The following is a 60,718-nucleotide window of genomic DNA, read 5'->3' on the forward strand; positions in this document are numbered from 1 at the left end:
AAAGCAATGTTAGAGATGAGATATATACACGCACACTGATGTATGTTGTTAATTCATTCTTTAAAAAAAAAAAATTACAATCTATACTTTAAGATTTGGTTCCGATTGACCATAATGCTCAGATAAATTTCTCATTAAACGAACAAGTTACGTATCGATATGCTCACAATCTAGCTTTTTTTTTTTGAATCCCAAATCTGGTCATCTGTATCGTAACACCAATCTCCATTTACAATATCTAAGGTCTTCTTGTTGAATGAACGTTTGGAATAAGTAAATCTTTTTAAAAAGTTGCTGGCTTCTTGAATGAATGACTTCTTCCTTTTCGCATCTCAATATCTTCTATTGATGTACTCTCTCTTTTTTTCAACTAGGTTTTTTGTCCCACTGGGTTTTTTTTAGTTGAAATTTTTTAATGAGGTACACTCATATATACTGGACATCTAAGATGAAGCGTTATGAATATAATAATATCTTTGTGGATGTCCACATATCTCTTATTATCTCCTATATTTCCTACCATCTCTAATATCTTCTATTATCTCTATATCCCACAATTATCTTATATTATTATGTAATTTATATATTATGTGAAAAATGTAAAGCTATGTTTATAAATAGAGGTCATGCATCATGTATTGAGTATCTTGAATGGAATGAAAAATACTCCTGTATCTTTTATTCTCTCTAATTCTATTCTCTTTCTTCACTACTCTTTCTTTAGTCTTATAACAAGAAATATATTTTACATATACTTTTCTACCTTAATATTTTTTTTATTCCTATGACTTGTAAGTTGTAATGCTTATTTTACATCTAATTACTTTCAATTTATTTTTTTATAATATAATTTTTTGGGGATATTTTTTAGGGAGAATTACAATCAAGTCTTTAAAATAATTACTAAAAAGTCCCAAGAACAACCTAAACATCCTGTAATGACAAGTTTTAAGGTAGAGAATGATAACCTTTGGGACTCGTTTTGTAATTATTTTTGTTTCTTGTAACCTCATTGTAATTCTATCTATTTTTTATTTTAGAAACTATACACTATCTCCAACTCTAAATATACAAGTTAGACAAAGAGTTCACCTTGGTCCTAAATATATCTCAATTAACTTTTCTCTCTCAAATTTATGATTTCTTCTTCAAATTATTCATATTAATTACACATAATAAGAGAGTTTTCATGGGATACAATGTATATGATTAGAAAGGGCATCTATCCTTATACTAAGTTATTTGTTAAAAATAACTAGCTTAACTAGCTTATTTAATACCAATAAATTAATTATCTATCCTTATACTAAGGACATGAGACAATATATAATTAAAAATATATTATTTTACTTAAAATCAATTTAATCGCTTATAATAGGGTAGTGATCTGAGTCATGAGAAAGTCTGTTAATACAAGGGAAAATGACAAATAAGGAATCTTGAAATTATATAGTTTCAAATAAAATACTTGAAATTAACAAATTCCCATCAAGGAACAAATGTTAAAATAGAATTTTGAAATTCAAGCAAAAAGACAAATAAACCTACATTTTAAAAAAAGAAAGAACATAACAAAAAGAAAAAAGACAACAACCCCCTCACTACTGACCTCGCTGGCCGATCACTAGCGTCGCGGCCTCCATCAATAGGAGGAATATCTCAGGGGGAGGACATTGCTTAATGAAAAATTTTAAGAGCATAAAAGTTGGGAATGACATTGCTAAACAAAAGTTGTTAGTATATGATAAAGAATAGTCAAAACTAGCATAAAAAGTATGAATGATCTGAAGGAGTGACATTGTCTCAATTCCTAAACTTTAGACAAAAATAATAACTTGTGAATGCATTTTAACCATTTAAAATGGAAATTAATAAATCGTAATTTTAACATCAAAACATGCAAAAATGAGAAAAAATATTTTTAGAAAATGCTCGATTCTTAAACCTTAAATAATAAGTTTTCAATTCATTTTACTAATTTTGGAGTAGAAAAAATAGGATGAAGTGTAGTTAAGACCAATACAAAAGTTGAGAATGATATTGCTAAATAAAAGTTGTTAATATCTAATGAGCTATAGCCAAAACCAGTACAAAAGTCGTGAATGACATGAAAGAGTGACATTGTCTCAATTTCTAAACTTCAACCAAAAATAAGAAGTTTTGAATGCTTTAAACCCATTTTAGAATAGAAATTAACAGGTCACAATTTTAGTATCAAAACATGCAAAAATGAGAAGAAGAAAAAATATGTTCCAAGAAAATGCTCAGTTCCTAGACTTCAGCTGGCAATAACAAGTTCTCAATTCATTTTACCAATTTTAGAATAAAAAATACAAATAGGGGTGTGAGTGCCTTTTTATTTGAATTTCAAAATTTCATTTTCAGGTTCTTTATTTATCATTTTCTTGAATCCCATTGTTGTGCAAACTAATGATTTACTAGTTTAACCTAATCTCATTTTACTAATATGATTTTGATTTCGATGGAAAAAATCACTCTAGTCTCTACCATTTTTTTAGCCAGAAAAATATTCGATTAAACTAACATGAGTATATACCACAATCCCAACTGTAGAAGCCCAATACAAACAAGTCTAGAGCAAAGAGATACAGACCAGACCCGAACATGAATAACAACATAAACCCTAACTCTAACCCTAATTCTGCATTAAGCCCAGATCCACCCCTTGTGAAGCCGCATCTGTCACCATGAGAGTAGATCAGTCGGACTCACAACAGCGATCGCGAAGGTAGCAAGATCAAGATGGCACAATTGCTAGACCATAGAAAAGCTTAAACCCACAGAAGAAGCTCGAGAGCCATGATCACCATTGCAAATGTCTGGCTAGAGCATAGCAGTCATCAAAGTCATCGTCCCCAAGTTCCCCATCTATTGCCACCCGAATCGGAATTGAAACCCCGACCCCTCATGTCATGCCCACCCTTTTCAGAAGAGGTGATAATATGAGTTACACCAACGGCCCAACCCCTCAAAAAGTGGCGGATTGGTAAAATGTAAGTTCATTTTGATACGATTTTTTCAGTTTGTAATTTGTCACGGGCTAGCCCGCTCTTTTTTTTAATTGTTCTTATTTTTATTTTAATAAGAAAAATATTATCATTTTCATCAATTTAAATATGATTTTACATTTTATCAGAGACTTTGATTCTAAATTTGATTTCTCATTTTTTTTATTGGTTCATCATTTTTATAGTAATAAAATAATTATTAAAATAGATTATATGTTTATATTTAGAATTTTAAAATTAATTTAATTATATAATTGCATGAAAAATATAAAAATACAGAGGATTTGTCCTTTGAAGTTTGTAATTTAATTTAAAACACTAAAAATGTATATGTAAAAATGTTTAAAATAAAATTTTAAAAAGGAGTTTGGCGGTTGCTTTGCTGAATGTCAGCTCATTATGAAGCAATCCTTTTGGGACTGACCAAGTCACATTACTAGCTCTCCATGTTGGGCAGGACCTCCCAAATTAGGAAGAGGAATGCCGGAAGCCAAGCTGACAGCGGCGCTGAGAGATCTTCACCCATGAACACCCAGTCTCTTCCCATTTATAACATAATCTGGGGATTCTAATTTTGATCATAAACACTTAGAAAGAGTTCCCTCATGCCCTTTGTTAATACTCCTCCGGTCCTTAATATAAGACCCATTTAACTAATTTAATTAGATTAAGGAAGTTAGGTAAGTTAGTTAATTGTAAGAAATATAACACGTTTGTCCTAAAATACCATAATCATATTTCTTAATACCCACTCTTCCTCTCCTACTTGATTATGGTTGAGGGAGTATCTATAGGGGTAATTTAGAGAAAAATGATAAATATGAGAAATGGGTCTTATATTTAGAACCAAAACCAACTTAACAATTATGTCCTATATTAAGGACCGGAGGAGTAGTAAATTGGTTTCACAGGTCAACCATTTGATAAAAGTATCATCAAGTATTTGATAAAAATTCACAAATTAATTAAGAGCAGTTTTCAATTGCACACGCATAGAGGCACATATATACATAGTATAATTGATTTTAACCTTTTTTAATAAATTAATTATTTGCTTCTTACTCATGAGGGTGGAAGATATACTACCTCTAGTCAAAGGGAGAATATTAAATTCATTAATTTGGATTGAAGGATGCATGGCATCTTATTTGGTCCGAGTGGAGAGAATCCTTGGCAAATCATGATCCCTTCAATGCAATATTAAGAGAAATGATTAATTGGAGATGTCTTGTCCTTTTCCCTCTCATATGGATCAAATATCTGATATGGAGGGATTAACGGTTCAAAATTTCAAACAGTTTGAAACTTTAGGGAATTATTAATAAAAAGTTAAATACAAGGGCCAATTCCAAAATTTGATAGTATATAAAATTATAGGTATCAATAATTAAATTTCCCCAAAATATTTTTTGTGTATATATTCTCCAAGATTTCATTGACTGTATTAAATTTTCTATATAGCACACTTTTATATTAAATAGATAGATTCTTTGACCTAGACTTTTTCTGCTTGTAACACTACATAACTCATAGCCCCGGCTGACTTTTATTGTTGATTTATAGATTTTCAACTAATTATTAGGAGCATCTCAATAAAAAAATCTAATAATTTAATATTTTATGTATCCTACGCAAAGGAAATCATCTCAGAGCCCACTTGAATTAGCGATAGAAAAAGTAGTTTATTTTTAATTTGAATTTTAAAAAAATTAGATTAGATAATAGTTAGATTGGGTAATACTCCTTCGATCCTTAATATAAGAACTAATTGTTAAGTTAATTTTAGTTATAAATATAAGACTTATTTCTTATATTTATTAATTTTTTCTAAATTACTTCTATAGATATTCCCTTAACCATAATGAAGTAAGTGAGGGAGGAAGGATATTAAGAAAAATGATTATGGTCTTTTTAGGAAAATCATATTATATTTTTTATAATTAACTAACTTACCTAACTTCTTTAATCTAATCAAATTAGTTAAATAGGTCTTATATTAAGGATCGGAGGAGTATGATTTATGTTTAGATTGATTTTTATAAATAAATTAGTTTGTAAAAGTAGAAGTTGTTTGAATTATGCTTGAATAAGCAAGTTTAGTTTATAAAATTATCTAAATATTTACCTTTCATTAAATAATAAGCAAGTTTGTGTGTATAAAATTTTCAAGATACCAATACTTAGTGTGCATAAAAAATATTAGGTTATTCTCACCTGTTAATTTTCTAATGGGAACTTTTCCCTAATTTTTCATCAATTTTATTATTTAATTTTTTTCTTTAAATATTTTTATAAACATGAAATTATTGGATTTCTGTCCCGCAAAAGCTGCTTAAAAGCCCTCCAATCATAAATCCAAACTGACTCTAAGTTTTGCTAGAAATTGCAACCAACCTAAAATAAGGGAGGGATAGGGTGTTTACAAATTTCTGGATATTTAAAAACCATTTGCAATAAATAGAGTATAATTATAAGTTTGAACAAATATAAGTTCATAAATTTGTTTGAAACTTTATTCCTAATCTCATGTATACTCTTACTTTTTTTTTTGAGTGAAAAGAATACTATTAATGAAAGATATTTACAAGGGAGGGCGGTAAAACACCCGAGGAAAGTACGTCAGCTAGCAACCAGCTTTAACAGTAGCATGCGTGTGCATTGTGTGCCTAGTCAAAGAGAGAGCTTCATTAAATAGTCTGTGAGCCTTTACAATTTCATGCGAAAACAAAAAATCATTCCTAGCTTTCCAGAGCTTCCAGCAGATAATACCGAAGAGTGAGACCTAAAGGTGTTCGTTACTAACCACAGTAAGATTGTCGATTAACTAATTCTCAAAGGGCTGGTTAAGAAAGGAGGTGAGATCACAACAAGGCAAGGCCTTCTTCCAGACTTCAACAGCCAGAGGACAAAAGCGCAGGATATGATCCAGATCCTCAACTCCATTATCATAGATTTCGCACGTGTCCTTATCTGTCAAATGCCGCTGCACCCTTTCGCTATTAGTTAGCAATTTATTGCTTAGCGCTAGCCAAAGAAAAGTTCGGACTCTTTGTGGGCCATGCCACTTCCATGCTAATTTCCATACCCTATTCTCATCATTCCAAACAGGGCTTTGGATCAGATTGTAAGCAGACTTAACCGAGAACCCTCTGCTACCATTGAGGTGCCACTTACAAGCAGCCGGGGGATCAAATGGTTTGGGGGGATTGATTTTCCTGATTTCAGATACAGTATTAGGAGGCAAGAGATGCTTAAAGGCACTTTCTCGCCAGTGTCCTTCTCCATCCACGAATAGAGAGATTGGCTTTCTAAGGTCCTCGTCCGGGATTAGGGAGTACGATAAGTTGGCTAACGGCCCAAGGTCTCCAACCCAGTGGTCAGCCCAGAAGCGCGTAAGTTGTCCATTACCCACATTCCACTTGATTCCCAGGTCTAACTCGTCCCACACGCAATACAGACTTCGCCAGAGGTGGGAGACGTGCTTCGCATTGGTAGGACGTTCAACTATTTTATCCCATCTGTACTTGGCTCGTAGGACCTGCACCCATAATCGGTCACCTTGGGTTTTCAGAGTATAAGCAAGCTTCATAATAAAAGCCTTGTTTTGGCCTTCAAGATTTTTTAAACCACATCCTCCACGGTTTTTGGGTTGGCATAGCGTGTTCCAGTTTACCAGGTGGATGCTTTTGTGGCTTTCACTATCCCCCCAGATAAAATTCCGTATAAGTGTTTCTATCCTGTGGCATGTAGCAGCTGGCAGTTTGGTTGTTTGCATGGCGAAAAACGGAATGGTTGAGAGCACTGACTGTGCTAGGGTGATTCGTCCCGCTAGCGATAGGGATTTAGCCTTCCAACCCGATAATTTCTTGTTGATGCTATCTTCAATGTATCTGTAGGTATCCTTTGTGATCCTTTTATGGAGCAGAGGTACACCCAGGTACCTCCCAAGATTTTCAGTTTTCTGGTAACCCAGTTGATCACATATCCTCCGTGCTTCATGATGGCTTGTGTTTCTGGAAAAATGAACTCTAGTTTTGGCAGCACTGACTATGTGTCCTGACGCAGCACAAAAGTCAGTGAGTAGCTTATGGATCAAAGCGGCTTGTGATGTCTCTGTGGAGTTGAATAGCATTAAATCATTTGCAAGAAAGAGGTGGGAGATAGGTGGTCCTTTTTTTTTTCCCATTTTGATAGGTTGCCATTTGAGTTTCTCCACTTCTGAGTTAATTGCTTGGGATAGTCTCTCCATGCAAAGAATAAAGATACACGGGGACAAAGGATCGCCTTGGCGGATTCCCCTCTGCGGATGAAAGGGGCTCGCAGCCTTACCGTTCCAGAGAACCTGCATCGTCGAGCTCTGAAGACAGTGCATGATTAGTCAGATTAATTTACCAGGTATCCGGGCATCTATCAGAGTGTCTTGGATGAAGTCCCATCTCAGTCTATCAAAGGCTTTTTCCAAATCCACTTTGATAGCCATCCACCCTTTCGTCCTGGTTTTCTTTCTCATCGAGTGAATCACCTCTTGTGCAATGATGATGTTATCTGTAATATTCCTACCCTGGATGAAGCTTGCTTGTTGAGGGAGTGAGAGGAGTGCCATGGCCGGCCTTAGCCTGTTCGCTATGATCTTGGTTATCAACTTATACATCGTTGTACAAAGGCTAAATTGGCCGGAAATCCTTCATTGTTTGGGGTCGGTCTACTTTGGGAATCAAGGAGATGAGCGTCTGATTAAGTTTAGGATCAATAGGCTCTCCTTCAAAGATTCTCTTGAGCTCAGTAAAGACCGTATTCCCAACAATCCTCCATTGTGATTGGAAGAAGAGAGCATGGAGGCCATCGTTGCCCGGGGATTTCAGGGGGCGTGTATACTCTTACTTTACAGTGGATATAAAAGACGATTTTTCATTTGAGAATTCTTTCTCAAAAGAGAAAGGAAAATGCATTAAAAAAATGAATTAGACAATAACATTTGACAGCTCAAGATGAATATTTTTCATATAAGAGATATGTGACCATTGAAAAAACTTATTTGACCATTTTCTAAAATTTTAAAGGTGACAGAAAAATAAATAGCACCACAGAAGAGAGAATAGAGAGAGAATAAGAGATAATCATTCAATGGTTCAGATAAAGAGAAAGGGAGAGACACCTCTTATTTATAGGGTTCGGGTGACCACAATTTAGGAAGAGGCAATCTCACCCATTAATTGCATGATAATATTCAGATTGTTTTTAATTTACAATTGGTAATTAATGTCTGATTGATTTTTTGGTCAATCATTCCTTGTCTCTTAAGAGTTAATGGAAATTCATTTCCTTGATTAACTAGGATTTGTTTGATCAAGAAGATTCTCCATTCCTGATCAAATAATCAGGCTCATCAAAGGTGAATGTAGACTCAAAATCCAACACAAAAAATTGTATTTATATCATATTGGTCAATATAACTGGTACAGATAAAAACTAGTTGTTTATAACCATTAGCAATTTTGAACGTGTGCTCAAAATTATACCAAAAAAATTAAGATCAAAGTCAAATTTACACTATTAAAAAGATCATAGACAAAATAGTACTTGAAAAATAAAATCAAGATCAAGATTACACATTAAATCTTTTTCTTTTAAAAAAATGTTCAACCTCTCACTAGAGACTAGAGACCATGTAGACGGCCGACCACTGCTAGTGATTAGCTACTAGCATGGTGGTTGCCTGCAGGAGGATTTTTTTTGTTTTGAGAAACTTTTTTGGCTAAAGGGGGAAAATCTTCCTAAGAAAGTGATGGATGTGAAATTTGATCGCATCACCTAATAGTCATTTGGGCCAACAAAATTGGTCACTTTTATTTTCGTTGGCCCAAATGACTACTGGGCAGTAAGATCAAATCACACCTCCATCACTTTCTTAAAAAAAATTTCTCCTCTTTTAGCTCAAGAAAAAATTCTCCTTCACCAACAGCCACCATTAGCTACCGGCAGAGGGTTGAACTTTTTTTTCTCAAAAAAAAAAAAAAGGAAAGGAGTATTTTTTTCATTTTTTTTTTAAATTTCAAAATATCGATTTGGATTTACTTTAGTTCTTGTCATTTTGAAATATTGGGTATCTAAATTGAAATATCACAATTTCAAGATTCTTTATCTATCTTTCTTCCCATATTTAATGTCATTTTTTAAAAAAATTTCTTCTTTTGTTATTGTCTTTTTCCTTCCCTCTCGTTCCTTCTCTTTTCCTTTTTTTTTCCCTTCTCTTTTCCTTTTTTTCTTCTCTCTACTTGCTTCTTTATTGTCTTTTTCTCTCTTTTTCTCATACAGTAGAAGAGTAATTTTTTTCCCTAAAGAACTTTAAAATAACTATCACGTTGAAACAGCTTTTAGCTTGAATTCCATCATATGGCTCATCCAGACAAGGCCCAATCTTCACATTTCCCTCCACCTCACATTTTACACTTTCAGTCGCACATTCTTTCCTCCAAACGTTGATACAAACAAGATAACTTTAGGAGGATATATGTGCCTAGAAATTTTTTTTTTTTGAAGTTAATACGTTAAATACTGAGGTGGACATGTTAAGAATATAAAATTTGAAATTTTAACCAATGACGCGTTAGACACAGTTAATGTGTTAAAATTTCAAACAATTTGACATTTTAGGGAATTATTAAAAAAGAAAAAGTAAAATACAAGGACCAATTCCAAACCTTGAAATACAAAATTATAGGTACCTATAATTCCAAACCTTGATATATATATATATATATATATATAAGTACCTAAAAAATAATTATTCTATATAGTACATCTTTTTAGATTGAGTAGACAAATTCAATTCGTTGACCTAGACTTCTTCTACACGAGACAATACACAACTCATAAGGAAGGACAACTAATAACGTTGATTTATAGATTTTCAATTAATGCTTAGGGCGCAACCCAATCAAAATTATAATTTAATATTATGCGTATTGTGGAACGTAACACAAAGGAAATCATCTGAATTTTGTTTCTAAATACAAGTGGCAAGAAAATATTATTATTAATATATGCACTATTTTTTATATTTAAAAAACAAATGGTAATTAAATAACCACAGAGGTAGGAGGTAGCTAGCATATAATATTGTAGAAAACGCATATAGCATAAATGATGACTATGAGATTAATGTAAACAGTATAAGCACAATTGTTAGTACTCTTCCGGTCCTTAATATAAGACCCATTTAATTAATTTGATTAGATTAAGGAAGTTAGGTAAGTTAGTTAATTATAAGAAATGTGACATATTTTTCCTAAAATACCATAGTCATCTTTCTTAATACCTCCTCTCCTTTTTTACTTGATTATGGTTGAGGAGTATTCATATGGGTAATTTAGAGAAAATTAATAAATATGATAAATGAGTCTTATATTTAGGACCAAAACCAACTCATCAATTGAGTCCTATATTAAGGACCGGAGGAGTACTATTTAACCTAAAATGATTAAAATTTAAGCCAAACAAATATAATTTTCCACTCAAAATATTGCACAACATAGACAATTGTATGACTAATGGCTTATATGCTTTGGTCAATGGCTTTATACCACACGTTACATTTTCATAACGAAAGATTTTGAGTTATTCGTATAGGGAGGGATTATCCACAGCTGACTACTTAGCTAATTAGCTGCACAACATGGTTAGTAATTTTACTATCTTTGATCAATCCCCACCTCTAATCCAGGAGGCAGATAGTGACGAGAGAGGCTAGAAATTTTTTAACTAGTATTTGTATTTTGTCTTATTGCAGTTGATTTCAAAGATTACAGTTTTCATTTTAAAAAAAATAAAGATTTTTGGTAAAATCAAACAGAAAACTAACAATGACAAGAAAAACCGCAAGGTACACGCATTGACTATGAAAATTAGATATACATAATATATATCTTTGGCTAATTGGTTCTATACCATACGCCACAATAATGCATTTTTGGTATGGCTGCTTACGTTAGTTTATTGTTGTCGTAAAGTAAGGTTTTGTGAAAAATAATCAAAGCAAATTTTTGGTCAAAGGCTTTACAAACTAATAAAGCACTGAAACCATTTTCTTCCTTGTGAGCAGACCAGTTTGATAGACCACGTCAATCAGAATAGAATCTTCATTAGTCTATAATACTAATATAAGAACTCCTCCAATAAATTTATATATGTTAAAGATGACTACGTCATAGCTCAATTAGTGTATATAAGAGGACATAATATGCGGTCTTATACGCAGAAAAAAACAAAGAGTGTGAGATACTAAATAAAATCATGGGGTCTTCAAGGTTGCTGGTATTGTTGATTTCTATGTTTGTGTTACTTTCGGTTTCATCTTGTTCCTCATCATTCCACATTCCAGAACATTTCACCCAATGTCTTAAGGCAAATTCTCCGAATCCAATCCAATTTTCCACCACATTTTTCACCCCTGAGGATGCTTCTTTCACTTCAGTTCTTGAATCCACAGCTCAAAATCTAAGGTACTTGCTGCCTTCAGTGCAAAAACCTGAATTCATATTCACTCCATTAGAGGATTCTCATGTTCAAGCTGCTGTTATATGCGCAAAAGAGCTCAAAATTCATGTGAGGATACGTAGTGGAGGTCATGACTATGAAGGACTTTCTTATGTTTCTCTCATTGAGAAGCCTTTCATGATCATAGATCTCGCCAAGCTTCGTGCCATCCACGTCGATATAGCACGAAACACGGCTTGGGTTCAAGCCGGCGCAACGCTCGGAGAACTTTACTACAGAATTTCTGAGAAAAGTCCAGTCCATGGCTTCCCTGCAGGCGTTTGCCCAAGCATAGGAGTTGGTGGTCACATTACAGGAGGTGGATACGGCAATATGGTCAGAAAGTATGGACTCGGCGCCGATAATGTCGTCGACGCACGAATCGTGGATGCTAACGGCAAGATTCTTGACAGAGCAGCCATGGGAGAGGATTTATTTTGGGCTATTAGAGGTGGAGGAGGTGGAAGCTTTGGGGTTATTTTATGGTGGCGAATCAAGCTAGTTCAGGTCCCATCAATAGTGACAGTTTTTACTGTCACAAAAACCTTAGAACAAAATGCAACTAGGATTCTCTATAAATGGCAGCAAGTAGCACCGAACATTGATGAGAATCTGTTGATTATGGTTCAAACGCGGGCAGCAAATTCTAGTACTCAAGGGAAAAGGACTGTTTCAACTTCTTATATTGCTCTTTTCCTTGGTAGGGCAGATAGGCTTCTCCAGTTGATGAAGAATAAGTTTCCAGAGTTAGGTCTAACAAGACAGGATTGTTTTGAAACAAGTTGGATCAACTCTGTGCTTTACTTTGCTGGCTATCCAAACACCACATCCCCGGAAATTCTCCTCCGAGGGACGTCCGATTCGAAGGGTTACTTGAAGGCCAAGGCAGAGTTTATGAGGCAAGAATTTCCCGAAACTGCTTTTAATTCCATATGGAAAAGGTTTATGGAGGAAGATGAGCCCTTGATGGTTTGGGTCCCATATGGAGGAATTATGAATACAATATCAGAATCCACAACTCCATTTCCTCATAGAAATGGAACACTCTTCTTGTCCCAGTATGTAGCTCGGTGGTTTGAAGATGGAGAAGAGATCATGGAAAAGCATATGAATTGGGTAAGGAGATTCTATGATTCCATGGCTCCTTATGCTTCAAGCCTTCTAAGAGAAGCATACGTGAATTATAGAGACCTTGATTTGGGGATGAACCAGTTCAATAGTACAAGCTTCTGGAGGGCAAGCACTTGGGGATTCAAGTACTTTAAGGATAATTTTATAAGGTTGGTGAAGGTGAAGTCTAAGGTTGATCCCAGTAATTTCTTTAGGCATGAGCAGAGCATACCTCCTTTTCCAATTGGAAACTAACTAACAAGGATTGGACAAGAGGAAAAAAGTTTTATCGTAATTTGTGCCGTGTGTTTGCAAAAATTATGGTAATTTAGATGGTTTGCGCATGCCTATGTATCAGATCCAAATAAGCATGCAAAATAAATTATTGGTGTTCTAAATTTACTATGTTATATCAAGTAATACTTGTCAACTCATGTTTAGTTAATTATTTTGATGATGACATAGTAAAAGGACTTCTATATATTATTGATAAAGTCTCACAAGCACATTACTAATGCTTTCATTCTTCCCTCATCATTGGTTGCATTAGTTTTCTTCTTCTTTCCATTGTTTTTTCCTATTACATTTCCTTGCTTCTTTATGGTCGTAGCTACACTGCTTGTTTTTTTTTTTTTAACTGAGCAAGCTCGGGAGTGGGTAAATGGGATTCATTGTTTTTAATTCACCCCCTCTTTCCTTTCTCCCTTTCAGCTTCAAGATAAATAGAAAATTCAACTCTCGTAGTTATACTTGTAACCCCAATTAAACCAGTTATATGGAGCAATAATATTCCTGCAATAAGTTCTGATTTCATGCTAAAAATAACCCCAAAAAAATTATTTGAGAATTTCTAAATTAAATCTAATCAATGATATTACCTGTGCTATTTATATAGAAGCTAGATAACTAATTTAGGCATATTAAGAAAATTAATTTAGTTAGTTATCTGTAACATATATTTGTTGGCTTCCTTAAAGTACCTTGTTTAATTGTGTACATAGGAACTATCTCTTGGTAAGACTAGGGACCACATACAATTAATAGAGATATTTTAGAAAAAATTATAACATCAGGAGTCAAAGTAAACTGAGATATTATGTTTGGAACTAAATTCAATTTTAACCTAGCTCTTATATTAAAGACAAGATAATATATAATAACACTTTTACATATTCTTCAACTGATGCATGTATAATGGAGACATCATAAAATTAACGCAACATGGGCCAAAAATTCGAAATTTTTTTGTCAAAATTTTGTTACCCACAAATTCAATCTTGTATTTTTCCTAATATAATAAACATGACTAGTATTAAACTTTTTCAGTAGTTCTTAAATAAATAACTTTTGTATTCGTCATATAATTATCATTCATTTTTAGAAGCCTCATTGGAATCTACTATCCTAGCGTCTTTATGTGTGTCTTAACCACAGCCATCCCAGCTAAAATCCCATTCTTATAACATGAAACAATTTTCAGGCTTAAATAAAAGAATAAATAAAGCAATTTGTTTAGTAATATCATCATATATATAGAGCTTTAATTAATGTGTAAATCAATACTCTATTTACTTAAAGCCTTGTTTGGTTGGCCGGAATTTGGTCAAACAAAAATTATCTTTTGATTCCATGGATTGTTTCAGACAGATCAAATCAGTTTTTAAAACCAATTCACATTCTCTTTCCGATTCCTATATATTCAATTCTCTCCTTTATTCCCACATAATCTCAGCGAACCAAACGACGTGTTAATGAAAGACGTGTTATTTAAGATTACATAACTTAGAAGACATAATGAAACCTAATATTCGCTCAAAAATTAATTTTTAATTTGAGTTGTGTGACGTCAACTCCATAAATTTTAATTGGTTTTTCATTTAGAGCTCATCATACTCTCCAAATTTAGTTTGAATAGTCTAAATTTAAAGTTTTTAATATATTTTTTTTACTAAACGATATTTTTGGGGAAAAAAGTGACTGTACTAAAATTATATCTTTAGATTCATTAAAAAATTATTAAAACTACAAAAATTAAATTTAAAGCATTGAGATTGATAAGCGTCTCATGTTCATGGAGACCTGAGAAGTCTTTTGTACCCCTCTGCTGTCCTCCTTATTACCACTTAAATTTCTCTAACTTCTGAAATGTTTTTTCTTGTTTGTTTTGATAATTAAGTTCTGTATAGAATGAGCGACATTTTGATATATTATGAAGTAGTTTTGAAATTTTTGAGATTTTCCAAAGAGAAATACTCTAAATTAAAAAGAAACCCACGCATTTTGAGAGTTTTTTTTTTTTTTTGGGTTCAGAAAGTGTAGTGCTTTAAACATCCTTTCAATCCTATTTGTTGCTTTTTGTATGTATGTGATATGGATACTTTGATATTTACACACACTAAAAAGATTTTTAGAACAAATCTGAAACAATAAGAAAAATTGGCAAGTTTTGGCATTAAACTTTTTTCTTGTATTAGTTCAACTGCTAAATTAAAATAGTGTAATTATTTACTCTTCGATCCATAAATGAATACACCAGATCGTACTTTTTTTGTCCAAACCTTATCCCTTAATATTGTTCTTTCCAGGTTCATGGAATTCACTATGAATGTGGCCATAGTATCTTAAGAGCAAAATCCAATTGACAACAATATATCATACTATCCTGGTTCTTAATATAAGAGTTAGATATAGATAACTAATTTGTAAATATTAAAAAATCTGTTAAATTAATTATTTGTAATAAATGATTATTGTTTTTTCTAAAATATATTTATTAATAATATGCATTAGAATAAAAATATTTTAATAGGTGTAATCATCATGGGATTTGCTTTGAAAATAAATAAACAAATATGAAAAATAAAGTGGATTAGGATTTTATATTTAAAACCGAATTGAATCTTTGGTAAACTCTTGTATTTAAGACCGGAGGTTATATATCGTGTGTGATAATGACCTTAAAAAGAAGTCAAATAAGCAAGGAAGAGAGAGAAGAGAGAATGGAGAGAAAACAACAAAGGAGGGAGAGGAAAAATTGGGGGAGAGATTTAGAAGTGAGAACTATATCGGACAATGCTGCGTTCAATTCATCCATGCTATCTGACAAATGAAAAATCCTAATTGTATCTATAGAATTCTTTCCTTAATCTTAATTAAACTATGTAGGATAGTGTTTTCTTCGAATTAAAATAAACTATATCGTAGATAAATGAAATAATCCAACCTAATCTAGATCCTAATCCACATCAAATCTAAGAGAATTCTAAACAAACAAGAAATCCTAAATCTTAAAATAAAATAAAATAATCTAATTAATCTTATATTCTATTAGTATCGTAGACATGAATTAATAAACCACATACAAGCACTGGAATACTTAATTTTTCGTGGACTTTTCAGGTGATTAGAAAAGCAAGATGAGAGAGAGAATATTTTTGAAATCCTTGATAAAGGAAAGATTTTGTTACATCTATTTATAATATTATTAAGGAGGCTTATCCAATGGTAGAGTTGATGTTGGACTTCTATGATGTACATCTACCTAGATAAACTGAACACTTATATTATACAACAAGAATCTTCTATGCTTTCGTTTGAAAACATAATTTTATAATCAGTTGAAGTTGGCTGAGGTTACTTAATTAAATACTTCATCCAATTCTTAATATAAAATTCAGTTGACTAATTTAAGAAAATTTAAAAAAATAAAATAGTACTTAATTAAAACATATGTTACATTATTTCTTTAAAATACTAATTTGTATCATTAAGTTATGTATCAGTTTATAGGCCGGGCAAATTAATTTTGGAAAAAAAAAACAATAAATATAATATTTTAAAGTAATTTATTTAACTTTCTTAAGTTTTCCAAATAAGTTAATTATGTCTTATATTAAAGATAGAAGGTTTGCCAAAGTTAACTGAATAACTTAATGACTTGATCAGCTTCATGGTCAATCTTTACTATGCATTTCATTTTGACCTTTTCACCTAAATCCAGTTTCTTCAGCTTAAAATTTGATCAATGATACAAAGCAATGAAAATTATGTAGTAATGATGCATTCTTAACAGGGTTAATATAATTTTTGGTTCCTCAAGTTTGTTCTTATTTTGATTCTAGTCCCTCAGGTGTCAAACCATAAGTTTTGATCCCTTAAAAGGTAAGATATTTGAAGTTTTTATTGAATTATAGGAACTAATATTTTAAATAAAAAGGACTTCAAGAGACTAAAACCTATAGTTTGAAATATAAGAGATTAAAATCAAAATAAGGATAAATTTAAGGAACAAAAAATTATATTAACTTTCTTAATGGCTACCTTGGTGCGGCGTATTTGAAACAAGAACTTTCATGAATCAAAAGAAACATTCCTTTCCGGACGAAATTGTAGTCCTTGAACATGGTAGGATGTTCCTGCTACAGGGACGTTAGGTTTTATTTTAATTTTTTAAAGCTAAGCTGTTATTTACTAAGCTGCAACGTGCAGCTCGTGAAAGGAAAGAATCAAGGTCATGGACTTCTGGTTGATGTATGGAGTCTGGGGTGCATTGCGCTGGAGATATAAATCGGCCAAATTCCATACTCTCAGTTGGAATGTGTACCCAAAAAGAAAAATATTGGCGGAAGATATAACATTAGTGTTGCAGCATGTGTTGGGTGAGTTACATGTGTCCAAATTCCATACTAGTTTTATAGCATATGCTAGGCAATTTTCTGTACAACACTTAGGAGAAATATGTGAGATACTATCTCTGGTCCTTAATATAAGATCTTATTTGACTTTTATTTTGGTCCTAATTATAGGACTCCAATCTACTTTGTCTCTCATATTTATGTATTTTTTCTTAAGGTATTCCTTCTACTAATGGTAGTTCTAACCAATATACTTGATTAGCAAAGATATTTTGAGAAAGACAACATCTATTTATTATAAATAATTAACTTACAATAGTTCCTATATGCTCTATGGTCCCCCCATTGTGGAATTCACCATTCTTTTGGCCACTTATAATTTCTAAAACCAATACTCCGAAACTAAAAACATCTGATTTTGTTGAAAAGATTCCATGTTTTACATATTCTGGTGCCATGTATCCACTACATGTGCATGTCAAAAGGTAACTAGTATTTAAACTTAGTTAATCTAATTATAGCTCTAGCAATAGTATATAATCTAGAATATATATAAACTTACTAAGTCCCAACAATTTTACTTGTGTTGCTTTGAGTTTGATCGACTGCAAATAACCTGCCATACCAAAATCTGAGATCTTAGCATCCATGTCTTCATCTAAAAGATATTGTTTGGCTTCAAATCACGGTGAATGATCCGTACTCGAGAATCTTGATGGAGATAAAGAAGACCTCGAGAAATGCCTTCTATGATTTTGACACGTTTTTGCCAATTTAAATATGATCTCTTGATTGGGTCTGCATTAAGTCATGGACAACAAATTCCATGATTTAAAGTAATAATCTATTGAAGTAAACTTACTTACATGAGAACGGTGATACGAATATTTTAGAAATTTAACCTCTCCGAATATAGATCGATTATTATGATCTAGAAATTAAAAGAAAGGAAGACATGGAAGATTAGCATTAGTTAACATACCAAAAATGAAGTAATCAAGGCTTTTGTTAGGAAGGAACTCATAAACAAGAAGCCTTTCTTCTTTCTTAGGACAAAAACCAAGGAGCTTGACTAAATTCCGATGCTGTAGCTTGGCCATTAGCAACACTTCATTCTTAAACTCCACATCACCTTGCCCAGAATTCCTGCTCAACCTTTTTACAGTAATCTTTTGTCCATTACACAACCTACCCTGGAATTATATATTAAAACAAAAAAGCGCGCACACGAAACTAGACCATTGAGTTTGAATAATGCAATGAATGGGAGGAATCTGACTTTATTGTTATTTCTTATAAAACATTTTAATCATATACTCCACCGCTCCTAAATAAGACCAATTTTGTAATGTAATTTATATTATAAAATGGGTTTTGTATTTAAGACCGGAGTAGTCTCATTTAATACACACACAATTTAGTATCTTACCAAGTAAACAGCTCCAAATCCACCTTGTCCAAGCTTATTTGCATCAGCAAAATCATTTGTTGCCATTCCGATGGTTTCAAAGTCCATTTGCAATGAGTCGGCAGCATCCTTAGCTTCAGCTATATAAACATGGATGGTAGTATAGTACAGGGAGTTATGATTAATTATTAATAACTATATATCAACTACATATGAAAATACGTTCCTCTAATAACTAATTTTGAAAAATGAATAATAATTTTTCGACCTTGAACTTGGACAATAATTATCATTCAATCTTAAAATTCAATGTAAAAAAATAAATTATGTATTTTGAATTATTTCTGCAGAATACACATACATTTTTATTTACTTTCAAAGTATATATTTTTAATCTAAATTTAAATTTTTGACAAAAATAGCATTAATAAAAAAATTGGTGATTTGACTTTTCAATAAAATATAAATAATTAATATATATAATTTAATCAAATTGTTGGCAACCGTGTATTTAGTTAAGGCGATATATACTTGCATAGGAACATTTTCATATGTTTCGTGTAACTCCTACGGTTCTAAATATAAGACCCATTTTGTAGTGTAATATAAGACCCCTTTTGTAGTGTAAATCACACTACAAAAAGGGTCTTATATTTAGAACAAGAGAAGTATAATATTATAAACATGAGACGTTGACTTACTTCCAATTTTATTGGGTCTCCTCATTGGTTTTAAATATATTACAACGATGAAGATGAGTAAGGTGAGTCCTGCGGTGAAGGCAACAACCGCGGCAGTAACAATCCTTGATGACTTGTTTCTCTTTCCTGCACAAAGCAAAATTTGCACTTATATTTGTGACAAGTTGATCCTGATAAGTTAAATTCAATAAATTTTCCAAAAGGAAAAAAAAAAGGAAAAAAAAGCTCTGATATATGCCTTTTAAAAGGGTTAAGATATCTTGAAATGTAAGACCCCGTGAATTATAAGGGGTAACAACCGTGAATTATGACGGGTAACAAATGCCACTGCACAGGCATATTCTCATTCTCGTTGGAAACCTGTTTGAGATACTATTTAGTATTAGTTCTGAACTTTTTTTAAAATGGGAATTCTAATATTGATTCACTATATTATAAAAGATTAACCTCTTCTGCTAAACTCAACCCTATTTAATTGAGACAAAATTCTTCTCACACACTTTTTCTCATTCATAATATAAGAAGTTTTCTAGAAGAAAATTTTAATCCAAAATATAAGATGTTGACAAAGAAATTAATAATAGTTTTTCATTTTTACCTCTTATTACATAGAGGGGAGAGTTTTAAATGCAAGAGAAAGAGGGAAGAATTTTCCAATCACATTCTTTAATAAAGATAAAATAAATAACTTTTATCAATTTAAAACATATTTAATGACTTTCCTAACTTTTTTGTTTTGTGAGAAAACTTAACCAACATTTTATATTATAGACCGGAGGGAGTACATACGGCCCAAAATTATTTCTCCACAACTAATCCAAACACAAACTATATATAGGCAGTAATTTTCAATTTTAGAATTATATTTTCTTGATCTAGTTTAATTTTTTAAAAAAAGCCTTGATCGTATAAGTTTACCTTGTTTGGAGGCGGGATGAGGCAACGGTAACTGCACGAATAGTTGTGTGTTATTGTATGCAGAAGCGTCAAAGAAGCTATCGGGTCCAAATCTAATGTAGCAACTGGGTCAGACCACCCGACCACCTCTCTTTCCGTCACAACATTTAGAAATATCAGAGATTGCCCCTCTCAGGCAAATGTCACAATCCTTGTTCGACAAGTCCGGCGTGCACTGTGCAAGGCTGTATATGGTTTGATTGCCTGGACCACTAGCATTCGCCACTGCAAACTTCCGCAGATAGTCTCGGGAAGCAGCCCTTTCTCTCAGATAACTCATTCTTGAACTCGTCTTTCTCCAAAGCGTCGGAGCTGTCTGACGAATTGTAACCCGGTGATGTTTCCATCACACCAAATATCGATCGGTTTGAGTATAGCAGAAAGCAGATATCGTACCACCCGATTGCTTCCCTTGCATTAGGTGCACATACTTGGAGAATAATCACCCTCGAATCTTGGATGCAATTGCGGCAATCTTGTACAGTAATGTCTCCTCAGCATAGTTCGATGACGTAAACTTTGTCAGAGTTGTTGTCAGAGGAGAAGTTGTAGAAACCATAGTCAATTTGTGTGTTGAAAGACATGTTTAGTAAAAGGTTACTGAGGTTGGATCGGAAGGAACTATTGCTGTCCACGGGGCCTTCACCACAAAAATGGTTTAAGAAGTCTTGCTGGGCGATAGTGCCATGATGAGAAATTAGGGTTAGGTAAAGGAGAGAAGAGAAAGGAAACCCTAGGCATGATTATTGTAAGTGTTTTCTCTGTGCATAGCAAATGAAGGTTTGAGAATTGTCCATCTGAGGTCTGTAATCTTTTCTTTTCTTTGTATTTAGGGTAGAAGACGGTGCGAAGTCTAATTAGGGATTGAGAGTGACGATGCCCAAACTTTACTTAGAACGACTTGTAGTCATCTCTTGTGTTTATGTTTTCCAGGTAAATAATTTATCATATGAAGTGTTACAAGAAAGAGATAGGAAAATGTAGACGCACTACAAAAAAACAGCTGATTAGCGACAGAACTTGTGACAGAAAAAAATTCCGTCGCTAATTTCTGACGGAATTGCAACAGAAATTTTGTCGCTAATTTAGTCACAGGCTTATTTAACATTTCCCATGAACCATAATACTTCTATACGCATACTAAAAGGGGTTTAATGAATGATATTTCATACGTAGAGTTAATAATAGTTAATATATATTTATTTAACAGTTAAACTCACAATGATCATATAAGTCAGATATTTCTACTAGTCTCATGTAGTCGATAATATCATAACAGATAACATACATTTCATTTATTCAAAAGATATAAATATCAACAAAGATTCTATATCTTATGCAATCTATGAACCCAAATCCACCCTTGTATGCTCCTCATTTCCGCTGACGAGACTCATAGGCTAAGTTCTTTTCATTTAACTGGCTACTCTCATAAGATCATCACATGAGTAATGTAGATCAGCCAAAGACCATAGAGCACTCAGTAGACCATGCATCCCCCCTCAAAAAACTAGTGGGAAGTTGCAACCCTCGAAGAACTAGTAGGACAATAATACTGGCTAACCATAGAGCTCTGTATAGCAGACGATACAACATGACAAGTATATAGATCTCAATAACTTCAATTGTCTCTTCCTAATTTTATAAATTACTCCCTCCTATTTAAAATATAAGATAAATTTTATCTATTTACATTTATCAAAAAATTAGTTAAAATCAGTTTAAAACAATAAATATATAAGACATGTATTTTTTTTTATTTTTAAATATGCCTTTATTAATGAAGAGAATAAGTAAAAAAAATATAATAAATGAATTAAAGAGGAAAGAGAATATATGGGGGTAAAATTGAAAAAAAATCATTAAATGTTTAGACAAAAGTAAATATTATCTTATTAAAAAAACTCCCTCCTGTTATAAACAAGAAATAAGGAGAATGAAGAGTAGAAAAGAAAGCAAGAGATAGAGAAGACAATGGCCTTTTCTCATTCACTTTGGTTCAAGGTACAAATGCCTCATGCATGCCCTCTATTTATAGGCCTCCAAGCATTGAAGTCCTATACTAAGGTTACAAAGGAATAAAGAACATTATAATGGCATTAACAATGAGAAACTCCTCCCAAGTCATTCATTAGGAAGGTTATGTAGTTTATGACACTTGAAGGTGAGGAATCCTATGAGAATTCTAAGGGTTAGGGGTTATGGACATCCACTCATGCAATATTCATAACACTCCCCCTTGGATGTCCATAATGAGTATTGTGCCTCATTAAAACCTTACTAGGAAAAACCCATTGGGACAAAAACCCAGTGAAGGAAAAAGAGTACACAATATTTACTCCCCCTAATGATAACATCATTTTAAGTCTTTAAGTCTGCGCATTCCAATACCATACACTAACTTCTCAAATGTTCTAGTCGGCAGTGTCTTGGTAAACAAATCAGCAAGGTTGTCACATGAGCGAATTTGTTGAACATCTATATCACCACTTTTCAAAAGATCATGAGTGAAAAAGAACTTTGGAGAAATATGTTTTGTTCTGTCTCCTTTGATATATCCTCCATTTAATTGAGCTATGCATGCTGTATTGTCTTCATATAATACTGTTGGAATCTTCTGTTCAAGGGAAAAACCACACATTTTTTGAATATGTTGAGTCACTGACCTCAGCCAAACGCATTCTCGACTTGCCTCATGAATTGCAATTATTTCCGCATGATTTGATGAGGTAGCTGATAAAGTTTGTTTTGTTGAACGCCATGAGATCGCTGTACCTCCACAAATAAATAAATATCCTGTTTGAGACTTGCCTTTATGTGGATCTGATAGAAATCCTGCATCTGCATAGCCAATTAATTGTGATTCTGATTCATTAGAGTAAAATAATCCCATATCAATTGTCCCTCGAAGATATCGAAATATATGCTTAATTCCATTCCAATGCCTTCTTGTTGGGAAAGAACTAAATCTTGCCAATAAACTAACAGCAAATGCAATATCAGGTCGTGTTGAATTAGCAAGATACATTAATGCACCTATGGCACTGAGATATGGTACTTCAGGACCAAGAAGTTCTTCCTCATCTTCTTGAGGACGAAAAGGATCTTTATCCTTATCCAGTGATCTTACAACCATAGGAGTAGATAACGGATGTGCCTTATCCATGTAAAATCGCTTTAATACTTTTTCAATATAAGTTGATTGATGAAGGAAAATTCCATTTGTCAAGTGCTCAATTTGCAAGCCAAGGCAAAACTTTGTTCTTCCAAGATCTTTCATTTCAAATTCTTTCTTTAAACAATCAACTGCTTTTTGAAGCTCTTCAGGAGTTCCAATTATATTTAAATCATCCACATAGACAGCAATTATAACAAACTCTGATCCATTTCTTTTTATAAAAACACATGGGCAAATTGGATCATTTTTATAACATTCTCTCAACAAATATTCACTAAGTCGGTTATACCACATTCTTCCAGATTGTTTTAATCCATATAAGGATTTATGCAAACGAATTGCATAATTTTCTCGAGAATTCTTACATGCCTCTGGCAATTTAAATCCTTCAGGGATTTTCATATAAATCTCAGTATCTAAAGAACCATATAAATATGCCGTAACAACATCCATTAAACGCATTTCAAGTTTTCTATGGACTGCCAAACTAATTATATATCTTAAAGTGATTGCATCCACCACAGGAGAATATGTCTCTTCATAATCAATACCAGGTCTTTGTGAAAATCCTTGTGCTACAAGCCGTGCTTTATATCTAACAATCTCATTTTTCTCATTTCGTTTGCGCACGAAGACCCATCTGTATCCAACTGGTTTCACACCATTTGGTATATGGACTACAGGTCCAAAAACTTCACGCTTTGAAAGTGAATTTAACTCTGCTTGAATTGCATCTTTCCATTTTGGCCAATCATCTCTATGTCTACATTCTTCAACTGATGTAGGTTCAAGATCCTCATGTTGATTAATTATTTCAACAGCAACATTATATGAAAAAATATTGTCAACAACTGTGTTCTCTCGGTTCCATCTTTTTCCTGTAGTAACATAACTTATTGAGATCTCTTCATTATTTTCAGGTACCTGAGCCTCCTCTGAGGTCTTTTGATTAGTTATGTTTCGGTCCTCTCCTATAGGACTTGCCTCCTCAATTTGACTATCATGACCATCATGATTATTTGCTCCTTTTTTCTTTCTAGGAGTTTTATCTTTGGAACCGATTGGTCTACCCCGCTTCAGGCGTGGTTTGGTTTCACTTGCGCTTTCTAGTTGTCCTGCTGGGACATCAATTCTAATTGGAGCATTTTCAGCTGGAATGTGAGATTTAGTAATTCTCTTAGGATCAGTGAATGCATTTGGCAGTTGATTTGCAATATTTTGCAAATGAATTATTCTTTGAACTTCAAGTTCACATTGTTGTGTACGAGGATCTAGATGAGATAATGATAATGCTTTCCATATGATTTCTTTATCCAGCTGCTTATTATCTCCCCCTAATATTGGAAAAATTGTCTCATCAAAATGACAATCGTCAAAACGTGCTGTAAACAAATCTCCTGTTAATGGTTCTAAATACTTAATTATAGAAGGAGATTCATAGCCAACATATATCCCTAACCTTCTTTGAGGTCCCATCTTTGTGCGTTGTGGTGGAGCAATAGGGACAAATACCGCACATCCAAAAATTCTAAGATGGGAAATATTTGGCTCTCGACCAAAAGTCAATTGTAACGGGGAGAATTCATGATAACTTGTTGGCCTGATGCGTATAATTGCTGCTGCATGCAGAATTGCATGTCCCCAAGCTGAAATAGGAAGTTTTGTTCTCAAGAGCATTGGTCTAGCAATCAATTGGAGGCGTTTAATAAATGACTCTGCTAGGCCATTTTGAGTGTGGACATAAGCAACAGATTTTTCTACTGTTATTCCAGTTGCCATGCAATAATCATTAAAAACTTGAGATGAAAACTCACTAGCGTTATCAAGACGAATTGTCTTAATTGCATGGTCTGGAAACTGTGCTCTTAATCGAATTATTTGAGCAAGTAATCTAGCAAATGCTAAATTACGTGTTGATAACAAACACACATGGGACCATCTTGTAGATGCATCTATTAAAACCATAAAATATTTGAATGGTCCACATGGTGGATGGATAGGTCCACATATATCTCCTTGGATACGCTCTAGAAATGCAGGAGATTCAACTCCTATTTTTGTCAATGAAGGCCTTATAATTAATTTGCCTTGAGAACAAGCAGCACATGAAAATTCTTTAAATTGAAGAATCTTCTGGCTCTTCAATGGGTGTCCATGTGAATTTTCAATAATTCTTCGCATCATAGTTGATCCGGGATGGCCTAACCGATCATGCCAAACAATAAACGTATCTTTATCAGTAAACTTCTGGTTTACCGTAGCATTTGTTTCAATTGTACTAATATTTGTATAGTACAAACCAGAAGATAATGTCGGTAATTCTTCCATGACATATTTTTCTCCATTTCTTACCATTGTAACATGCAAATATTCAATGTTCTTCTCATTTATAGTCTCAACATGATATCCATTTTGGCGAATATCTTTAAAACTTAATAAATTTCTTTGAGACTTCGAGGAATATAAAGCATCATTAATAACAAATTTTGTTCCTCTGGGTAATATTATAATTGCTCTTCCGGAGCCTTCAATTAGTTTTGTATTACCCGCTATAGTATTGACGCTTGCACTATTTATCGTAAGATGAGAAAAATATTTTCTATCTTTGAGTATGGTGTGTGTTGTAGCACTATCTATCAAGCATATATCTTCATTCTTGTGCCCAACAAAAGGAAGAGAAACATCCATATTCTTCACCAAAAAAAAACATTCATTAATATAAATTCGAAGTACATCATGATTAATAATACTCTTAAAAAAAGAGAAATAAATAAACATAAACTAAATTAAAAAGCATAAATAAAGCAAACTAAAATTATCCAAATTCTTCTAATCATGATTCTCAAAGAAATCAGCCACATCCAAATGTGCCATAGCATCAAGGCCATTAACATCATCTAGCTCATTGATATCATCATTTTTGTATGCAAAATTTGCCTCCACATCATCAGTTTGAAAAGTCAAATTTGCTTCCACATTATTTGAACTTCTTTTTATAGAGGCCTGATAAAGTTTTGCTAGATGCTCAGGCGTACGACAGGTACGTGACCAATGTCCTTTCATGCCACACCGGTAACATTGATTTTCAATAACTCTTGAAGGGCCATTCTTATCTTTTTTCTGCCCATCACCAAGTTTCTTCTTTTGGTGGGTATTTGGGTTATAATTGTTACTTCCACCACCATAAGAACGGTAATTTACGCGTCCCCTACCACGACCACGGCCTCGGCCACGACCACGACCGCGTCCACGCATATGATAATTATTGCGTACAGTCACATTCGCTTCAGGGAATGGAGCTGATCCAGTGGGACGGAATCTCATGATTTTTCATTAATAGCTCGTTATTTTGTTCAGCTACAAGAAGACATGAGATCAATTCAAAATATTTCTTAAAACCCTTTTCACGATATTGCTGCTGCAGGAGCACATTTGAAGCATGAAAAGTTGAAAATGTTTTTTCTAATAAGTCCTCATCTGTTATTTTCTCACCACATAATTTCAATTGAGAACTTATTTTGAAAACTGTTGAATTATATTCAGTCACAGATTTAAAATCTTGGAGCCTCAAATGCATCCATTCATAACGAGCTTTAGGCAAAATTACCGTTTTTTGATGATCATACCTTTCTTTTAAATTATTCCACAATTCTAACGGGTCTTTCACCGTCAGGTATTCAGCTTTCAACCCTTCATGCAAATGGTGGTGTAGGAAAATCATGGCCTTAGCCTTGTCTTGGCTAGTTGCTTCATTTCCAGGTAAAACAGTACTTCCTAGACCTTTGGCATCTAGGTGGATTTCAACATCTAAGACCCAAGACAAATAATTTTTTTCAGTGATATCAAGAGCCGTAAACTCGAGTTTGGTAAAATTGGCCATGGATCAAACTAAAATGATAATAACAAAAATTAGAATTATAATAAAATTGATGCACACTGAAACACAATAAATAAAATATTAGGATTCAAAAGTCACCCATAAATAAATTATTCCTTTAAAATTATAAACAAAATAAATGAATAAATAAACAATGACAAATAAACATATATGAGGAAAAAAAATAAACAACACAAATAATTAGTTACAATAATAATATAGAGACAATGTATATAAATATATATAGGGGGAAGGGGGAAAGCGGTAATGTAAATGCGGTAATATAAATAAATATATAAATATTACAATAGACTAACTAATATATAATAAAAATTAAACTAAAAATAAAAATAAAAATAATGCTACAGTGAGATAAACGAAATAAATATAAATTGATAAATAATGAATAAACAACATATAAATTATTAGGCCTTATTATAAATAAATTATATAAACAACATAAATAAATACAAACAAATATAATGATAGAAAAAAAAATATAAACAGTGTAAATTATATATATGTATATGAGAGTTAGTACAATATAGATAAAACAACAGTAAATTATATATATATATATATGTATATATGTATATGAGGGTTAGTACAATATAGATAAAACAACATGGGACACTGTAAATTATATGTATATGAGAGTTAGTACAACACAGATAAAATAATGTAAAACACCATATATACCAAATGGAGATGATACATAAATTACATCAATTATTTGAAACAAACATAATATTTTACAATGTGACAACAAAAATAAAATGACTTAAAATAAAACAGAATGTTAACATAATGAAAAAAAAATTAAAATGTAAAGAAAAGAACAATAGAGTAACATTATATAATATAAAACATGATAATTAAGAAAGGAGATAATATAAAGTTAATATGTAGTCAATACATAGATATATATTGTGATGATTGAGTAAGGAGATAATTAGGCGATGAGAAGAGTGCATCATCTTACGAAGGGTTTATACCTCAAATTTTCAGAACAAGGTCGTGCTGATAACGTGTTATAAACAAGAAATAAGGAGAATGAAGAGTAGAAAAGAAAGCAAGAGATAGAGAAGACAATGACCTTTTCTCATTCACTTTGGTTCAAGGTACAAATGCCTCATGCATGCCCTCTATTTATAGGCCTCCAAGCATTGAAGTCCTATACTAAGGTTACAAAGGAATAAAGAACATTATAATGGCATTAACAATGAGAAACTCCTCCCAAGTCATTCATTAGGGAGGTTATGTAGTTTATGACACTTGAAGGTGAGGAATCCTATGAGAATTCTAAGGGTTAGGGGTTATGGACATCCACTCATGCAATATTCATAACACTCCCCCTTGAATGTCCAACCTCAATTTTCACACCACAAAATTCATACATAAAATCAACCTTTTAATTCATTGATCGTTTACATCTATCTTTCTTCTTTTTTATCACTTAAGATGACAATGCTAGCTTACTTCCTCTCCCTTAATTTGTGTTGTTTGCTAAAACAAAATAATTATTGTAAGTTTATTATAATAATGCTTAAATGAAATATTATAATTTCAGTCATAAGAGTTTGTCACAATTTCTATGGGAAAAAATGAAATAAAATATATTGGGAAAAATTGACTTGGAGGTCCTTATAATTTTTCATGGGCTTTTTTTCCTCCTCCTTTTTATTCAATCATTAAATGTGTTAATTCTTGAAATTTTAATCTATTAAATACTTATAAACGCCATCAAAATTTCTGTTAAACCATCCCAAACATACATCCTCTCTTATTGGTTGTTGTGGCTTGTTGAAGTGGATCAGACATCATGAAGTGAGACGCTTGCTCTATCACAGCTCCACTCTTAGTAAAGCGCCCACTATCCTCTACTCTTTTTCTCCTGTGTTCTTTTACTTTTCCAAATTTTTTTCTTTTGGGTCTCACTACCCACTACCCCCCCACTTCTCCCGTTCCTTCTTATTCCCTTCATCCTTTTGCTTAGTGCCTCTTTCATTAAACTACTCATAGGAGATGATATGTGACTCTACAAAGTCTTTGGAAATAAATTAGTTAACACACACATTGTGATGTCAATTTAACAAAAATGTGATATGAGGAAAACGATGGCAAGATGTTGATTTTTCGCTACTTTTCTTCAGAGATAGAATGTTTCTCTGTTAGCCTATATTTTGGGTAGAAAAAATAAAGGTGAAGAGAATAACTTGTTCTTAACTATACATACGAATTGAAAAGAGATAATTCAAGATTAACCTTCATTTAGGGGTGACTAGTTCATTTAACGCTAAAAAGGTTTTCTTTTATTGCTGTCTGAGCTTGTTAGTGTACCCAGACGCAAGACATGAGATGCTCTTTAAATTTAATTTTTTCACAAATTACAATATTTAAATAATAAAAAATTCATGCATGCCTCATTAAACCTAATAGTAAACTCATTGTATTGCCATCATAGTAAAAAGCTTCCACATTACTTTCTTTGACAAAATAATCCAAGGTATAATTGTAATGTTTAAGAACCAAATATTGTTTTATATAACTATCATGCATATCAGTATGATAGATAACATTAGCCATATTTTGGCATAATTTTAGATTTTTTATTTCCTCTACCACATTTGTCTTATTCAATTTAACACAAACTTGAAGATTATCAAATTTGCCTCTATAAATGTTGTTAACATTAACAACTATCGAATGATATATACATAATTTGAATTCTTCAAATTCTATCCAACAAAGAGTTCTTTTAGAAAGACTAACATTCATTCATCAAATGGAGTAAAAAATAAGACTTCAATTCAGGTGTCCTCTCTGATACCGGTTTAACACTTCATAAAGGTTCTATTAATAGTTTTGGATAACACCAGAGAAAATATTCTATAAGTTCATCCACTGATTTATGTGTTACCTAAAAAATTACCAAGGTAAGTATTATGAGTTTTGGTTATGACAGAAGACATAGAAAACTGCGCCACTGAATACTTGCTGGGAGGCACCAAGTGAAAACCAGAAACTGCATTCATGCCTTGTTTGGCTAAATAATCTGTTTTAGTATTCTCTTTTCTCGTCCACAACAAACCGAATCTTCTAACTAGTCTCGACTCGTCAAGGTTTGGTATTATGTGATAATAAATTTCGACTCATTCTTTATTATTCTATTGTCTGATCTCTACGACTAAAATATTTGAGATTATGACATGACAAAATCAAAAATATTATCATATAAAGAGTTCTTTTAAAAAGACTAACCTTCACTCATCAAATAGAGTAGAAATATAAAGCTTCAATTCGGATGCCCTCTCTGATACCGCTTCAACACTTCATAAAGGTTTTATTAATAGTTTGAGACAACGCTAGAGAAAATATTCTATAAGTTCATCCACTGATTTATATGCTGCCTAAAAAATACCAAGGTAAAGCAATATTAGAGATCAGATATATACACGCACATTGATGTATATTATTAATTCATTCTTAAAAAAAATTTACAATCTATACTTTAAGATTTGGTTCCAATTGACTATAATGTTCAGATAAATTTCTCATTAAACGAACAAGTTACGTATCGATATTCTCACAATCTAACTTTTTTTTTTGAATCCCAAATCTGATCATCTGTATTGTAACACCAATCTCCACTTACAATATCTAAGTTTTTTTTATTGAATGTATGTTTGGAATAAGTAAATCTTTTTAAAATGTTGCTGGCTTCTTGAGTGAAGGACTTCTTCCTTTTCGCATTTTAAAATAGTGGATATGCCTTCACCTCATTTATTGTATATCTAAAAATTATAAGTATACTTTTTCATTCAATAAAAGTTTAGACAAAAATAACAAATTTATTTGATAAATCTATAAATAAAAAATTAAATCATATAACAAAACTACATACCTCATTGACACATTTTGCTCAACCATGAAAAAAACTAAATGTTGTAAACCTACATGTCCAAGTAGCTCATGTTTATCATTTTGAATATTATTTAAACGTATTTGTCCTGCATTTAATCCCAAGGGACGTTTCTTCATGATGCGAAAAGATATTACGCATCCTAAATTAAAAATATCTATTTTTAGCCCTTGTGCATATGACATTATTCTCTACTCCAGGCATTGCCAAAAATAGCTGCTTCACTACCTCCAAACTCAGTTAATGATAATGTTAATGAAAAATTTCATATTACTAATATAAACAAATATTAAAAGAAAACAAAAATTTTATTAAACTACTTACTAATATGTTGATTGGGATGAAGAGAAGTCTTTCCTTTCCAAGCTGTTTTGACTTCTCTATATTGCATATTTTTGCTGTAACTTGCATTTGATCATCATTATTATCAATGTTGTAAGTTGATACCACAGTAACATTTAACGGATTAAGATTGTCATGAATTATTCTTAACTTGTGCACATCATACAAACTTTCAATCATACCTCTGGATGGGGGAAAAATAAAAATCCAAAGTAAGTAATATATATACATATATATGTGCACACATAAAATTTTTAAATAATAAAAAATTCATGCATACCTCATTAAACCTAATAGTAAACTCGTTGTGTTGCCATCATAGTAAAAAGCTTCCAGATTGCTTTCTTTGACAAAATAATCCAAGGTATAATTGTAACTTTTAAGAACCAAATATTATTTTCTATAATTATCGTGCATATCAGTATGATAGATAACATTGGCCATATTTTGGCATAATTTTAGATTTTTCCCTTCCCCTGTCACATTTGTCTTATTCAATTTAACATAAACTTGAAGATTATCAAATTTGCCTCTATAAATGTTGTTAACATTAATAATTGTCGAATGATAAATACATAATTTGAATTCTTCAAATTCTATCCAATAAAGACTTCCTTTAGAAAGATTAATCTTCATTCATCAAATGGAGTAAAAAATAAGGCTTCAATTCAGGTGTCCTCTCTGATACCGGTTCAACACTTCATAAAGGTTTTATTAATAGTTCTGGATAACACCAGAGAAAATATTCTATAAGTCCATCTACTGATTTATATGCTGTCTAAAAAATTACCAAGATAAGTATTATGAGTTTTGGTTATGACAAAAGACATAGAAAATTGCGCCACTGAATACTTGCTAGGACCAAGTGAAAACCAGGAGCTGCATTCATGTCTTGTTTGGCTAAATAGTCTGTTTTAGTATTCTCTTTTCTCGTCAACAACAAACCAAATCTTCTAATCAGTCTCGACTCGTCAAGCTTTGGTATTCTGTGATAATAAACTTTGACTCATTCTTCATTATTCTATTGTCTGATCTTTATAACTAAAATATTTGATATTATAGCATGGCAAAATCAAAAATATTCCCATATAAAGAGTTCTTTTAGAAAGACTAACCTTCACTAATCAAATAAAGTAGAAATATAAGGCTTCAATTCGGGTGCCCTCTCTGATACCGCTTCAACACTTCATAAAGGTTCTATTAATAGTTCCGGACAACGCTGGAGAAAATATTCTATAAGTTCATCTACTGATTTATATGCTGCCTAAAAAATCACCAAGGTAAAGCAATGTTAGAGATAAGATATATACACGCACATTGATGTATATTGTTAATTCATTCTTAAAAAAAAATTTACAATCTATACTTTAAGATTTGGTTCCGATTGACTATAATGCTCAGATAAATTTCTCATTAAACGAACAAGTTACGTATTGATATTCTCACAATCTAGCTTGTTTTTTTTTAAATCCCAAATCTGGTCATCTGTATCCTAACACCAATCTCCACTTACAATATCTAAGGTCTTCTTGTTGAATGCACCTTTGGAATAAGTAAATCTTTTTAAAAAGTTGCTGGCTTTCTTGAATGAATGACTTCTTCCTTTTCGCATCTCAATATCTTCTATTGATGTACTCTTTTTTTTTTCAACTAGGTTTTTTGTCCCACTGGGTTTTTTTTAGTTGAAGTTTTTTAATGAGGTACACTCATATATACTGGACATCCAAGATGAAGCGTTATGAATATAATAATATCTTTGTGGATGTCCACATATCTCTCATTATCTCCTATATCTCTTACCATATCTAATATCTTCTATTACCTCTATATCCCACAATTATCTTATATTATTATGTAATTTATATATTATGTCAAAAATGTAAAGCTATGTTTATAAATAGAGGTCATGCATCATGTATTGAGTACCTTGAATGGAATGAAAAATACTCCTGTATCTTTTATTCTCTCTAATTCTATTCTCTTTCTTCACTACTCTTTCTTTAGTCTTATAACAAGAAATATATTTTACATATACTTTTCTACTTTAATATTTTTTTTATTCCTATGACTTGTAAGTTGTAATGCTTATTTTACATCTAATTACTTTCAATTTATTTTTTTTATAATATAATTTTTTGGAGATATTTTTTAGGGAGAATTACAATCAAGTCTTTAAAAAATAATTACTAAAAAGTCCCAAGAACAACCTAAGCATCCTGTAATGACAAGTTTTAAGGTAGAGAATGATAACCTTTAGGACTCGTTTTGTAATTATTTTTGTTTCTTGTAACCTCATTGTAATTCTATCTATTTTTTATTTTAGAAACTATACACTATCTCCAACTCTAAATATACAAGTTAGACAAAGAGTTCACCTTGGTCCTAAATATATCTCAATTAACTTTTCTCTCTCAAATTTATGATTTCTTCTTCAAATTATTCATATTAATTACACATAATAAGAGAGTTTTCATGGGATACAATGTATATGATTAGAAAGGGCATCCTAAGAAAACCAACACATCTATCCTTATACTAAGTTATTTGTTAAAAATAACTAACTTAACTAACTTATTTAATACCAATAAATTAATTATCTATCCTTATACTAAGGACATGAGACAATATATAATTAAAAATATATTATTTTACTTAAAATCAATTTAATCGCTTATAATAGGGTAGTGATCTGAGTCATGAGAAAGTCTGTTAATACAAGGGAAAATGAAAAATAAGGAATCTTGAACTTATATAGTTTCAAATAAAATACTTGAAATTAACAAATTCCCATCAAGGAACCAATGTTAAAATAGAATTTTGAAATTAAAGCAAAAAGACAAATAAACCTACATTTAAAAAAAAGAAAGAACATAACCAAAAAAAAAAGACAACAACCCCCTCACCGCTAACCTCGCTGGCCGGTCACTAGCGCCGCGGCCTCCATCAATAGGAGGAATACCTCAGGGGGAGGACATTGCTTAATGAAAAATTTTAAGAGCATAAAAGTTGGGAATGACATTGCTAAACAAAAGTTGTTAGTATATGATAAAGAATAGTCAAAACTAGCATAAAAAGTATGAATGATCTGAAAGAGTGACATTGTCTCAATTCCTAAACTTTAGACAAAAATAATAACTTGTGAATGCATTTTAACCATTTAAAATGGAAATTAATAAATCGTAATTTTAACATCAAAACATGCAAAAATGAGAAAAAATATTTTTAGAAAATGCTCGATTCTTAAACCTTAAATAATAAGTTTTCAATTCATTTTACTAATTTTGGAGTAGAAAAAATAGGATGAAGTGTAGTTAAGACCAGTACAAAAGTTAAGAATGATATTGCTAAATAAAAGTTGTTAATATCTAATGAGCTATACCCAAAACCAGTACAAAAGTTGTGAATGACATGAAAGAGTGATATTGTCTCAATTTCTAAACTTCAACCAAAAATAAGAAGTTTTGAATGCTTTAAACCCATTTTAGAATAGAAATTAACAGGTCACAATTTTAGTATCAAAACATGCAAAAATGAGAAGAAGAGAAAATATGTTCCAAGAAAATGCTCAGTTCCTAGACTTCAGCTGGCAATAACAAGTTTTCAATTCATTTTACCAATTTTAGAATAAAAAATACAAATAGGGGTGTGAGTGCCTTTTTATTTGAATTTCAAAATTTCATTTTCAGGTTCTTTATTTATCATTTTCTTGAATCCCATTGTTGTGCAAACTAATGATTTACTAGTTTAACCTAATCTCATTTTACTAATATGATTTTGATTTCGATGGAAAAAATCACTCTAGTCTCTGCCATTTTTTTGGCCAGAAAAATATTTGATTAAACTAACATGAGTATATACCACAATCCCAATTGTAGAAGCCCAACACAAACAAGTCTAGAGCAAAGAGATACAGCCCAGACTCGAACATGAATAACAACATAAACCCTAACTCTAACCCTAATTCTGCATTAAGCCCAGATCCACCCCTTGTGAAGCCGCATCTGTCACCATGAGAGTAGATCAGTCGGACTCACAACAGCCATCGCGAAGGTAGCAAGATCAAGATGGCACAATTGGTAGACCATAGAAGAAGCTCGAGAGCCATGATCACCATGGCAAATGTTTGGCTAGGGCATAACAGTCATCAAAGTCATCGTCCCCAAATTCCCCTCATGTCATGCCCACCCTTTTCAGAAGAGGTGATTATATGAGTTACACCAATGGCTCAACCCCTCAAAAAGTGACGGATTGGTAAAATGTGAGTTCGTTTTGATATGATTTTTTCAGTTTGTAATTTGTCACGGGCTAGCCCGCTTTTTTTTTTTAATTGTTCTTATTTTTATTTTAATAAGAAAAATATTATCATTTTCATCAATTTAAATATAATTTTACATTTTATCAGAGACTTTGATTCTAAATTTGATTTCTCATTTTTTTATTGGTTTATCATTTTTATTGTAATAAAATAATTATTAAAATAGATTATATGTTTATATTTAGAATTTTTAAAATTAATTTAATTATATAATTGCATGAAAAATATAAAAATACAGAGGATTTGTCCTTAGAAGTTTGTAATTTAATTTAAAACACTAAAAATGTATATGTAAAAATGTTTAAAATAAAATTTTAAAAGGGAGTTTGGCGGTTGCTTTGCTGAATGTCAGCTCATTATGAAGCAATCCTTTTGGGACTGACCAAGTCACATTACCAGCTCTCCATGTTGGGCAGGACCTCCCAAATTAGGAAGAGGAATGCCGGAAGCCAAGCTGACAGCGGCGCTGAGAGATCTTCACGCATGAAGACCCAGTCTCTTCCCATTTATAACATAATCTGGGGATTCTAATTTTGATCATAAACACTTAGAAAAAGAGTTCCCTCATGCCCGTTGTTAACAGTAAATTGGTTTCACGAGTCAACCATTTGATAAAAGTATGATCAAGTATTTGATAAAAATTCACAAATTAATTAAGAGCAGTTTTCAACTGCACACGCATAGGGGCACATATATACATAATATAATTGATTTTAACCTTTTTTTAATAAATTAATTATTTGTTTCTTACTCATGAGGGTGGAAGATATACTACCTCTAGTCAAAGGGAGAATATTAAATTCATTAATTTCGATTGAAGGATGTATGGCATCTTATTTGGTCCGAGTGGAGAGAATCCTTAGCAAATCATGACCCCTTCAATGCAATATTAAGAGAAATGATTAATTGGAGATGTCTTGTCCTTTTCCCTCTCATATGGATCAAATATCTGATATGGAGGGATTAACGGTTCAAAATTTCAAACAGTTTGAAACTTGAGGGAATTATTAATAAAAAGTTAAATACAAGGACCAATTCCAAAATTTGATAGTATATAAAATTATAGGTATCAATAATTAAATTTCCCCAAAATATTTTTTGTGTATATATTCTCCAAGATTTCATTGACTGTATTAAATTTTCTATATAGCACACTTTTATATTAAATAGATAGATTCTTTGACCTAGACTTTTTCTTCTTGTAACACTCATAACTCATAGCCCCGGCTGACTTTTATTGTTGATTTATAGATTTTCAACTAATTATTAGGAGCATCTCAATAAAAAAAAATCTAATAATCTAATATTTTATGTATCCTACGCAAAGGAAATCAACTAAGAGCCCACTTGAATTAGCGATAGAAAAAGTAGTTTATTTTTAATTTGAATTTTAAAAAAATTAGATTAGATAATAGTTAGATTGGGTAATACTCCTCCGATCCTTAATATAAAACCTAATTGTTAAGTTAATTTTAGTTATAAATATAAGACTTATTTCTCATATTTATTAATTTTTTTAAATTACCTCTATAGATACTCCCTCAACCATAAGAAAGTAAGTGAGGGAGGAAGAATGTTAAGAAAAATGATTATGGTGTTTTTAGGAAAATCATATTATATTTTTTTATAATTAACTAACTTACCTAACTTCTTTAATCTAATCAAATTAGTTAAATAGGTCTTATATTAAGGATCAGAGGAGTATGATTTATGTTTAGATTGATTTTTATAAATAAGTTAGTTTGTAAAAGTAGAAGTTGTTTGAATTATGCTTGAATAAGCAAGTTTAGTTTATAAAATTATCTAAATATATATACCTTTCATTAAATAATAAGCAAGTTTGTGTGTATAAAATTTTCAGGATACCAATACTTGGTGTGCATAAAAATTATTAGGTTATTCTCATCTGTTAATTTTCTAATGGGAACTTTTCCCTAATTTTTCATCAATTTTATTATTTAATTTTTTCTTTAAATATTTTTATAAACATGAAATTATTGGATTTCTATCCCGCAAAAGCTGCTTAAAAGCCCTCCAATCATAAATCCAAACTGAATCTAAGTTTTGCTAGAAATTGCAACCAACCTAAAATAAGGGAGGGATAGGATGTTTACAAATTTCTGGATATTTAAAAACCATTTGTAATAAATAGAGTATAATTATGAGTTTGAACAAATATAAGTTCATAAATTTGTTTGAAACTTTATTCCTAATCTCATGTATACTCTTACTTTACAGTGAATATAAAAGACGATTTTTCATTCGAGAATTCTTTCTCAAAAGAGAAAGGAAAATGCATTAAAAAATGAATTAGACAATAACATTTGACAGCTCAAGATGAATATTTTTCATATAAGAGATATGTGACCATTGAAAAAACTTATTTGACCATTTTCTAAAATTTTCATGGTGACAGAAAAATAAATAGCACCACACAAGAGAGAATAAGAGATAATAATCATTCAATGGCTCAGGTAAAGAGAAAGGGGGAGACACCCCCTATTTACAGGGTTCGAGTGACCACCATTTAGGAAGAGGCAATCTCACCCATTAATTGCATGATAATATTCAGATTGTTTTTAATTTACATTGGTAATTAATGTCTGATTGATTTTTTGGTCAATCATTCCTTGCCCCTTAGTTTTCTATTAAGAGTTAATGGAAATTCATTTCCTCGATTAACTAGGATTTGTTTGATCAAGAAGATCATTCTCCATTCTGATCAAATAATCAGGCCCATCAAAGGTGAATGTAGACTCAAAATCCAACACAAAAAATTGTATTTATATCATATTGGTCAATATAACTGGTACAGATAAAAACTAGTTGTTTTGCCCAAAATTATACCAAAAAAATTAAGATTAGAGTCAAAATTATACTATTAAAAAGATCATAGACAAAATAGCACTTGAAAAATACAATCAAGATCAAGATTACGCATTAAATCTTTTTCTTTTAAAAAACTGTTCAACCTCTCACTAGAGACTAGAGACCATGCAGACGGCCGACCACGGCTAGTGATTAGCCGCTAGCATGGTGGCTGCCTGCAGGAGGATTTTTTTTTTTTTGAGAAACTTTTTTGGCCAAAGGAGAGAAATCTTCCTAGGAAAGTTACAGATGTGGAATTTGATCCCACCACTAATAGTCATTTGGGCCAACAAAACTGGTTACTTTTATTTTTGTTGGCTCAAATGACTATTGGGTAGTAAGATCAAATCCCAGCTCCATCACTTTCTTAAAAAAAATTTCTCCTCTTTTAGTTGAAGAAAAAATTTTCCCTCACCAACAGCCACCATTAGCTGTTGGCAGAGGATTGAATCTTTTTTTCCCAAAAAAAAAAAGAAAGGAGTATTTTTGTTATTTTTTTAAAATTTCAAAATATCGATTTGGATTTACTTTAGTTCTTGTCATTTTGAAATATTGGGTATCTAAATTGAAATATCTTTCTTTATCTATCTTTCTTCTCATATTTAATGTCATTCTTTTTAAAAATTTTCTTCTTTTGTTATTGTCTTTTTCCTTCCCTCTCGTTCCTTTTTTTTGTCTTTTTTTCTTCTCTCTACTTGCTTCTTTATTGACTTTTTCCCTCTTTTTCTCATACAGTAGAAGAGTAATTTTTTTCTCTAAAGAACTTTAAAATAACTTTCACGTTGAAACAGCTTTTAGCTTGAATTCCATCATATTGCTCATCCACACAAGGCCCAATCTTCACATTTCCCTCCACCTCACATTTTACACTTTCAGTCGCACATTCTTTCCTCCGAACGTTGATACAAACAAGATAACTTTAGGAGGATATATGTGCCTAGAAATTTTTCTTTTGAAGTTAATACGTTAAATACTGAGGTGGACATGTTAAGAATATAAAATTTGAAAATTTAACTAATGACGCGTTAGACACAGTTAATGTGTTAAAATTTCAAACAATTTGACATATTAGGGAATTATTAAAAAAGAAAAAGTAAAATACAAGGACCAATTCCAAACCTTGAAATACAAAATTATAGGTATCTATAATTCCAAACCTTGATATATAAATAGGTACCTAAAAAATAATTATTCTATATAGTACATCTTTTTAGATTGAGTAGACAAATTCAATTCGTTGACCTAGACTTCTTCTACACGAGACAATACACAACTCATAAGGAAGGACAACTAATAACGTTGATTTATAGATTTTCAATTAATGCTTAGGGCGCTACCCAATCAAAATTATAATTTAATATTATGCGTATTGTGGAACATAACACAAAGGAAATCATCTGAATTTTGTTTCTAAATATAAGTGGCAAGAAAATATTATTATTAATATATGCACTATTTTTTATATTTAAAAAACAAATGGTAATTAAATAACCACGGAGGTAGGGGGTAGCTGGCATATAATATTGTAGAAAACGCATATAGCATAAATGATGACTATGAAGAAGATTAATGTAAACAGTATAAGCACAATTGTTAGTACTATTTAACCTAAAATGATTAAAATTTAAGCCAAACAAATATAATTTTCCACCCAAAACATTGCACAACATAGACAATTTTATGACTAATGGCTTATATGCTTTGGTCAATGGCTTTATACCACACGTTACATTTTCATAACGAAAGATTTTGAGTTATTCGTATAGGGAGGGATTATCCACAGCTGACTACTTAGCTAATTAGCTGCACAACATGGTTAGTAATTTTACCATCTTTGATCAATCCCCACCTCTAATCCAGGAGGCAGATAGTGACGAGAGAGGCTGGAAATTTTTTAATAGTATTTGTATTTTGTCTTATTGCAGTTGATTTCAAAGATTACAGTTTTCATTTTAAAAAATAAAGATTTTTGGTAAAATCAAACAGAAAACTAACAATGACAAGAAAAACCGCAAGTTACACGCATTGACTATGAAAATTAGATATACATAATATATAGCTTTGGCTAATTGGTTCTATACCATACGTCACAATAATGCATTTTTGGTATGGCTGCTTACGTTAGTTTATTGTTGTCGTAAAGTAAGGTTTTGTGAAAAATAATCAAAGCAAATTTTTGGTCAAAGGCTTTACAAACTAATAAAGCACTGAAACTATTTTCTTCCTTGTGAGCAGACCAGTTTGATAGACCACGTCAATCAGAATAGAATCTTCGTTAGTCTATAATAGTAATATAAGAACTCCTCCAATAAATTTATATATGTCAAAGATGACTACGTCATAGCTCAATGAGTGTATATAAGAGGACATAATATGCGGTCTTATACGCAGAAAAAAACACTAGTGTGAGATACTAAATAAAATCATGGGGTCTTCAAGGTTGCTGGTATTGTTGATTTCTATGTTTGTGTTACTTTCGGTTTCATCTTGTTCCTCATCATTCCACATTCCAGAACATTTCACCCAATGTCTTAAGGCAAATTCTCCGAATCCAATCCCATTTTCCACCACATTTTTCACCCCTGAGGATGCTTCTTTCACTTCAGTTCTTGAATCCACAGCTCAAAATCTAAGGTACTTGCTGCCTTCAGTGCAAAAACCTGAATTCATATTCACTCCGTTAGAGGATTCTCATGTTCAAGCTGCTGTTATATGTGCAAAAGAGCTCAAAATCCATGTGAGGCTACGTAGTGGAGGTCATGACTATGAAGGACTTTCTTATGTTTCTCTCATTGAGAAGCCTTTCATGATCATAGATCTCGCCAAGCTTCGTGCCATCCACATCGATATAGCACGAAACACAGCTTGGGTTCAAGCCGGCGCAACGCTCGGAGAACTTTACTACAGAATTTCTGAGAAAAGCCCAATCCATGGCTTTCCTGCAGGCGTTTGCCCAAGTGTAGGAATTGGTGGTCATATTACAGGAGGTGCATATGGCACTATGACCAGAAAGTATGGACTCGGCGCCGACAACGTCATCGATGCACGAATCGTGGATGCTAACGGCAAGATTCTTGACAGAGCAGCCATGGGAGAGGATTTATTTTGGGCTATTAGAGGTGGAGGAGGTGGAAGCTTTGGGGTTATTCTATGGTGGCGAATCAAGCTTGTTCAGGTCCCACCTATAGTGACAGTTTTTACTGTTACCAAAACCTTAGAACAACATGCAAACAGTATTCTCTATAAATGGCAGCAAGTAGCACCAGACATTGATGAGAATCTATTGATTATGGTTCAAACGCGGGCAGCAAATTCTAGTACTCCAGGCAAAAGAACTGTTTCAACTTCTTATATTGCTCTTTTCCTCGGAAGGGCAGAAAGGCTTCTCCAACTGATGAAGAATAAGTTTCCAGAGTTAGGTCTAACAAAACAGGAATGTTTAGAAACAAGTTGGATCAACTCTGTGCTTTACTTTGCTGGCTATCCAAACACCACATCCCGGAAATTCTTCTCCGAAGGGACGTCCGATTCGAAGGGTTACTTGAAGGCCAAGGCAGAGTTTATGAGGCAAGAAGTTCCTGAAACTGCTTTTAATTCCTTATGGAAAACGTTTATGGAGGAAGATGAGCCCTTGATGATTTGGGTCCCATATGGAGGAATTATGAATACAATATCAGAATCCACAACTCCATTTCCTCATAGAAATGGAACACTCTTCTTGTCCCAGTATGTAGCTAGGTGGTTTGAAGATGGAGAAGAGATCATGGAAAAGCATATGAATTGGGTAAGGAGATTCTATGATTCCATGGCTCCTTATGCTTCAAGCCTTCTAAGAGAAGCATATGTGAATTATAGAGACCTTGATTTGGGGATGAACCAGTTCAATAGTACAAGCTTCTGGAGGGCAAGCACCTGGGGATTCAAATACTTTAAGGATAATTTTGTAAGGTTGGTGAAGGTGAAGTCTAAGGTTGATCCAAGTAATTTCTTTAGACATGAGCAGAGCATCCCTCCTTTTCCAATTGGAAACTAATTAACAAGGATTGGACAAGAGAAAAAGTTTTATGGTAATTTGTGTCATTTGTGTTTGTGCATGCACATGTTTCAGATCCAAATAAGCATGCAAAATAAATTATTGGTGTTCTAAATTTACTATGTTATGTCAAGTAATAATTGTCAACCCATGTATAGTTAACTATTTTGATTATGACATAATAAAAGGATTTTTATATATTATTGATAGCGTCTCACAAGCATATTACAAATGTTTTCATCCTTCCCTCATCATTGGTTGCATTAGTTTTCTTCTTCTTCTTTCCATATTTTTTCCTATTACATTTTCTTGCTTCTTTATGGTATTTGCTTTTTCTTACAGACAAAGCAAGGGAGTGGGTGAATGGGATTCGTTTCTTTTTAACTCACCCCCTCTTTCCTCTCTCCTTTACAATTTCAAGATAAATAAAAATTCAACTCTCTTAGTTATACTGATAACCCCAAGTAAATCAGTTATATGGAGTAATGATATTGCTGCAATAAAGTCTGATCTCATGCTAAAACTAACGGAAAAAACTGATTTGAGAATTTCAAATTAAATCTAATAAATAATATTGCGCCTTCCTTATTTATGTAGGAACTACATTAAAAAAATTAATTAAATTGGTTATTTGTAACAAATATTTGTTGGCTTTCTTAAAGTATCCTATTTAATTATATATAGAGGAATTACCCATTGGTAAGAAGAGGAACCTCATATAATCAATAGAGTTATTTTATGAAAAAAAATTATAAAATTGGGAGTCAAAGTAAATTAAGATCTTATATTTAAAACCAAATTCAATTTTTAACTAGTTTTTATATTAAAGACAGGATAATATATAGAACACTTTTACATTATTCAACTGCACATATAATGGAGACATCATAAAATTAACACCGGGCCAAAAATTCGAACTCTTTATGCATCAAAATTTTGTTACCCACAAGTTCAACCTTATATTTTTCCTAATATAGTAAACATGGCTAGTTTTAAACTTTTTATAAATCAAAATTTCGTCACTCAATTTTATTAAATAATGCGTCGAGACTTCACAAATTTTATTGTTGAAATTAATGTTAAGCGTTCATCAAATTAGTTTATTTTAAGTAGTTCTTAAATAAATAACTTTTGTATTCTTCATACAATTATTATTCATTTTTAGAAGCCACATTGGAATCTACCATCCCAGCGTCTGTGTGTGTGCGCGTGTGTGTTAACCAGAACTATCCCAGCTAAATTCACATTCTCATAACATGAAGCAATTTTCAGGCTTAAATAGAAGAATAAATAACGCAATTTGTTTAGTAATATCATCATATATATATATATATAGCTTTAATTAATGTTTAAATCAATACTCTATTTAATTAAAGCCTTGTTTGGTTGGTTGGAATTTCGCCAAACAAAATTATCTTTTGATTCCGTGGATTTTTTCGGACTGATCCAATCAGTTTTTAAAACCCATTCACATTCTCTTTACTATTCTTATGTATTTCCAATCTCTCCTTTATTCCCACATCGTCTATCTCAGCTAGGGGTATTCATAATGCCTGTTCACCCGGTGCGTCTACCCGAGCTCGGAGAAAAAAAGCCCAACCCGGCCAAAAAAATTGAAGCCCAAAAAAAGAAGGAAACTTTTTGGACAGGACTGATCACAGGTAGGGCTAGGTCGTGGGTAGGGTACCCTGCCCTGCCCTGCCCATTTGGCTCTCCACGAGATAAATTTATTTATTTATTTTTAATTCTTTCATACTTTCCCTTCAGCCCTAGCCCCCCTCCCAAAATCACAACTCCCCCCTCTACTCTCAGACTCAGAGTGACAGAGTCTCCACTCTCCCGACCCTCTCGCCTCTCGTCTCCCTCTCCGGCTCTCCCTCTCAGTCTCCGTCTCCTCCTCCCTCTCAGTCTCGGTCTACTCTCCCTCTCCCTCTCCGTCTCTGTCTCCCCCTCCGTCTCCCTCTCCCTCTCAGTCTCAGACTCTCAGTCTCCGTCTCCGTCTCCCTCTCAGTCTTCGTCTCCTTCTCCGTCTCCATCAACAGCAGGAACCACAGGAACCATAGCAGCAGCAGATGCAAGTGCAACCAAGTATTTTTCTGTCCTTACTTCAATTTTCTTCTTTTGTTTTTTTTCTTTTTATGCATTATAACTTGCATTTTTTGTGATCATTATTTTCTTTTTATGGCTAGGCTCCCTATATTGGTGATAGAGAATGAAATTATTGCATCTGCCATTTAAGATGATTAGATGAGGGACTCGTCTTTTCTCACGACTTCAGTGCCTAGGCAAAAAACTTACGATGTTGCAAGATGAAAAATTAGAAAGTTACAGGTGGTTTCAATAACTATTGTTTACTAATGAGTGCTGGAACTTAATCTAAACGAAAAGACCAATATGTTGATTCTGATGGTTTTTACTATCTATATTTTAAGCGGGTATTGAAATAATCAACAGTGGGACGCTGATAGTTTGATTTTATTGAAAAACTAATATTACTTAAGGCAAAAAGATAAGATCAATAAGTTGTTAAAAAATGCAACAAATCAGTTCTAAAGTTTTTCCGATCCAAATGTTGAGCTGGTGCTAATGCGAAATCAAGGCATCTAATGGAAATGAACGCAGGGACTGTCAACAAAACCTTTGGTGCTGGATAATCATTGTATTGAGCATAAAATTATGGTAAAATGTTAAGAAAAAGGAATGTACACGCGGGAGGGAATCAATTATGCTCACATTGACATAATGTTTTTCTTATTAACTTTCTTTTTCTTTCCATCTTCTACAAGAAGGAACTTCTGAGGGCTATTGATGTACGACTTAACGCAGTTAAGCAGGACTTAATCACAGCCTGCACTCATGCTTCTGCCGCTGGTTTTAATCCTGATGGTGTGTCTGAACTACAACATTTTGCAGACCAATTGATAAAGAAGAAAGTGAGAGAATAAAAGGTGATTTAATTGATAAATTGTTATATGAATTATCTTCGGTATGATCATGTGGATATAAATCTGAATGAGTATGCATATAGGGGAAGAAACAGTGTAAAGTGCATGACTAGCCATGTTGGTAAGGTGCATCTATTCATTCTTTAAAATTTAGAAGTACATTTTTTTTAATTGTTTTGTTTCTAATATGTTAAAATTATAGTTATTTTTATTTGCATTTTTTCAGGTGTTCTATCTTTTCGTGGAAATTGTGCAAAGTGATGCCGTTTGAACTTCAAAGCTTCAATTATAATATTGGAATTGTCTTGCTTTAAGTGAATTATTGATGTTATTTAATTGGATAATTGTTAAGATTTGTTTTGGATGATTTCTGTACGATTTCACTTGTTCTGGATGATTTTTGGATGATTTCACTTATTTTGGATTATTTTATGATTTTAATGTGGTAAAAATGTAGAATTATAAAATGTAATTTTTAGATGTGGATAAAAAAATTTTTTTTCCATGACATGAGGGCAGAGCATCACTCTTTACCGTAGGGGTGGAAATAGGCTAGGTTAGGCTTTAGCTAAATAGGCCTAGGCCTGTATCAGAGATCTAAAATCTGGGCCTAAACCTGAGTCTGCATGTAGGCTTTTTTTTTTTTTTTAGGCTCGAGCCTGAGCCTTCAAAAAGCCTGACAAGGTCTAAAAGCTTTTTTAAAAGCCTACTTAAAATTTAGGTATTTAAATAAGTTTAAAAGCGCATGCCTCCAAATTCATGTATAACACTTCAAACCTATTTTAAAGCTTATATTATGTCTTAAAAGTTTAGGATCTATTCTCACATACAATATAAAATAATAAGAGTCTGGTAAAGAAAAAGAATGCTTAGTGACAACAATTGTTCCAGCAGATATAAATAAGAAAAACTAATTATATGTTGACTAAGGAGATATATTTTCTAAAATCAACCAAACCCAACAAGTGGCATGTAATTAAAACTAGATTTTACCTCTTGCTTTTCTAGCAGTATTATAATATTTCATTTGGGCATCACTAAAACAATCTTGCTACAATTATTATGCTTTAGTGAACAACGTAAATCAAGAAAGAGGGAATGAGCTAACATAGGTTATCTTCAGTGATCAAAGAAAAGAAATGTAGAGGTGAAAGATTGATTGATGAAAGGGTTGCATTTGTGTGTGAATGATAGGATGTAAGACTTAGAATTATGGCTAGGTTAGTGATTTTATAAATAATTTATAAAATTAATCTAGATTATATTATATAATAGTATAAATTAAAAAAAAAAGAAAAAGAAAAAAGCTAAATAGGCTAAGCCTGTAGGCTTGTAGGCTAAGTCTTATAAAAATAGGTCTGGCCTGTTTACCTAAATAGGCCTTGCAATAGGCCTAAGCCTAAACTTGGCCTATTTACTAAATAGGCTAAGCTAGGCTTAAAATAGACTAGACCGTAGGTTCCTGATAAGAGTCTAGCCTACTTCCACCCTTTTGGCCAACAAAGCCCGCTCTACCCATGTCCTGCCCAAAATAGTTAGGGTTTCTATGAGCAGAATCAGGCATTTGCAGCCTGCACTTATTTCGGGCAGGGCATCTGGCAAGGGCACATCCCTACCCATGTGCACCACTAATCTCAGCTTACCAAACGAGGCGGTGGTGAAAAAAGACGTGTCGTTTAAGATTACAGAACTTGGAAGACATAAAGAAACTTAAGATTCGCTCAAAAATTAATTTTTAACTTGAGTTGTGTGACGTCAATCTCCGTAATCTAGGGATATAATTGCGGGAAATCAAGAGAGGATAATAGAAGATATATAAAACTTAGAAGTGATTTGTAACTTGTAAGTATCTCTATTTATTAGGTTTATCATTTAGAGCTCATCTACTGTTCAAATTTAGTTTGAATAGTCTAAATTCAAAGTTTTTAATATAATTTTTCACAAAATGATATTTTTGGGAAAAAAAAAGTGACTACTAAAATTATTTCTTTAGATTCATTAAAAAAATAGTAAAATTACAACAATTGAATTTAAACCGTTCAGATTAATAAGTATCCCATGTTCATAGAGACCTAAGGCATCTCTTATGCCCCTCTGCTCCCTCCTTACTGCTGCTTAAATTTCTCTAACTTCCCAAATGTATTTTCTTGTTTCTTTTGATAATTAAATTCTACATAAAATTAGTCATATTTTAATATATTATAAAAAAAATAGCACAGTTTTATGATTTTTCAAAGAAAACTACTCTGAATTAAAAAAAAAAACATAAACATTTTGAGAGTTTTTTTGGTTCAGAAAGTGTCGTGTTTTAAACGTCCTTACAATTCTATTTGATACTCTTCGTCTGTGATATCGATCCATTGATATTTATATCCTTCCATCTTGATCCAGTTATATTACACACACTAAAAAGTTTGTTAATTAATTAATTTGATTGATATTGAATTAATCTCCTCTGCACCAGGCCAAAAAAAAAATCCCCTCTGCCAAATATACTGCTATGCGCACGTGACTGTGATTTATCAGATTGGATTGATTATTAATTTCGATTGATAAGAAGAAAAAGATATTTTTTGCATTCCATGTTTTTTATAACAAATTTGAAACAATAAAAAAGAAAAATTGGCAATTTTTGGCATCAAACTTTTTGTCAAGCAAAAAGCTTGTTTTTCTTGTATTAGTTCAAATGCTAGATTAAAATACTGTAATTATTTACTCTTCGATCTATAAATGAATACACCGGTTCGTACTATTTTTTTTTGGGTCCAAACCATAGTGTTCTTTCCAGCTTCAGGGAATTCGCTATGTATGTGGATAGTATCTTAAGTGCAAAAAGCAATACAATTGACAACAGTACAATGATCATACTACTCCCTTCCTTAATATAAAACTTAAATAATTAACTTATGAATATTAAAAAAAAAGTTAAGTTAGTTATTTATAATAAATAAGTGTTATTTTTTTAAAATATTTTTGTTAATAATTAATAATGCGCATTTGAACGGAAATTCTTCAGTAGGTGTAATCAACATGAGCACTATTTTGGAAAAAATAAATAAATATAAGAGATAAAGTAGATTGGAGTTTTATATTTAGAACCAAATTAAATATCCAATAAGTTTTTGCATTTAGGATCAGAGGTGATATAATGCGTGTGATAATGACCATAAACAAAAGTCAGATAAGCAAGGAAGAGAGAGAAGAGAGAAGGGAGAGAGAACAACGGAAGGAGAGGAGAAATTGTGGGAGAGATTGAGAAGTGAGAACTATATAGGACAATGCTATGTTCAATTCATCCATGCAATCTGACAAATGAAAAATCCTAATTGTATCCATAGAATTCTTTCATTAACCCTATTTTTTTTGACCAAAAAGAGAGCCCATTTTATTAATAACCAAACAAAACAACATTACACACACTAATAGCCGAAGCCCAAAAGGAAAACACTCAAAAGGCCTAAGCATACAACCTAAAAAAACACACACCTCACAAAAAGAAAATACAGCCACCAATCAGAAAGGAAAAACAACTAAAACTACCAGCAAATCAACCAACACCGCATCTATCCTCTTCAGCAGCCAAATCCACAATACCAGACTCGGACGTTCCAGTAACCACACGAGCATCATTCTCTAAAATGCTCAGTAAAGGGAGTGATGGTGAAAACACCCATCCAATAGGACACACACCCTTGCAACAAGACACAACTAACCAATCAGCTGCCATATTCCCCTTTCTAGGAACCAGGGAGAACTCCACTTCTATCATATCAGATAAAGACACTAAGACTTCCAAGAGGTCCCATTTTCCTCTCCAATCTGAACTGTTTACAGACTTGTTTTTACAGCACTAGAACAAGTTACTACAATCAATCTCAATCTGAGCTTTCAAGATACCAAGCTCCTTAATTAAGGAGATTGCTTTTTTTACTGCTAGGATTTCAGAGACTTCTGAAGTAACGGGTTTAATCTTGTCACAGAATCCCCATAGGAACTCCCCAACTTTATTTCTGCAGATAATGCCCAAGGCCGCATCAGTACCATTAAAGGCACCATCATAGTTAATTTTCACAAAGCCCAAATTTGGAGGGGACCATCCTTTAGATTTTTCAACTTCAGTTTCCTTCTCTTCGCCCCATCTTCTAGCCAACCAGAATTCATTCACAGCCTTACCTGCTTCATTTATTACCTTCAGAGGATCAGGTTCCTTCTGTTCAAAAATGAATCTGTTCCTTTCTTTCCATATCAGCCAAGTTAACCAAGCTATATAAGCTAGTTGATAATCATCCAGCCTTCTATTAACAATCAAAATCTCGACCCACCAATCCTCAATTCTGCAAATACTACTTTCATCTGTTTTAAGTGCCAAATTACACCCAAACCACACACACCTTGTCCAAGTGCAGAAGAACAGTATGTGTTCCACAGTTTCTGGCTCTTTACCACACACTAAGCACACTTTAGTTTTACTACACTTCCTTTTATAAAGAGAAGCAGAAACAGGAATAGCTTGAGCAATACACCTCCAAACAAAGTGCTGAATTTTAGGCAGAGTCTTAAGTTTCCATACCTTCTTCCACATCTCATCAGGTATAATTCTGGAGGAGCTCGCCTTATTGGTTACAACCTTCCTTTCATTCTTGGTACAGTGATAGCCCTTCTTCACTGTATAAACTCCATTTTTTTCTACTTCCCACACAACCTCATCTTTCCTACTGCAGTCATTCAGAGGTGTATGTTCAACCAGGTTTAAAGTTTCATCAGGGAGAATTCCTCTTAATTTTTCAACACTCCAAGAGCCATCTGAAATCAAATCGGCTACCCGGCAGTTCTTCATCTCCTTTGGAACACTGCTGATTTGAGCTAAATTGCTCTCTAACCCTTCCACCCATCTGTCATTCCAAATGTTAATCTCAGCACCGTTTCCAATCTTCCACCATAAATGTTTCTTCAAGCACTCCCTTCCTTCTAAAATACTACTCCAGGCCCAAGAAGCTCTACTTCCCTTTTTTGCTTCTAAAAAGGTAGAGTTAGGAAAGTAAATTCCCTTCAGGACCTGTACCCACATACTCTCAGGGTAGTTCGAAATCCTCCAAGCAGTCTTGGCTAACAAAGCATCATTCATGACTTCAAAATCCCTGAATCCCATTCCTCCTACACTTTTAGACTTAGTTAGAAAATTCCAAGCCTTCCAGTGTACCTTCCTTTCCTCACCACCCCCATTCCACCAAAAATTTGATACAATGCTATCTAGCTCTTTACAAGACTTTCTCGGGAATTTAAACACATTCATAGGGAAGATTGGTATAGCACTAATAACAGCCTTGATCATCACCTCTCTACCTGCATGAGAGAGCAACTTTCCACTCCAACCTTGCACTTTTTTCCCCACCCTCTCTTTGATGTATGCCAAAGCTTGATGCTTTGTTTTTCCCCACAGGTTAGGGATCCCCAGATATTTTCCTGGTTCCACCAGATCAATAACACCCAAGATTGTACACACCTTTTCTTTAATGTTTACAAGTGTGTTCCTGGAGAAGAAAATTTCAGATTTTGACAGATTTGCTTGCTGTCCAGATGCCATGCAATAATCTTTGAGAACTTCGGCCAGCACTCTACAATTACTTTCACTGGAATTCATGAAGAACAGAACATCATCGTCAAAGAAGCTATGTGTTGTCATTGGGCAATTATTAGTGATCTTGATCCCTCTAAGCATTCTTCTATCAGTACACTTGCTAATCATTTTGGACATCACCTCAACAACCAAAATGAATAAGTAAGGTGATAAGGGATCACCTTGCCTCAAGTCTCTTTGGGGAATCAATTCAGCAACCTTTCTCCCTGACAAGCATATATTCAGTTTCACTGAAGAAATACACTTCATCACTAATTTTACCCATTTCTCAGCAAAACCGAATTTTAACAGAGTAGCTTCCAAGAAGTCCCACTCTACTCTATCATATGCTTTACTCATATCCATTTTTAATGCAAATTCATACTTCGCTGACTTCTTCTTGCATCTAAGATAGTGAAAGATTTCATGGGCAACTAGAATGTTATCATGAATCATCCTGCCAGGCACAAAAGCACCTTGGCTCTTTGAGATGCAAGTGTCTAACCAAGGTTTAATTCTGTTGGCTAGCACCTTTGATATCACCTTGTACACAAAATTACACAAACCGATAGGTCTAAACTGACTTGCATCTTCTGGTTTATCAATTTTGGGAATGAGGGTAATATTAGTTTCATTCAACTCATCAATCTCAATATTATCTTCAAAGAAATCTTTGACCATCTGCCATATTCTCTCTTGAACCACAGCCCAGGAGACTTGGTAGAACTTTCCACTAAAGCCATCAGGGCCTGGGGCCTTATTTCCTCCCAACTGGAACACTGCTTCTTGTACCTCTACTCGCATAACCTGTGCAAGGAGAAAATTATTAACATTATCAGTCACACAGCAGTCTACAAATTGAAGCACACTGTCAAAGTTTCTTTTTCCAGATGTTTTAAACATATCTCTGTAGTAATTCGTAAAACAGACAACAATATCTTCTTCCTTTTCTAACCACACCCCATTCTCATCTTTAAGCCTCAGGATTGCATTTTGCTGTCTTCTTTGTATAGTAGCTAGATGAAAAAACCTTGAATTCATATCCCCAGTACATAGCCAAGTGTTTCTTGACCTTTGCCACCAGTAGATCTCTTCCTTCTCCCAAATTCTATCAATCTCCCTCTCAAGGTTGTTAATTTCTTCAGAAATGGCCTCAGAGAATTCAGCCTGATAGCATTGAGAAACTTTCAACATCAACTTCTCAATCAATTTCCTATTATTAGGAAATGCTATCCTGCTCCATTTTATTAATTCCTTTTTACAATTTCTCAGTCTCAATATGACCTCCATCACAGCATCAGTCTTCTCAAATCCACCAGAGTTCCATCCTTTTTCAACAACAGCGGGATAACTTGGATGAGTAATCCATTGCTGTTCAAATTTAAAACAGCTTGGCATTTTATTTTCTTTGCACCAAAGTTCTATTAGTAGAGGGGAATGGTCAAAGCCGATTGGCTCTAAGTGGAAAACCTGAGCCTTATAGAACTGCTCTCTCATCTCAATATTACACAAAACTCTATCTATCCTTTCCTTTATATGATCATCATTCCTCTTCTTATTACACCATGTAAAAGGTAGGCCTTTGAAGCCCAGATCAATCAGCTCACAGTCAGCAATAAATTGTTGAAAGCTTCTTATTTTTCTAGTAACTCTTAGATTACCGCCACTTTTTTCCATTTGATCAGAGATCTCATTAAAATCTCCTACACATAACCACGCACCCACTACTTCTTTTGCAAAGTCTCTAATAATCTGCCATGTTCTGAATCTTTCCCTTTCATCATTAGGGCCGTAGACAAAAGTAATGAAACCAGGTACCTCAAATTTTGCAGAATCAGCCTTCACATGAATCAAATTTTTTGAACTATATAGGATCTCCATTTTAATTTCTTCACACCACTAGACAGCCAATCCCCCACTTCTACCACTCGAATCCACCAAAAAACTACAATCAAACCTGCATCCTGTTTTCACCTTTTCGACCTTCACATTTTTTTTGTTTAGTCTCCATAAGAAAGACTATTTGGGGTTTCTTGGATTTTATCACATATTTCAGATTTCTAACTGTCAAGGGAATCCCCAACCCTTGACAGTTCCAAGATAGAATACTCATGACTCCTTGGTGGCTGTGGGCCAGCCACCAAAGCCTTCAGAAAAATTCACATAGCCTCCGCCCAGAAGATCAGTTTCATATCCCTCACTATTCATAGAAGAAGTCTTGCTAATTCTCCTCTCTCTCTCCGTATTTTCTTCCATAATTTTCTTTCTTGTCATTCCCCTTACATTTCTAACACTCTTCCTACTACTTCTTTTAACTCTAGGCTTTATCACAACTTCAGCCTGAGTGTTAACCATTTCTACCAATACCTTCCTCTTCTTTTTAATTCTGTCATCAGTTTCCTCAGCTAGACCTCTCTTCAATCTGACTTTCTCAAGACTCTCCACCACTTCAGCTAGGGGAGATATACTGCCATATACAACCACAGCCTTTGATAAATTATTCACTTCCTCCTCAACCTTACCCTTCTCACATCCTTCCCCAGTTACAATCTCCGCTACTTCTTTACTTTTCTTATTTGTCTCAGCATTTTCAGAAGCAACAGTATTCACCGATCCACTATTATACTGTGCACTATTTTTGTCTGACACACTCCCCTTCTCCTCAATGCTCTCATCCGGACATGTTTCACCTTCCTTCTTATTTTTAATTTCAATCTTTTCAGTCGGGCTAAGATTAGAACACAAGTCTCCATCTTTCCTTTCACTAGCCGAGATACTAATATGCTCAAGCTTTTTCCCCTGCCTCCTTACAGAACCATTCTCATCATTTCCTCCCAATCTTTTTTACAGCTGACTATAATATCATCCACCCTTCTAGTAGCTTGCACATTTAGCCAGTTACCATACTGTGTTTCCACCGTTTCATCAGTATTCTCGCGGTAAGTACAGTTCCTCAGATCATGTCCAATTCTACCACAAACAAAGCACAAGTGGGACAATCTTTCATATCTTACTTTAATCCAGGCTGGATCTTTACCAGGTCTAGGCGACTTGATTCCTGTGACCAGCGGCCTTTTCAAATCAATGAGCACACGAGCTCTTAAAAAACTTCGAACCAGAAGGTCTCCCTTCCTCGGATCTTCAACTAGAACTACCTCACCTATCGCTCCACCAAGCCTCTTAGCACTCTCTACATTCATCTTGGCTCTTGGTAAGTCTTGAAACTGGATCCAGAATGGGCATCGCTCAAAGTCTATTTCACTTATAACCATATCATCGCTCCAGCATTGTATGTTCAGAAGCCATCCATTAACCGATCAAGGCCTCCCCTGAAGGATTCTCATGTAATCCTCCTTACGTCTGAATTCAAACATAAAAGCCTTTCGATCTATCTCCACTATCACCAAATCTTCCTTCCTCTCCAAGTTCCAACCCTTCCTGATCATCTGTAAAACAGTAGGAACATTCAAATTCTTGTCTATGATTAGTTTGCCGACTAAAACACCACCGGACCTATTACGGTCATTCGCTTCAATCCAGTTCAACTCAACCTCTACACCTTTTCCCTTCTTACTCGATCCTTTGCTATCACTGCCTTCTAACATCTCCATTCACAGTGATCTTCAAAGCACCTTCAACAACTCACAATCTCACTGAACCTCTAATACAGAGAATAACAGAGGCTCCACTCGATTTTCCCCGTCGCAGTGGGCGACGCGGTATACTCTATCACTCTCCTTCTTCTCCACCGCACCGGCACGACGAAACAAGAAGTTACGACTTCCGACGATAATCGTCGTAACTAACTCTCACAACGGAGAGAGAATACGCTCCCACAACGAAGAGAGAAAAAAATTTTCATTAACCCTAATTAAACTATATAGGACAGTGTTTTATTCAAATTAAACTAAACCATATCGTAGATAAATGAAATAATCCAAGTTAATCTAGATCCTAATCCACATCAAATCTAAGAGAATTCTAAATAAAAAAGTAATCCTAAATCTTAAAATAAAACAAAACAACATAATTAATCTTATATTCTATTAATATCATAGATATGAATTAATAAACCACACACAAGCACCGGAATACTTAATTTTTCATGGACTTTTCAGGGGTGATTAGAAAAGCAAGAGGAGAGAGAATATTTTTGAAATCTTTATAATCGCGGAATGAGGTTTATCCAATGGTAGAGTTGATGTTGGACTTCTATGATGTACATGTACCTAGATGAATTGAACAATTATATTATACAACAAGAATCTTCGATGCTTTCGTTAAAAAAACATAATTTTATGATCTGTTGAAGTTGGCGGAGGTTACTTAGTTAAATACTACCTCTAGTCTTTAATATAAATCGAGTTGACTAATTTAAAAAATTAAAAAAACTAAAAAATTATTTAATTAAAACATATATTACTTGATCTCTCTAAAATATTTATTTGTATTATTAGATTATATATCAGTTTTATAGGCTGAGCAGACTAGTTTTGGGAAAAAAAATAGTATTTTTAAGTAATTTACTTAACTTTCTTAAGTTTCCCAAATCAGTCAACCAAGTTTTATATTGAGAATCAGAAGTAATAGTTTATTCAGTTTGTGAAAGTGAACCGAATAACTTAATGACTTGATCAACTTCCTGGTCAACCTTTACTATGCGTTACATTTTGACCTTTTCACCTGCGTCCAGTTTCTTCAACTTAAGATTTGATCAATGATACAAAGCAATGAAAGTTATGTGGTAATGATGCATTCTTGATGGCTACATTGGTGCGGCGTATTTGCAGCATATGGCAGGTGAACTACATGTGTAACCAAATTCCGTACTAGTTTTAAAGCATGTGCTAAGCAATTTTCTGTACAACACTTTGGAGAGTTGTGTAAAGTACTGTGAATAAGAGTCTGGGAAAAATTTTGCAATTAAGTTTCTTGCCTAGACCATTCACCCAATTAAAAAAAAAAATTGACTTTCAACGGTCACAAAAAGTCATCTCAAAATTGCTTAAAGCATCCCGTGATAACTATTTCAATTCGCCACTAAAAATAGACAATAAGCGAAGACATTTCTTTCTTGTTGAAAATCAAACCATTTGCCTTTGAAAAGCAAGTTGTCGTTGAGGATAGGATATTGGCGGCGATAAGTGTAACTATTGCTGCTAAAAGTAGGACTGTTCAACATGTGGACAACACCGATCTCATTGAGCAAAATTGGTTTTGTCAACTCATGAAATCGATTTTAATGTATAGAATAGATTTTGTGAGAACAAGTTTTTGCAAAACATGATTTTTAAATGTAAATTTTCAATGAACATAACTTTCTTTGCTTAACTCCATACTCCCTCTGTCTTTTTTTTATAAAAAACAATCAATTTCTCTCATAGTGATCTTTTTAAATATGAAAAAAGAAATCATTTTTGTTTAAAATTTTAAACTTGTCTTTTTACTTCCATCCCTATTAAATTGTCATCAATTATCTCTTTATAATAAATTTTCACTTATTATTTCTCATGTACTTTGTTTTTAAATAAGGGTATAATTGAAAAAAAAAGGGTATATATATCTTACATATTTATTACTTTTAACTAACATTTTGACCTACTACTTGATTTTTATAGACGTTTCTTATAATAAGAAACATAATGAGTATCAAGCAAATGACCTATTGTTGGAGAGCTTTCCGAATGTAGGTTTAATGTAACAAAACCCATTCAAAAAGGCTTTATATTTCAAAGGGTTAAGATCTGAAAGTATTTACGAAGAAGCACCCAGCATCTGTAAACTTTTTTTTTTTTTTGTGTGGCTATAATATACTCAGGAAGTTTTATTTCGTAGCATTTTTGCCCTAAACCTTCATCCACCGTTAAGTTTGATCGTTAAAAATATGGTTTAAATTACATAATTTAACAGTCAAATTTAATTATAAATAATAGCAAGGGCATATTTCTTATAAAAATAAACTTTAAGAACATATAAAAGCCAAAAAAACAAAAAAAAAAATTCAGGTACTGAGTGCTCATATGTGGTTACTTCAGGATATTTATGCACCTTAATCATATTTTAAAAGATATGATCAAAATAATGGGTAAAGGTAAGAAACGTTTTTCACACCGGATTGAAGCACTAGATTTCAAAATAACATATATTCATGTGAAAAAAAACCTTTTAGTGAGATACGTGTTAGTGAAAATCTTAATGAATTGATTTTCAAATGAAACATGAAACAATTTTCACTTCAAAAGTATTTATAGCTTGTGTGATATGTAAGGACATTGATCCACTATCAAAGTTGAAATGTTTAAGATCTTCACCCACTATTTTGATCATATATTTCAAACTACAAAAAAATTTTAAATATGCTTTATTGCATTAGAAATTAGATTTTTTTTTTAATTTGAATTCAAATTAAGAAAGTTATATCCATTAAAAATTAACTTTTAAAAATCGTGTTTTGCAAACATTGGATCCCACAATCATTTTGTTAGCCTACTCAGTGTAAAGAATAAAGATAAAAATAACGGAAAAAATATAGAAATCAAAATTACAACTCATTAGAGACTAATTAAGAGTGATTTATCCCTTATTTTAATAGGGGTTAAGGTTCAAATTTACTCATAGAGTATTTAACCACGCACACATAACATCATAAACTTTGCTTGGATATAAAAATACACATGAATGTTTTAAAAATGATGCGAGAATATCATGGTCATAACATCAACCAATATTTATTGGTCAGCAAATATATCAATGAAGAAAATATTATAAAAATACACATAAAATTTTTAAAAGAATTAAAAAATGTTATATGCCTATTAAATCAACCAAAATTATCATTCATCAAACAATCCCCACACGCATTACCAAGTAACCCTGTCTGCCACAATGTGTCAAAACCCACTCCTTTTTTCTGGTTTCTTTGCCGTCAGTGGATAATATCAAATAATTTGAATACGATTAATTTCTATAATGATGAATGAGTCTTCTATAACCTTCTCTTAATTATCCTTCTCTTTATCTCCTTTCAGCATATGACTAATTTATAAAAAGAGAGCCTCTAATCCACAACTCGTTACATTTGAAAGTAAGCAAGCACAACATGAAATTCAAGTATTGGAAATCAGATTTTTATTTTCCATTCAAAATCGATTTTTGTTCTTTAGATTTCTTTCGCCAATGAATTCTTTGTTTTTTATAGCATATTTATCTTTTTTATGACTTAAAGTTCATCTAGCACTTTGATATATTTGCTCACATGTGTCTAACATCTTAAAATATTTTTTTTGGTTCATCTAGCATCTTGAAATTTGTTTTTGATTACGTTCAGTATCCTAAAGTATTTGGCGATTAATCTAGCAACCTAAAGTAAAATTCAGGTGCATTCAAAACTTTAAAAATATTTTAGGATACTTGATGCACGTTTATTTAACAAATTTTTTTTGAGGAATTAACGACGACATTAAAATTGCTTGGCAGAGTTTGGTTTATAAAGACTCTAAAATTACATTATGACAAACAAACTAAAATAATTGTATACACACAGAAGCAAAGATTCTAGACAGACATATAACATAAAAGTGAAGATGCCTTTAATTATTATACAAGACAATCACTCTTTGACTTAAAGTAAAGCTAAAGCAGACACTTAAAGTGGATTCTTGGTGGGTTCTCCTGATTTGTTATCCTTGAAGATTGGCTTATAGCTTGGAGATAAGTTTATGTAATATTTTGGATCTGAGTTGTCAGCATCAGAATTGTACCAGAAAATACTTTAGGGTGTTGAAAGCAACTGAAAAAAGCTTCATGATGGTGAATATGAACTTCAAAATTTTTAAAATGCTGAATGTATTTGTAAAAATAATTCAGTGTATTAAATACACTCTTAGCCTTTTTTATTTATATTTTTAATGAGTTTTGAATTTAATCAGTAATACGAGTTTTGGTTTTTATTCACATACTAAATGGCATTAACATGGTTAAACTCAAGCTAATAAATTCTTATGAAACTATAAGAACTAATATTTTAAACCAAAGAAATTATAATGACGAAAATATATGATTTGAAACTATAGAACCAAAAATCAAAATTCAATTAAACTCTTAAAACAATGTACTAACTAGGAGAAATGTCAGATAAAGAAGGTGGAATATATAATATTTCAATTTGAGAAGCTAAGGAAATATAATGACAGATAGGAAAGTCCTTCTCAAATTGAAATTTTGAAATTTAGTGAAATAACAAAAATACCCTTTGTATTTTTTTATTTTTAAAAAAAGCTCAGCTCCTCACTGGTGGCCGACCACCGACGGTGACTGGCCGCCGACGGCCAACAGTCACCATCGGGCTCTAATGCCAACCACTAGTGCAGTGGCTGTCGGTGGAGTTTTTCTGTCAAAGAATTTTTTTTTTTACCATGTAAATATTGCAAGAAAGTGGTAGGGGTGAGATTTGATCTCACTATCCCTTAGTTATTTGGGTCAACAAAAGATATTGACAATTGAGCCATCAAAGACTTATTAATCTTATAATACAAACAAAAATATAAGTTAACTTTTTTAAGTGATTCCAACCCATGACAACAATTTATCTAAGAATGACAAGTCTTAATTGAGAAGTAATAAGTCTAAATTTGATATTAATAAAACAATTTTTTCTGATGCATAACAAGAAATAGCATGTACATTAATTAAAAATGACAATAATTTATTTGAAAATGACACTTTTTACTAAAAAATGACATGCCTAAACTTGATATTAACAATGTGTTTTTTCCTGATACATAACATGAAAGAACATGTATATTAATTAAAAATGACAATAATTTATGTGGAAATGACATGTCTTAATTGAGAAATAACAAGTCTAAATTTGATATTAACAATGTGTCTTTTCTTGATACATAACATGAAATAGCATATACATTCTCAAATAAATTGTTGTCATTTTCTACTAAAGACGTGTCATTTTCCAACAAAGACATATTATTTTTAAATAAATTATTATCATTTTTAATTAATGCACGTGCTATTTTTTGTTATGTATCAGGAAAAGTTACTTTGTTAATATCAAATTTAGACTTGTTATTTTTTAATTAACATTTGTCATCCCCAGGTAAATTGTTGTCACGGGTTGGAGTCACAGCAAAAGAGTCGACTTATATTTTTGTTTGCGTTATAAAGTTAATAAGTTTTTGATGGCTCAATGGTCATCTTCTTTTTTGTTGGCCAAAATGACCCAGGAGTAGTA

The 60,718-nt window shown here is 32.6% G+C and overlaps 4 protein-coding genes across 4 annotated transcripts; 2 read left to right on the plus strand and 2 right to left on the minus strand.

The window, feature by feature from the left end:
* The first annotated feature begins 11,308 nt into the window (after nt 1–11,308).
* Nucleotides 11,309–13,157, plus strand: LOC114759644 (berberine bridge enzyme-like 15). The gene has a single exon (XM_028948851.1). It carries the CDS (start codon nt 11,322–11,324, stop codon nt 12,927–12,929), a length of 1,608 nt encoding a protein of 535 aa, XP_028804684.1. The 5' UTR covers nt 11,309–11,321; the 3' UTR covers nt 12,930–13,157.
* On the plus strand, nt 11,402–43,112 carry LOC114759645 (berberine bridge enzyme-like 15). Its single transcript, XM_028948852.1, has 2 exons — nt 11,402–11,436; nt 41,262–43,112. The coding sequence occupies exon 2, from the start codon at nt 41,302–41,304 to the stop codon at nt 42,907–42,909; it is 1,608 nt and encodes a 535-aa protein (XP_028804685.1). The 5' UTR covers nt 11,402–11,436; nt 41,262–41,301; the 3' UTR covers nt 42,910–43,112.
* LOC114759628 (cysteine-rich receptor-like protein kinase 27) lies at nt 18,247–20,654 on the minus strand. The gene is made up of 4 exons (XM_028948835.1): nt 20,462–20,654; nt 19,418–19,543; nt 18,738–18,856; nt 18,247–18,501 (listed from the first exon to the last, which is right to left on the minus strand). The coding sequence occupies exons 1-4, from the start codon at nt 20,652–20,654 to the stop codon at nt 18,247–18,249; spliced, it is 693 nt and encodes a 230-aa protein (XP_028804668.1).
* LOC114759629 (uncharacterized) lies at nt 26,382–26,876 on the minus strand. The gene has a single exon (XM_028948836.1). The coding sequence runs from the start codon at nt 26,874–26,876 to the stop codon at nt 26,382–26,384; it is 495 nt and encodes a 164-aa protein (XP_028804669.1).
* Nucleotides 43,113–60,718: the final 17,606 nt, after the last annotated feature.

This window comes from Neltuma alba, unplaced genomic scaffold, assembly GCF_004799145.2.
Source record: "Neltuma alba isolate B1F8T4 unplaced genomic scaffold, ASM479914v2 tig00010875_pilon, whole genome shotgun sequence".
Taxonomy (NCBI): domain Eukaryota; kingdom Viridiplantae; phylum Streptophyta; class Magnoliopsida; order Fabales; family Fabaceae; genus Neltuma; species Neltuma alba.

Coding starts and splice junctions, on each gene's coding strand:
- LOC114759644 (XM_028948851.1), top strand. CDS start 11,322: ATGGGGTCTTCAAGGTTGCTGGTATTGTTGATTTCTATGTTTGTGTTA.
- LOC114759628 (XM_028948835.1), bottom strand. CDS start 20,654: ATGAGTTATCTGAGAGAAAGGGCTGCTTCCCGAGACTATCTGCGGAAG. Junction 18,857..19,417: donor GAGACCCAATAAAATTGGAA/GTAAGTCAACGT, acceptor ATGTTTATATAG/CTGAAGCTAAGGATGCTGCC. Junction 18,502..18,737: donor GATTTGGAGCTGTTTACTTG/GTAAGATACTAA, acceptor ATATAATTCCAG/GGTAGGTTGTGTAATGGACA.
- LOC114759629 (XM_028948836.1), bottom strand. CDS start 26,876: ATGAGATTCCGTCCCACTGGATCAGCTCCATTCCCTGAAGCGAATGTG.
- LOC114759645 (XM_028948852.1), top strand. CDS start 41,302: ATGGGGTCTTCAAGGTTGCTGGTATTGTTGATTTCTATGTTTGTGTTA.